Source organism: Coregonus lavaretus (assembly GCF_964263955.1).
Source record: "Coregonus lavaretus genome assembly, chromosome: 26".
NCBI classification, from domain to species: domain Eukaryota; kingdom Metazoa; phylum Chordata; class Actinopteri; order Salmoniformes; family Salmonidae; genus Coregonus; species Coregonus lavaretus.
Window position 1 is genome coordinate 21,907,016 of NC_140013.1, and position 71,662 is coordinate 21,978,677.

Sequence of the window (71,662 nt, forward strand, 5' to 3'; positions counted from 1 at the left end):
CTCCTACCTTTCCATGTCTCAAGTCCATCATTAACCTCTAGCCCTTACTTTGACCTTCCCTGGCTTCAAGTCCAGCATTAACCCCTAGCCCTTACTCCTACCTTCCCTGGCCTCAAGTCCAGCATTAACCTCTAGCCCTTACTTTACCTTTCCCTGCCTCAAGTCCAGCATTAACCTCTAGGCCTTACTTTCACCTTCCCTGGACTCAAGTCCAGCATTAACCTCTAGGCATTACTCCTACCTTCCCTGGTCTCAAGTCCAGCATGAACCTCTAGCCCTTACTCCTACCTTCCCTGGCCTCAAGTCCAGCATTAACCTCTAGCCCTTACTCCTACCTTCCCTGGCCTCAAGTCCAGCATTAATCTCTAGCCCTTACTCCTACCTTCCCTGATCTCAAGTCCATCATTAACCTCTAGCCCTTACTCCTACCTTCGCTGGCCTCAAATCCAGCATTAACCTCTAGCCCTTACTCCTACCTTCCCTGGCCTCAAATCCAGCATTAACCTCTAGCCCTTACTCCTACCTTCCCTGGCCTCAAGTCCAGCATTAACCTCTAGCCCTTAGTCCTACCTTCCCTGGCCTCAAGTCTAGCATTAACCTCTAGCCCTTACTCCTACCTTCCCTGACCTCAAGTCAAGCATTAACCCCTAGCCCTTGCTCCTACCTTCACTGGCTCAAATCCAGCATTAACCCCTAGCCCTTGCTCCTACCTTCCCTGGCCTCAAGTCCAGCATTAATCTCTAGCCCTTACTCCTACCTTTCCATGTCTCAAGTCCATCATTAACCTCTAGCCCTTACTCCTACCTTCCCTGGCCTCAAGTCCAGCATTAACCTCTAGCCCTTACTTTGACCTTCCCTGGCTTCAAGTCCAGCATTAACCTCTAGCCTTTACTCCTACCTTCCCTGACCTCAAGTCCAGCATTAACCTCTAGCCCTTACTTTGACCTTCCCTGGCTTCAAGTCCAGCATTAACCTCAAGCCTTTACTCCTACCTTCCCTGACCTCAAGTCCAGCATTAACCCCTAGCCCTTACTCCTAACTTCCCTGGTCCTCAATTTCAGCATTAACCCCTATCCCTTACTCTTACCTTCCCTGGCCTCAAGTCCAGCATTAATCTCTAGCCCTTACTCCTACCTTCCCTGATCTCAAGTCCATCATTAACCTCTAGCCCTTACTCCTACCTTCGCTGGCCTCAAATCCAGCATTAACCTCTAGCCCTTACTCCTACCTTCCCTGGCCTCAAATCCAGCATTAACCTCTAGCCCTTACTTTACCTTTCCCTGCCTCAAGTCCAGCATTAACCTCTAGGCCTTACTTTCACCTTCCCTGGACTCAAGTCCAGCATTAACCTCTAGGCATTACTCCTACCTTCCCTGGTCTCAAGTCCAGCATTAACCTCTAGCCCTTACTCCTACCTTCCCTGGCCTCAAGTCCAGCATTAACCTCTAGCCCTTACTCCTACCTTCCCTGGCCTCAAGTCCAGCATTAATCTCTAGCCCTTACTTCTACCTTCCCTGATCTCAAGTCCATCATTAACCTCTAGCCCTTACTCCTACCTTCGCTGGCCTCAAATCCAGCATTAACCTCTAGCCCTTACTCCTACCTTCCCTGGCCTCAAATCCAGCATTAACCTCTAGCCCTTACTCCTACCTTTCCATGTCTCAAGTCCATCATTAACCTCTAGCCCTTACTCCTACCTTCCCTGGCCTCAAGTCCAGCATTAACCTCTAGCCCTTACTTTGACCTTCCCTGGCTTCAAGTCCAGCATTAACCTCTAGCCTTTACTCCTACCTTCCCTGACCTCAAGTCCAGCATTAACCTCTAGCCATTACTTTGACCTTCCCTGGCTTCAAGTCCAGCATTAACCTCAAGCCTTTACTCCTACCTTCCCTGACCTCAAGTCCAGCATTAACCCCTAGCCCTTACTCCTAACTTCCCTGGTCCTCAATTTCAGCATTAACCCCTATCCCTTACTCTTACCTTCCCTGGCCACAAGTCCAGCATTAACCTCTAGCCCTTACTAATAGCTTCCCTGGCCTCAAGTCCAGCATTAACCTCTAGCCCTTACTTTTACCTTCCCTGGCCTCAAGTCCAGCATTAACCTCTAGCCCATACTTTCACCTTCCCTGGCCTCAAGTCTAGCATTAACGTCTAGCCCTTACTTTTACCTTCCCTGGCCTCAAGTCCAGCATTAACCTCTAGCCCATACTTTCACCTTCCCTGGCCTCAAGTCTAGCATTAACCTCTAGCCCTTACTTTTACCTTCCCTGGCCTCAAGTCCAGCATTAACCTCTAGCCCTTACTCCTAGCTTCCCTGGCCTCAAGTCCAGCATTAACATCTAGGCATTACTCCTAGCTTCCCTGGCCTCAAGTCCAGCATTAACATCTAGGCATTACTCCTACCTTCCCTGGCCTCAAGTCCAGCATTAACCTCTAGCCCTTACTCCTACCTTCCCTGGCCTCAAGTTCAGCATTAACCTCTAGCCCTTACTTTTACCTTTCCTGGCCTCAAGTCCAGCATTAACCTCTAGGCCTTACTTTCACCTTCCCTGGCCTCAAGTCCAGCATTAACCTCTAGGCATTACTCCTACCTTCCCTGGACTCAAGTCCAGCATTAACCTCTAGCCCTTACTCCTACCTTCCCTGGCCTCAAGTCCAGCATTAACCTCTAGCCCTTACTCCTACCTTCCCTGGCCTCAAGTCCAGCATTAACCTCTAGCCCTTACTCCTACCTTCCCTGGCCTCAAGTCCAGCATTAACCTCTAGCCCTTACTCCTACCTTCCCTGGCCTCAAGTCCAGCATTAACCTCTAGCCCTTACTCCTACCTTCCCTGGCCTCAAGTCCAGCATTAACCTCTAGCCCTTAGTCCTACCTTCCCTGGCCTCAAGTCTAGCATTAACCTCTAGCCCTTACTCCTACCTTCCCTGACCTCAAGTCCAGCATTAACCCCTAGCCCTTGCTCCTACCTTCCCTGGCTCAAATCCAGCATTAACCCCTAGCCCTTGCTCCTACCTTCCCTGGCCTCAAGTCCAGCATTAATCTCTAGCCCTTACTCATACCTTCCCTGGCCTCAAGTCCAGCATTAACCTCTAGCCCTTACTCATACCTTCCCTGATGTCAAGTCCAGCATTAACCTCTAGCCCTTACTCCTACCTTCCCTGGCCTCAAGTCCAGCATTAACCTCTAGCCCTTACTCCTACCTTCCCTGATCTCAAGTCCATTATTAACCTCTAGCCCTTACTCCTACCTTCCCTGGCCTCAAGTCCAGCATTAACGTCTAGCCCTTAGTCCTACCTTCCCTGGCCTCAAGTCCAGCATTAACCTCTAGCCCTTGCTCCTACCTTCCCTGACCTCAAGTTCAGCATTAACCCCTAGCCCTTACTTGTATCTTCCCTGGCCTCAAGGACAGCATTAAACTCTAGCCCTTACTCCTTCCTTTCCTTGGCATCAAATCTATTATTAACCTCTAGCCCTTACTCCTACCTTCCCTGGCCTCAAGTCCAGCATTAACCACTAGCCCTTACTCCTACCTTCCCTGCCTCAAATCCAGCATTAACCTCTAGTCCTTACTCCTACCTTTCCTTGGCTCAAGTCCAGCATTAACCCCTACCACTTGCTCCTACCTTCCCTGGTCTCAAGTCAAGCATTAACCCCTAACCCTTACTCCTACCTTCCCTGGCCTCTAGTCCAGCATTAACCTTTAGCCCTTACTCCTACCTTCCCTGGCCTCAAGTCCAGCATTAACCTCTAGCCCTTACTCCTACCTTCCCTGGCCTCAAGTCCAGCATTAACCTCTAGCCCTTACTCCTACCTTCCCTGGCCTCAAGTCCAGCATTAACCTCTAGCCCTTACTCCTACCTTCCCTGATCTCAAGTCCAGCATTAACCTCTAGCCCTTACTCCTACCTTCGCTGGCCTCAAATCCAGCATTAACCTCTAGCCCTTACTCCTACCTTCCCTGATCTCAAGTCCAGCATTAACCTCTAGCCCTTACTCCTACCTTCCCTGGCCTCAAGTCCAGCATTAACCTCTAGCCTTTAGTCCTACCTTCCCTGGCCTCAAGTCTAGCATTAACCTCTAGCCCTTACTCCTACTTTCCCTGACCTCAAGTCCAGCATTAACCCCTAGCCCTTGCTCCTACCTTCCCTGGCTCAAATCCAGCATTAACCCCTAGCCCTTGCTCCTACCTTCCCTGGCCTCAAGTCCAGCATTAATCTCTAGCCCTTACTCCTACCTTCCCTGGCCTCAAGTCCAGCATTAACCTCTAGCCCTTACTCCTACCTTCCCTGATGTCAAGTCCAGCATTAACCTCTAACCCTTACTCCTACCTTCCCTGATCTCAAGTCCATTATTAACCTCTAGCCCTTACTCCTACCTTCCCTGGCCTCAAGTCCAGCATTAACCTCTAGGTCTTACTCCTACCTTCCCTGTCCTCAAGTCCAGCATTAACCTCTAGCCCTTACCTCACTTTCCCTGTCCTCAAGTCCAGCATTAACCTCTAGGCATTACTCCAACCTTCCCTGGCCTCAAGTCCAGCATTTACCTCTAGCCCTTACTCCTACCTTCCCTGGCCTCAAGTCCAGCATTAACCTCTAGCCTTTACTCCTACCTTCCCTGGCCTCAACTCCATTATTAACCTCTAGCCCTTACTCCTACCTTCCCTGGCCTCAAGTCCAGCATTAACCTCTAGCCCTTACTTTGACCTTCCCTGGCTTCAAGTCCAGCATTAACCTCTAGCCTTTACTCCTACCTTCCCTGACCTCAAGTCCAGCATTAACCCCTAGCCCTTACTCCTACCTTCCCTGGTCCTCAATTTCAGCATTAACCCCTATCCCTTACTCTTACCTTCCCTGGCCACAAGTCCAGCATTAACCTCTAGCCCTTACTAATAGCTTCCCTGGCCTCAAGTCCAGCATTAACCTCTAGCCCTTACTTTTACCTTCCCTGGCCTCAAGTCCAGCATTAACCTTTAGCCCTTACTCCTACCTTCCCTGGCCTCAAGTCCAGCATTAACCTCTAGCCCTTACTCCTACCTTCCCTGGCCTCAAGTCCAGCATTAACCTCTAGCCCTTACTCCTACCTTCCCTGGCCTCAAGTCCAGCATTAACCTCTAGCCCTTACTCCTACCTTCCCTGATCTCAAGTCCAGCATTAACCTCTAGCCCTTACTCCTACCTTCGCTGGCCTCAAATCCAGCATTAACCTCTAGCCCTTACTCCTACCTTCCCTGATCTCAAGTCCAGCATTAACCTCTAGCCCTTACTCCTACCTTCCCTGGCCTCAAGTCCAGCATTAACCTCTAGCCTTTAGTCCTACCTTCCCTGGCCTCAAGTCTAGCATTAACCTCTAGCCCTTACTCCTACTTTCCCTGACCTCAAGTCCAGCATTAACCCCTAGCCCTTGCTCCTACCTTCCCTGGCTCAAATCCAGCATTAACCCCTAGCCCTTGCTCCTACCTTCCCTGGCCTCAAGTCCAGCATTAATCTCTAGCCCTTACTCCTACCTTCCCTGGCCTCAAGTCCAGCATTAACCTCTAGCCCTTACTCCTACCTTCCCTGATGTCAAGTCCAGCATTAACCTCTAGCCCTTACTCCTACCTTCCCTGGCCTCAAGTCCAGCATTAACCTCTAACCCTTACTCCTACCTTCCCTGATCTCAAGTCCATTATTAACCTCTAGCCCTTACTCCTACCTTCCCTGGCCTCAAGTCCAGCATTAACCTCTAGGTCTTACTCCTACCTTCCCTGTCCTCAAGTCCAGCATTAACCTCTAGCCCTTACCTCACCTTCCCTGTCCTCAAGTCCAGCATTAACCTCTAGGCATTACTCCAACCTTCCCTGGCCTCAAGTCCAGCATTTACCTCTAGCCCTTACTCCTACCTTCCCTGGCCTCAAGTCCAGCATTAACCTCTAGCCTTTACTCCTACCTTCCCTGGTCTCAACTCCATTATTAACCTCTAGCCCTTACTCCTACCTTCCCTGGCCTCAAGTCCAGCATTAACCTCTAGCCCTTACTTTGACCTTCCCTGGCTTCAAGTCCAGCATTAACCTCTAGCCTTTACTCCTACCTTCCCTGACCTCAAGTCCAGCATTAACCCCTAGCCCTTACTCCTACCTTCCCTGGTCCTCAATTTCAGCATTAACCCCTATCCCTTACTCTTACCTTCCCTGGCCACAAGTCCAGCATTAACCTCTAGCCCTTACTAATAGCTTCCCTGGCCTCAAGTCCAGCATTAACCTCTAGCCCTTACTTTTACCTTCCCTGGCCTCAAGTCCAGCATTAACCTCTAGCCCTTACTCCTACCTTCACTGGTCCTCAATTTCAGCATTAACCCCTAGCCCTTACTCCTACCTTCCCTGGCCTCAAGTCCAGCATTAACCTCTAGCCCTTACTAATAGCTTCCCTGGCCTCAAGTCCAGCATTAACCTCTAGCCCATACTTTCACCTTCCCTGGCCTCAAGTCTAGCATTAACCTCTAGCCCTTACTTTTACCTTCCCTGGCCTCAAGTCCAGCATTAATATCTAGGCATTACTCCTACCTTCCCTGACCTCAAGTCCATCATTAACCTCTAGCCCTTACTCCTAGCTTCCCTGGCCTCAAGTCCAGCATTAACCTCTAGCCCTTACTCCTACCTTCCCTGGCCTCAAGTCCAGCATTAACCCCTAGCCCTTACTCCTACCTTCCCTGGTCCTCAATTTCAGCATTAACCCCTATCCCTTACTCTTACCTTCCCTGGCCACAAGTCCAGCATTAACCTCTAGCCCTTACTTTTACCTTTCCTAGCCTCAAGTCCAGCATTAACCTCTAGGCCTTACTTTCACCTTCCCTGGCCTCAAGTCCAGCATTAACATCTAGGCATTACTCCTACCTTCCCTGGACTCAAGTCCAGCATTAACCGCTAGGCATTCCTCCTACCTTCCCTGGTCCTCAGTTTGAGCATTAACCCCTAGCCCTTACTCCTACCTTCCCTGGCCTCAAGTCCAGCATTAACCTCTAGCCCTTACTAATAGCTTCCCTGGCCTCAAGTCCAGCATTAAGATCTAGCCCTTACTCCTACCTTCCCTGGCCTCAAGTCCAGCATTAACCTCTAGGCATTACTCCTACCTTCCCTGGCCTCAAGTCCAGCATTAACCTCTAGTCCTTACTCCTAGCTTCCCTGGCCTCAAATCCAGCATCTAGCCCTTACTCCTACCTTTCCATGGCTCAAGTCCATCATTAACCTCTAGCCCTTACTCCTACCTTCCCTGGCCTCAAGTCCAGCATTAACCTCTAGCCCTTACTTTTACCTTCCCTGGCCTAAAGTCCAGCATTAACCCCTAGCCCTTGCTCCTACATTCCCTGGTCTCAAGTCCAGCATTTACCTCTAGCCAATACTCCTACCTTTCCTGGCCTCAATTCCAGCATTAACCTCTAGCCCTTACTCCTACCTTCCCTGGCCTCAATTCCAGCATTAACCTCTAGTCCTTACTCCCACCTTCCCTGGCCTCTAGTCCAGCATTAAGCTCTAGCCCTTACTCCTACCTTCCCTGGCCTCTAGTCCAGCATTAAGCTCTAGCCCTTACTCCTACCTTCCCTGGCCTCAAGTCCAGCATTAACCTCTAGCCCTTACTCCTACCATCCCTGGCCTCAAGTCCAGCATTAACCCCTAGCCCTTACTCCTACCTTCCCTGGTCCTCAATTTCAGCATTAACCCCTTTCCCTTACTCCTACCTTCCCTGGCCTCAAGTCCAGCATTAACCTCTAGCCCTTACAAATAGCTTCCCTGGCCTCAAGTCCAGCATTAACCTCTAGCCCTTACTCCTACCTTCCCTGGTCTCAAGTCCAGCATTAACCCCTACCACTTGCTCCTACCTTCCCTAGTCTCAAGTCCAGCATTAACCCCTAGCCCTTACTTGTATCTTCCCTGGCCTCAAGTCCAGCAATAAACTCTAGCCCTTACTCCTACCTTCCCTGGCCTCAACGACAGCATTAAACTCTATCCCTTACTCCTACCTTCCCTGGCCTCAAATCTATTATTAACATCATGCCCTTACTCCTACCTTCCCTGGCCTCAAGTCCAGCATTAACCACTAGCCCTTACTCCTACCTTCCCTGCCTCAAATCCAGCATTAACCTCTAGTCCTTACTCCTACCTTTCCTTGGCTCAAGTCCAGCATTAACCCCTACCACTTGCTCCTACCTTCCCTGGTCTCAAGTCAAGCATTAACCCATAACCCTTACTCCTACCTTCCCTGGCCTCTAGTCCAGCATTAACCTCTAGTCCTTACTCCTACCTTTCCTTGGCTCAAGTCCAGCATTAACCTCTAGCCCTTACTCCTAGCTTCCCTGGCCTCAAGTCCAGCATTAACCTCTAGCCCTTACTCCTACCTTCCCTGGCCTCAAGTCCAGCATTAACCTCTAGCCCTTACTCCTACCTTCCCTGATCTCAAGTCCAGCATTAACCTCTAGCCCTTACTCCTACCTTCGCTGGCCTCAAATCCAGCATTAACCTCTAGCCCTTAGTCCTACCTTTCCTGGCCTCAAGTCTAGCATTAACCTCTAGCCCTTACTTTTACCTTCCCTGACCTCAAGTCCAGCATTAACCCCTAGCCCTTGCTCCTACCTTCACTGGCTCAAATCCAGCATTAACCCCTAGCCCTTGCTCCTACCTTCCCTGGCCTCAAGTCCAGCATTAATCTCTAGCCCTTACTCCTACCTTCCCTGGCCTCAAGTCCAGCATTAACCTCTAGCCCTTACTCCTACCTTCCCTGATGTCAAGTCCAGCATTAACCTCTAGCCCTTACTCCTACCTTCCCTGGCCTCAAGTCCATTAATAACCTCTAGCCCTTACTTACACCTTCCCTGGCCTCAAGTCCAGCATTAACCTCTAGTCCTTACTCCTAGCTTTCCTGGCCTCAATTTCAGCATTAACCCCTATCCCTTACTCTTACCTTCCCTGGCCACAAGTCCAGCATTAACCTCAAGCCCATACTAATAGCTTCCCTGGCCTCAAGTCCAGCATTAACCTCTAGCCCTTACTTTTACCTTCCCTGGCCTCAAGTCCAGCATTAACCTCTAGCCCTTACTCCTACCTTCACTGGTCCTCAATTTCAGTATTAACCCATAGCCCTTACTCCTACCTTCCCTGGCCTCAAGTCCAGCATTAACCTCTAGCCCTTACTCCTACCTTCCCTGGCCTCAAGTCCAGCATTAACCTCTAGCCCATACCTTCACCTTCCCTGGCCTCAAATCTAGCATTAACCTCTAGCCCTTACTTTTACCTTCCCTGGCCTCAAGTCCAGCATTAACATCTAGGCATTGCTCCTACCTTCCCTGACCTCAAGTCCATCATTAACCTCTAGCCCTTACTCCTAGCTTCCCTGGCCTCAAGTCCAGCATTAACCTCTAGCCCTTACTCCTACCTTTCCATGTCTCAAGTCCATCATTAACCTCTAGCCCTTACTCCTATCTTCCCTGGCCTCAAGTCCAGCATTAACCTCTAGCCCTTACTCCTACCTTCCCTGGCCTCAAGTCCAGCATTAACCTCTAGCCCTTACTTTTACCTTCCCTGGCCTCAAGTCCAGCATTAACCTCTAGGCATTACTCCTACCTTCCCTGGACTCAAGTCCAGCATTAACCTCTATGCATTACTCCTACCTTCCCTGGCCTCAAGTCCAGCATTAACCTCTAGGCCTTACTTTCACCTTCCCTGGCCTCAAGTCCAGCATTAACCGCTAGGCATTCCTCCTACCTTCCCTGGCCTTAAGTCCAGCATTAACCTCTAGCCCTTACTCCTACCTTCCCTGGTCCTCAGTTTGAGCATTAACCCCTAGCCCTTACTCCTACCTTCCCTGGCCTCAAGTCCAGCATTAACCTCTAGCCCTTACTAATAGCTTCCCTGGCCTCAAGTCCAGCATTAACCTCTAGGCATTACTCCTACCTTCCCTGGCCTCAAGTCCAACATTAACCTCTAGCCCTTCCTTTACCTTCCCTGGCATCAAGTCCAGCAATAACCTCTAGCCCTTACTTTCACCTTCCCTGGCCTCAAGTCCAGCATTAACCTCTAGTCCTTACTCCTAGCTTCCCTGGTCTCAAGTCCAGCATTAACCCCTACCACTTGCTCCTACCTTCCCTAGTCTCAAGTGTACCATTAACCCCTAGCCCTTACTCCTACCTTCCCTGGCCTCAAGTCCAGCATTAACCTCTAGACCTTACTCCTACCTTTCCATGTCTCAAGTCCATCATTAACCTCTAGCCCTTACTCCTACCTTCCCTGGCCTCAAGTCCAGCATTAACCTCTAGCCCTTACTACTACCTTCCCTGGCCTCAAGTCCAGCATTAACCTCTAGCCCTTACTCCTACCTTCCCTGGTCTCAAGTCCAGCATTAACCCCTACCACTTGCTCCTACCTTCCCTAGTCTCAAGTGTACCATTAACCCCTAGCCCTTACTCCTACCTTCCTTGGCCTCAAGTCCAGCATTAACCTCTAGACCTTACTCCTACCTTTCCATGTCTCAAGTCCATCATTAACCTCTAGCCCTTACTCCTACCTTCCCTGGCCTCAAGTCCAGCATTAACCTCTAGCCCTTACTACTACCTTCCCTGGCCTCAAGTCCAGCATTAACCTCTAGCCCTTACTCCTACCTTCCCTGGCCTCAAGTCCAGCATTAACCTCTAGCCCATACTTTTACCTTCCCTGGCCTCAAGTCTAGCATTAACCTCTAGCCCTTACTTTTACTTTCCCAGGCCTCAAGTCCAGCATTAACATCTAGGCATTACTCCTACCTTCCCTGGCCTCAAGTCCATCATTAACCTCTAGCCCTTACTCCTACCTTCCCTGGCCTCAAGTCCAGCATTAACCCCTAGCCCTTACTAATAGCTTCCCTGGCCTCAAGTCCAGCATTAAGATCTAGCCCTTACTCCTACCTTCCCTGGCCTCAAGTCCAGCATTAACCTCTATGCATTACTCCTACCTTCCCTGGCCTCAAGTCCAACATTAAACTCTAGCCCTTACTTTTACCTTCCCTGGCCTCAAGTCCAGCAATAACCTCTAGCCCTTACTTTCACCTTCCCTGGCCTCAAGTCCATTATTAACCTCTAGTCCTTACTCCTAGCTTCTCTGGCCTCAAATCCAGCATCTAGCCCTTACTCCTACCTTCCCTGGCCTCAAGTCCATCATTAACCTCTAGCCCTTACTCCTACCTTCCCTGGCCTCAAGTCCAGCAATAACCTCTAGCCCTTACTTTTACCTTCCCTGGCCTAAAGTCCAGCATTAACCCCTAGCCCTTGCTCCTACATTCCCTGGTCTCAAGTCCAGCATTTACCTCTAGCCAATACTCCTGCCTTTCCTGGCCTCAATTCCAGCATTAACCTCTAGCCCTTACTCCTACCTTCCCTGGTCTCAAGTCAAGCATTAACCCCTACCACTTGCTCCTACCTTCCCTAGTCTCAAGTGTAGCATTAACCTCTAGCCCTTACTCCTACCTTCGCTGGCCTCAAATCCAGCATTAACCTCTAGCCCTTACTCCTACCTTCCCTGATCTCAAGTCCAGCATTAACCTCTAGCCCTTACTCCTACCTTCCCTGGCCTCAAGTCCAGCATTAACCTCTAGCCTTTAGTCCTACCTTCCCTGGCCTCAAGTCTAGCATTAACCTCTAGCCCTTACTCCTACTTTCCCTGACCTCAAGTCCAGCATTAACCCCTAGCCCTTGCTCCTACCTTCCCTGGCTCAAATCCAGCATTAACCCCTAGCCCTTGCTCCTACCTTCCCTGGCCTCAAGTCCAGCATTAATCTCTAGCCCTTACTCCTACCTTCCCTGGCCTCAAGTCCAGCATTAACCTCTAGCCCTTACTCCTACCTTCCCTGATGTCAAGTCCAGCATTAACCTCTAACCCTTACTCCTACCTTCCCTGATCTCAAGTCCATTATTAACCTCTAGCCCTTACTCCTACCTTCCCTGGCCTCAAGTCCAGCATTAACCTCTAGGTCTTACTCCTACCTTCCCTGTCCTCAAGTCCAGCATTAACCTCTAGCCCTTACCTCACCTTCCCTGTCCTCAAGTCCAGCATTAACCTCTAGGCATTACTCCAACCTTCCCTGGCCTCAAGTCCAGCATTTACCTCTAGCCCTTACTCCTACCTTCCCTGGCCTCAAGTCCAGCATTAACCTCTAGCCTTTACTCCTACCTTCCCTGGCCTCAACTCCATTATTAACCTCTAGCCCTTACTCCTACCTTCCCTGGCCTCAAGTCCAGCATTAACCTCTAGCCCTTACTTTGACCTTCCCTGGCTTCAAGTCCAGCATTAACCTCTAGCCTTTACTCCTACCTTCCCTGACCTCAAGTCCAGCATTAACCCCTAGCCCTTACTCCTACCTTCCCTGGTCCTCAATTTCAGCATTAACCCCTATCCCTTACTCTTACCTTCCCTGGCCACAAGTCCAGCATTAACCTCTAGCCCTTACTAATAGCTTCCCTGGCCTCAAGTCCAGCATTAACCTCTAGCCCTTACTTTTACCTTCCCTGGCCTCAAGTCCAGCATTAACCTTTAGCCCTTACTCCTACCTTCCCTGGCCTCAAGTCCAGCATTAACCTCTAGCCCTTACTCCTACCTTCCCTGGCCTCAAGTCCAGCATTAACCTCTAGCCCTTACTCCTACCTTCCCTGGCCTCAAGTCCAGCATTAACCTCTAGCCCTTACTCCTACCTTCCCTGATCTCAAGTCCAGCATTAACCTCTAGCCCTTACTCCTACCTTCGCTGGCCTCAAATCCAGCATTAACCTCTAGCCCTTACTCCTACCTTCCCTGATCTCAAGTCCAGCATTAACCTCTAGCCCTTACTCCTACCTTCCCTGGCCTCAAGTCCAGCATTAACCTCTAGCCTTTAGTCCTACCTTCCCTGGCCTCAAGTCTAGCATTAACCTCTAGCCCTTACTCCTACTTTCCCTGACCTCAAGTCCAGCATTAACCCCTAGCCCTTGCTCCTACCTTCCCTGGCTCAAATCCAGCATTAACCCCTAGCCCTTGCTCCTACCTTCCCTGGCCTCAAGTCCAGCATTAATCTCTAGCCCTTACTCCTACCTTCCCTGGCCTCAAGTCCAGCATTAACCTCTAGCCCTTACTCCTACCTTCCCTGATGTCAAGTCCAGCATTAACCTCTAGCCCTTACTCCTACCTTCCCTGGCCTCAAGTCCAGCATTAACCTCTAACCCTTACTCCTACCTTCCCTGATCTCAAGTCCATTATTAACCTCTAGCCCTTACTCCTACCTTCCCTGGCCTCAAGTCCAGCATTAACCTCTAGGTCTTACTCCTACCTTCCCTGTCCTCAAGTCCAGCATTAACCTCTAGCCCTTACCTCACCTTCCCTGTCCTCAAGTCCAGCATTAACCTCTAGGCATTACTCCAACCTTCCCTGGCCTCAAGTCCAGCATTTACCTCTAGCCCTTACTCCTACCTTCCCTGGCCTCAAGTCCAGCATTAACCTCTAGCCTTTACTCCTACCTTCCCTGGCCTCAACTCCATTATTAACCTCTAGCCCTTACTCCTACCTTCCCTGGCCTCAAGTCCAGCATTAACCTCTAGCCCTTACTTTGACCTTCCCTGGCTTCAAGTCCAGCATTAACCTCTAGCCTTTACTCCTACCTTCCCTGACCTCAAGTCCAGCATTAACCCCTAGCCCTTACTCCTACCTTCCCTGGTCCTCAATTTCAGCATTAACCCCTATCCCTTACTCTTACCTTCCCTGGCCACAAGTCCAGCATTAACCTCTAGCCCTTACTAATAGCTTCCCTGGCCTCAAGTCCAGCATTAACCTCTAGCCCTTACTTTTACCTTCCCTGGCCTCAAGTCCAGCATTAACCTCTAGCCCTTACTCCTACCTTCACTGGTCCTCAATTTCAGCATTAACCCCTAGCCCTTACTCCTACCTTCCCTGGCCTCAAGTCCAGCATTAACCTCTAGCCCTTACTAATAGCTTCCCTGGCCTCAAGTCCAGCATTAACCTCTAGCCCATACTTTCACCTTCCCTGGCCTCAAGTCTAGCATTAACCTCTAGCCCTTACTTTTACCTTCCCTGGCCTCAAGTCCAGCATTAATATCTAGGCATTACTCCTACCTTCCCTGACCTCAAGTCCATCATTAACCTCTAGCCCTTACTCCTAGCTTCCCTGGCCTCAAGTCCAGCATTAACCTCTAGCCCTTACTCCTACCTTCCCTGGCCTCAAGTCCAGCATTAACCCCTAGCCCTTACTCCTACCTTCCCTGGTCCTCAATTTCAGCATTAACCCCTATCCCTTACTCTTACCTTCCCTGGCCACAAGTCCAGCATTAACCTCTAGCCCTTACTTTTACCTTTCCTAGCCTCAAGTCCAGCATTAACCTCTAGGCCTTACTTTCACCTTCCCTGGCCTCAAGTCCAGCATTAACATCTAGGCATTACTCCTACCTTCCCTGGACTCAAGTCCAGCATTAACCGCTAGGCATTCCTCCTACCTTCCCTGGTCCTCAGTTTGAGCATTAACCCCTAGCCCTTACTCCTACCTTCCCTGGCCTCAAGTCCAGCATTAACCTCTAGCCCTTACTAATAGCTTCCCTGGCCTCAAGTCCAGCATTAAGATCTAGCCCTTACTCCTACCTTCCCTGGCCTCAAGTCCAGCATTAACCTCTAGGCATTACTCCTACCTTCCCTGGCCTCAAGTCCAGCATTAACCTCTAGTCCTTACTCCTAGCTTCCCTGGCCTCAAATCCAGCATCTAGCCCTTACTCCTACCTTTCCATGTCTCAAGTCCATCATTAACCTCTAGCCCTTACTCCTACCTTCCCTGGCCTCAAGTCCAGCATTAACCTCTAGCCCTTACTTTTACCTTCCCTGGCCTAAAGTCCAGCATTAACCCCTAGCCCTTGCTCCTACATTCCCTGGTCTCAAGTCCAGCATTTACCTCTAGCCAATACTCCTACCTTTCCTGGCCTCAATTCCAGCATTAACCTCTAGCCCTTACTCCTACCTTCCCTGGCCTCAATTCCAGCATTAACCTCTAGTCCTTACTCCCACCTTCCCTGGCCTCTAGTCCAGCATTAAGCTCTAGCCCTTACTCCTACCTTCCCTGGCCTCTAGTCCAGCATTAAGCTCTAGCCCTTACTCCTACCTTCCCTGGCCTCAAGTCCAGCATTAACCTCTAGCCCTTACTCCTACCATCCCTGGCCTCAAGTCCAGCATTAACCCCTAGCCCTTACTCCTACCTTCCCTGGTCCTCAATTTCAGCATTAACCCCTTTCCCTTACTCCTACCTTCCCTGGCCTCAAGTCCAGCATTAACCTCTAGCCCTTACAAATAGCTTCCCTGGCCTCAAGTCCAGCATTAACCTCTAGCCCTTACTCCTACCTTCCCTGGTCTCAAGTCCAGCATTAACCCCTACCACTTGCTCCTACCTTCCCTAGTCTCAAGTCCAGCATTAACCCCTAGCCCTTACTTGTATCTTCCCTGGCCTCAAGTCCAGCAATAAACTCTAGCCCTTACTCCTACCTTCCCTGGCCTCAACGACAGCATTAAACTCTATCCCTTACTCCTACCTTCCCTGGCCTCAAATCTATTATTAACATCATGCCCTTACTCCTACCTTCCCTGGCCTCAAGTCCAGCATTAACCACTAGCCCTTACTCCTACCTTCCCTGCCTCAAATCCAGCATTAACCTCTAGTCCTTACTCCTACCTTTCCTTGGCTCAAGTCCAGCATTAACCCCTACCACTTGCTCCTACCTTCCCTGGTCTCAAGTCAAGCATTAACCCATAACCCTTACTCCTACCTTCCCTGGCCTCTAGTCCAGCATTAACCTCTAGTCCTTACTCCTACCTTTCCTTGGCTCAAGTCCAGCATTAACCTCTAGCCCTTACTCCTAGCTTCCCTGGCCTCAAGTCCAGCATTAACCTCTAGCCCTTACTCCTACCTTCCCTGGCCTCAAGTCCAGCATTAACCTCTAGCCCTTACTCCTACCTTCCCTGATCTCAAGTCCAGCATTAACCTCTAGCCCTTACTCCTACCTTCGCTGGCCTCAAATCCAGCATTAACCTCTAGCCCTTAGTCCTACCTTTCCTGGCCTCAAGTCTAGCATTAACCTCTAGCCCTTACTTTTACCTTCCCTGACCTCAAGTCCAGCATTAACCCCTAGCCCTTGCTCCTACCTTCACTGGCTCAAATCCAGCATTAACCCCTAGCCCTTGCTCCTACCTTCCCTGGCCTCAAGTCCAGCATTAATCTCTAGCCCTTACTCCTACCTTCCCTGGCCTCAAGTCCAGCATTAACCTCTAGCCCTTACTCCTACCTTCCCTGATGTCAAGTCCAGCATTAACCTCTAGCCCTTACTCCTACCTTCCCTGGCCTCAAGTCCATTAATAACCTCTAGCCCTTACTTACACCTTCCCTGGCCTCAAGTCCAGCATTAACCTCTAGTCCTTACTCCTAGCTTTCCTGGCCTCAATTTCAGCATTAACCCCTATCCCTTACTCTTACCTTCCCTGGCCACAAGTCCAGCATTAACCTCAAGCCCATACTAATAGCTTCCCTGGCCTCAAGTCCAGCATTAACCTCTAGCCCTTACTTTTACCTTCCCTGGCCTCAAGTCCAGCATTAACCTCTAGCCCTTACTCCTACCTTCACTGGTCCTCAATTTCAGTATTAACCCATAGCCCTTACTCCTACCTTCCCTGGCCTCAAGTCCAGCATTAACCTCTAGCCCTTACTCCTACCTTCCCTGGCCTCAAGTCCAGCATTAACCTCTAGCCCATACCTTCACCTTCCCTGGCCTCAAATCTAGCATTAACCTCTAGCCCTTACTTTTACCTTCCCTGGCCTCAAGTCCAGCATTAACATCTAGGCATTGCTCCTACCTTCCCTGACCTCAAGTCCATCATTAACCTCTAGCCCTTACTCCTAGCTTCCCTGGCCTCAAGTCCAGCATTAACCTCTAGCCCTTACTCCTACCTTTCCATGTCTCAAGTCCATCATTAACCTCTAGCCCTTACTCCTATCTTCCCTGGCCTCAAGTCCAGCATTAACCTCTAGCCCTTACTCCTACCTTCCCTGGCCTCAAGTCCAGCATTAACCTCTAGCCCTTACTTTTACCTTCCCTGGCCTCAAGTCCAGCATTAACCTCTAGGCATTACTCCTACCTTCCCTGGACTCAAGTCCAGCATTAACCTCTATGCATTACTCCTACCTTCCCTGGCCTCAAGTCCAGCATTAACCTCTAGGCCTTACTTTCACCTTCCCTGGCCTCAAGTCCAGCATTAACCGCTAGGCATTCCTCCTACCTTCCCTGGCCTTAAGTCCAGCATTAACCTCTAGCCCTTACTCCTACCTTCCCTGGTCCTCAGTTTGAGCATTAACCCCTAGCCCTTACTCCTACCTTCCCTGGCCTCAAGTCCAGCATTAACCTCTAGCCCTTACTAATAGCTTCCCTGGCCTCAAGTCCAGCATTAACCTCTAGGCATTACTCCTACCTTCCCTGGCCTCAAGTCCAACATTAACCTCTAGCCCTTCCTTTACCTTCCCTGGCATCAAGTCCAGCAATAACCTCTAGCCCTTACTTTCACCTTCCCTGGCCTCAAGTCCAGCATTAACCTCTAGTCCTTACTCCTAGCTTCCCTGGTCTCAAGTCCAGCATTAACCCCTACCACTTGCTCCTACCTTCCCTAGTCTCAAGTGTACCATTAACCCCTAGCCCTTACTCCTACCTTCCCTGGCCTCAAGTCCAGCATTAACCTCTAGACCTTACTCCTACCTTTCCATGTCTCAAGTCCATCATTAACCTCTAGCCCTTACTCCTACCTTCCCTGGCCTCAAGTCCAGCATTAACCTCTAGCCCTTACTACTACCTTCCCTGGCCTCAAGTCCAGCATTAACCTCTAGCCCTTACTCCTACCTTCCCTGGTCTCAAGTCCAGCATTAACCCCTACCACTTGCTCCTACCTTCCCTAGTCTCAAGTGTACCATTAACCCCTAGCCCTTACTCCTACCTTCCTTGGCCTCAAGTCCAGCATTAACCTCTAGACCTTACTCCTACCTTTCCATGTCTCAAGTCCATCATTAACCTCTAGCCCTTACTCCTACCTTCCCTGGCCTCAAGTCCAGCATTAACCTCTAGCCCTTACTACTACCTTCCCTGGCCTCAAGTCCAGCATTAACCTCTAGCCCTTACTCCTACCTTCCCTGGCCTCAAGTCCAGCATTAACCTCTAGCCCATACTTTTACCTTCCCTGGCCTCAAGTCTAGCATTAACCTCTAGCCCTTACTTTTACTTTCCCAGGCCTCAAGTCCAGCATTAACATCTAGGCATTACTCCTACCTTCCCTGGCCTCAAGTCCATCATTAACCTCTAGCCCTTACTCCTACCTTCCCTGGCCTCAAGTCCAGCATTAACCCCTAGCCCTTACTAATAGCTTCCCTGGCCTCAAGTCCAGCATTAAGATCTAGCCCTTACTCCTACCTTCCCTGGCCTCAAGTCCAGCATTAACCTCTATGCATTACTCCTACCTTCCCTGGCCTCAAGTCCAACATTAAACTCTAGCCCTTACTTTTACCTTCCCTGGCCTCAAGTCCAGCAATAACCTCTAGCCCTTACTTTCACCTTCCCTGGCCTCAAGTCCATTATTAACCTCTAGTCCTTACTCCTAGCTTCTCTGGCCTCAAATCCAGCATCTAGCCCTTACTCCTACCTTCCCTGGCCTCAAGTCCATCATTAACCTCTAGCCCTTACTCCTACCTTCCCTGGCCTCAAGTCCAGCAATAACCTCTAGCCCTTACTTTTACCTTCCCTGGCCTAAAGTCCAGCATTAACCCCTAGCCCTTGCTCCTACATTCCCTGGTCTCAAGTCCAGCATTTACCTCTAGCCAATACTCCTGCCTTTCCTGGCCTCAATTCCAGCATTAACCTCTAGCCCTTACTCCTACCTTCCCTGGTCTCAAGTCAAGCATTAACCCCTACCACTTGCTCCTACCTTCCCTAGTCTCAAGTGTAGCATTAACCCCTAGCCCTTACTCCTACCTTCCCTGGCCTCAAGTCCAGCATTAACCTCTAGACCTTACTCCTACCTTTCCATGTCTCAAGTCCATCATTAACCTCTAGCCCTTACTCCTACCTTCCCTGGCCTCAAGTCCAGCATTAACCTCTAGACCTTACTACTACCTTCCCTGGCCTCAAGTCCATTATTAACCTCTAGCCCTTACTCCTAACTTCCCTGGCCTCAAGACCAGCATTAACCCCTAGCCCTTACTCCTACCTTCCCTGGTCCTCAATTTCATCATTAACCTCTTTCCCTTACTCCTACCTTCCCTGGCCTCAAGTCCAGCATTAACCTCTAGTCCTTACTAATAGCTTCCCTGGCCTCAAGTCCAGCATTAACCTCTAGCCCTTACTCCTACCTTCCCTGGCCTCAAGTCCAGCATTAACCTCTAGCCCTTACTTTTACCTTCCCTGGCCTCAATTCCAGCATTAACCTCTAGCCCTTACTCCTACCTTCCCTGGTCTCAAGTCCAGCATTAAACCCTACCACTTGCTCCTACCTTCCCTAGTCTCAAGTCCAGCATTAACCCCTAGCCCTTACTCGTATCTTCCCTGGCCTCAAGTCCATCATTAAACTCTAGCCCTTACTCCTACCTTCCCTGGCCTCAAGGACAGCATTAAACTCTAGCCCTTACTCCTACCTTCCCTGATGTCAAGTCCAGCATTAACCTCTAGCCCTTACTCCTACCTTCCCTGGCCTCAAGTCCAGCATTAACATCTAGCCCTTACTCCTAGCTTCCCTGGCCTCAATTCCAGCATTAACCTGTAGTCCTTACTCCTACCTTTCCTTGGCTCAAGTCCAGCATTAACCTCTAGCCCTTACTCCTAGCTTCCCTGGCCTCAAGTCCATCATTAACCTCTAGCCCTTACTCCTACCTTCCCTGGCCTCAAGTCCAGCATTAACCTCATGCCCTTACTCTACCTTCCCTGGCCTCAAGTCCAGCATTAACCTCTAGCCCTTACTCCTACCTTCCCTGGCCTCAAGTCCAGCATTAACCACTATCCCTTACTCCTACCTTCCCTGGTCTCAAATCCAGCATTAACCTCTAGGCCTTACTCCTACCTTCCCTGGCCTCAAGTCCAGCATTAACCTCTAGCCCTTACTCCTAGCTTCCCAGGCCTCAAGTCCAGCATTAACCTCTAGCCCTTACTCCTACCTTCCCTGGCCTCAAGTCCAGCATTAACCTCTAGGCCTTACTTTCACCTTCCCTGGCCTCAAGTCCAGCATTAACCTCTAGCCCTTAATCCTACCTTCCCTGGTCCTCAGTTTGAGCATTAACCCCTAGCCATTACTCATACCTTCCCTGGCCTCAATTCCAGCATTAACCTCTAGCCCTTACTCCTACCTTCCCTGGCCTCAAGTCCAGCATTAAACCCTACCACTTGCTCCTACCTTCCCTAGTCTCAAGTCCAGCATTAACCCCTAGCCCTTACTCGTATCTTCCCTGGCCTCAAGTCCATCATTAACCTCTTTCCCTTACTCCTACCTTCCCTGGCCTCAAGGACAGCATTAAACTCTAGCCCTTACTCCTACCTTCCCTGATGTCAAGTCCAGCATTAACCTCTAGCCCTTACTCCTACCTTCCCTGGCCTCAAGTCCAGCATTAACATCTAGCCCTTACTCCTACCTTCCCTGGCCTCAAGTCCAGCATTAACCTCTAGCCCTTACTCCTACCTTCCCTGGCCTCAAGTCCAGCATTAACCTCTAGCCCTTAGTCCTATCTTCCCTGGCCTCAAGTCCAGCATTAACCTCTAGCCCTTGCTCCTACCTTCCCTGACCTCAAGTCCAGCATTAACCCCTAGCCCTTACTCCTACCTTCCCTGGTCTCAAGTCCAGCATTAAACCCTACCACTTGCTCCTACCTTCCCTAGTCTCAAGTCCAGCATTAACCCCTAGCCCTTACTCGTATCTTCCCTGGCCTCAAGTCCATCATTAAACTCTAGCCCTTACTCCTACCTTCCCTGGCCTCAAGGACAGCATTAAACTCTAGCCCTTACTCCTACCTTCCCTGATGTCAAGTCCAGCATTAACCTCTAGCCCTTACTCCTACCTTCCCTGGCCTCAAGTCCAGCATTAACATCTAGCCCTTACTCCTAGCTTCCCTGGCCTCAATTCCAGCATTAACCTGTAGTCCTTACTCCTACCTTTCCTTGGCTCAAGTCCAGCATTAACCTCTAGCCCTTACTCCTAGCTTCCCTGGCCTCAAGTCCATCATTAACCTCTAGCCCTTACTCCTACCTTCCCTGGCCTCAAGTCCAGCATTAACCTCATGCCCTTACTCTACCTTCCCTGGCCTCAAGTCCAGCATTAACCTCTAGCCCTTACTCCTACCTTCCCTGGCCTCAAGTCCAGCATTAACCACTATCCCTTACTCCTACCTTCCCTGGTCTCAAATCCAGCATTAACCTCTAGGCCTTACTCCTACCTTCCCTGGCCTCAAGTCCAGCATTAACCTCTAGCCCTTACTCCTAGCTTCCCAGGCCTCAAGTCCAGCATTAACCTCTAGCCCTTACTCCTACCTTCCCTGGCCTCAAGTCCAGCATTAACCTCTAGGCCTTACTTTCACCTTCCCTGGCCTCAAGTCCAGCATTAACCTCTAGCCCTTAATCCTACCTTCCCTGGTCCTCAGTTTGAGCATTAACCCCTAGCCATTACTCATACCTTCCCTGGCCTCAATTCCAGCATTAACCTCTAGCCCTTACTCCTACCTTCCCTGGCCTCAAGTCCAGCATTAAACCCTACCACTTGCTCCTACCTTCCCTAGTCTCAAGTCCAGCATTAACCCCTAGCCCTTACTCGTATCTTCCCTGGCCTCAAGTCCATCATTAACCTCTTTCCCTTACTCCTACCTTCCCTGGCCTCAAGGACAGCATTAAACTCTAGCCCTTACTCCTACCTTCCCTGATGTCAAGTCCAGCATTAACCTCTAGCCCTTACTCCTACCTTCCCTGGCCTCAAGTCCAGCATTAACATCTAGCCCTTACTCCTACCTTCCCTGGCCTCAAGTCCAGCATTAACCTCTAGCCCTTACTCCTACCTTCCCTGGCCTCAAGTCCAGCATTAACCTCTAGCCCTTAGTCCTATCTTCCCTGGCCTCAAGTCCAGCATTAACCTCTAGCCCTTGCTCCTACCTTCCCTGACCTCAAGTCCAGCATTAACCCCTAGCCCTTACTCCTACCTTCCCTGGTCTCAAGTCCAGCATTAAACCCTACCACTTGCTCCTACCTTCCCTAGTCTCAAGTCCAGCATTAACCCCTAGCCCTTACTCGTATCTTCCCTGGCCTCAAGTCCATCATTAAACTCTAGCCCTTACTCCTACCTTCCCTGGCCTCAAGGACAGCATTAAACTCTAGCCCTTACTCCTACCTTCCCTGATGTCAAGTCCAGCATTAACCTCTAGCCCTTACTCCTACCTTCCCTGGCCTCAAGTCCAGCATTAACATCTAGCCCTTACTCCTAGCTTCCCTGGCCTCAATTCCAGCATTAACCTGTAGTCCTTACTCCTACCTTTCCTTGGCTCAAGTCCAGCATTAACCTCTAGCCCTTACTCCTAGCTTCCCTGGCCTCAAGTCCATCATTAACCTCTAGCCCTTACTCCTACCTTCCCTGGCCTCAAGTCCAGCATTAACCTCATGCCCTTACTCTACCTTCCCTGGCCTCAAGTCCAGCATTAACCTCTAGCCCTTACTCCTACCTTCCCTGGCCTCAAGTCCAGCATTAACCACTATCCCTTACTCCTACCTTCCCTGGTCTCAAATCCAGCATTAACCTCTAGGCCTTACTCCTACCTTCCCTGGCCTCAAGTCCAGCATTAACCTCTAGCCCTTACTCCTAGCTTCCCAGGCCTCAAGTCCAGCATTAACCTCTAGCCCTTACTCCTACCTTCCCTGGCCTCAAGTCCAGCATTAACCTCTAGGCCTTACTTTCACCTTCCCTGGCCTCAAGTCCAGCATTAACCTCTAGCCCTTAATCCTACCTTCCCTGGTCCTCAGTTTGAGCATTAACCCCTAGCCATTACTCATACCTTCCCTGGCCTCAATTCCAGCATTAACCTCTAGCCCTTACTCCTACCTTCCCTGGCCTCAAGTCCAGCATTAAACCCTACCACTTGCTCCTACCTTCCCTAGTCTCAAGTCCAGCATTAACCCCTAGCCCTTACTCGTATCTTCCCTGGCCTCAAGTCCATCATTAACCTCTTTCCCTTACTCCTACCTTCCCTGGCCTCAAGGACAGCATTAAACTCTAGCCCTTACTCCTACCTTCCCTGATGTCAAGTCCAGCATTAACCTCTAGCCCTTACTCCTACCTTCCCTGGCCTCAAGTCCAGCATTAACATCTAGCCCTTACTCCTACCTTCCCTGGCCTCAAGTCCAGCATTAACCTCTAGCCCTTACTCCTACCTTCCCTGGCCTCAAGTCCAGCATTAACCTCTAGCCCTTAGTCCTATCTTCCCTTGCCTCAAGTCCAGCATTAACCTCTAGCCCTTGCTCCTACCTTCCCTGACCTCAAGTCCAGCATTAACCCCTAGCCCTTGCTCCTATCTTCCCTGGCTCAAATCCAGCATTAATCTATAGCCCTTACTCCTAGCTTCCCTGGCCTCAATTCCAGCATTAACCTGTAGTCCTTACTCCTACCTTTCCTTGGCTCAAGTCCAGCATTAACCTCTAGCCCTTACTCCTAGCTTCCCTGGCCTCAAGTCCATCATTAACCTCTAGCCCTTACTCCTACCTTCCCTGGCCTCAAGACCAGCATTAACCCCTAGCCCTTACTCCTACCTTCCCTGGTCCTCAATTTCATCATTAACCTCTTTCCCTTACTCCTACCTTCCCTGGCCTCAAGTCCAGCATTAACCTCTAGTCCTTACTAATAGCTTCCCTGGCCTCAAGTCCAGCATTAACCTCTAGCCCTTACTATTACCTTCCCTGGCCTCAAGTCCAGCATGAACCTCTAGGCATTACTCCTACCTTCCCTGGCCTCAAGTCCAGCATTAACCTCTAGCCCTTACTCCTATCTTCCCTGGTCTCAAGTCCAGCATTAACCTCTAGCCCTTACTTTTACCTTCCCTGGCTTCAAGTCCAGCATTAACCCCTAGCCCTTACTCCTACCTTCCCTGGTCATCAATTCCAGCATTAACCTCTAGCCCTTACTCCTACCTTCCCTGGCCTCAAGTCCAGCATTAACCTCTAGTCCTTACTAATAGCTTCCCTGGCCTCAAGTCCAGCATTAACCTCTAGCCCTTACTTTCACCTTCCCTGGCCTCAAGTCCAGCATGAACCTCTAGGCATTACTCCTACCTTCCCTGGCCTCAAGTCCAGCATTAACCTCTAGCCCTTACTCCTACCTTCCCTGGCCTCAAGTCCAGCATTAACCTCTAGCCCTTACTTTTACCTTCCCTGGCCTCAATTCCAGCATTAACCTCTAGCCCTTACTCCTACCTTCCCTGGTCTCAAGTCCAGCATTAAACCCTACCACTTGCGCCTACCTTCCCTAGTCTCAAGTCCAGCATTAACCTCTAGGCCTTACTCCTACCTTCCCTGGCCTCAAGTCCAGCATTAACCTCTAGCCCTTACTCCTAGCTTCCCAGGCCTCAAGTCCAGCATTAACCTCTAGCCCTTACTCCTACCTTCCCTGGCCTCAAGTCCAGCATTAACCTCTAGGCCTTACTTTCACCTTCCCTGGCCTCAAGTCCAGCATTAACCTCTAGCCCTTAATCCTACCTTCCCTGGTCCTCAGTTTGAGCATTAACCCCTAGCCATTACTCATACCTTCCCTGGCCTCAATTCCAGCATTAACCTCTAGCCCTTACTCCTACCTTCCCTGGTCTCAAGTCCAGCATTAAACCCTACCACTTGCTCCTACCTTCCCTAGTCTCAAGTCCAGCATTAACCCCTAGCCCTTACTCGTATCTTCCCTGGCCTCAAGTCCATCATTAAACTCTAGCCCTTACTCCTACCTTCCCTGGCCTCAAGGACAGCATTAAACTCTAGCCCTTACTCCTACCTTCCCTGATGTCAAGTCCAGCATTAACCTCTAGCCCTTACTCCTACCTTCCCTGGCCTCAAGTCCAGCATTAACATCTAGCCCTTACTCCTACCTTCCCTGGCCTCAAGTCCAGCATTAACCTCTAGCCCTTACTCCTACCTTCCCTGGCCTCAAGTCCAGCATTAACCTCTAGCCCTTAGTCCTATCTTCCCTGGCCTCAAGTCCAGCATTAACCTCTAGCCCTTGCTCCTACCTTCCCTGACCTCAAGTCCAGCATTAACCCCTAGCCCTTGCTCCTATCTTCCTTGGCTCAAATCCAGCATTAATCTCTAGCCCTTACTCCTAGCTTCCCTGGCCTCAATTCCAGCATTAACCTGTAGTCCTTACTCCTACCTTTCCTTGGCTCAAGTCCAGCATTAACCTCTAGCCCTTACTAATAGCTTCCCTGGCCTCAAGTCCAGCATTAACCTCTAGCCCTTACTATTACCTTCCCTGGCCTCAAGACCAGCATTAACCCCTAGCCCTTACTCCTACCTTCCCTGGCCTCAAGTCCAGCATTAACCTCTAGCCCTTACTCCTATCTTCCCTGGTCTCAAGTCCAGCATTAACCTTTATCCCTTACTTTTACCTTCCCTGGCTTCAAGTCCAGCATTAACCCCTAGCCCTTACTCCTACCTTCCCTGGTCATCAATTCCAGCATTAACCTCTAGCCCTTACTCCTAGCTTCCCTGGCCTCAAGTCCAGCATTAACCACTAGCCCTTACTCCTACCTTCCCTGCCTCAAATCCAGCATTAACCTCTAGTCCTTACTCCTACCTTTCCTTGGCTCAAGTCCAGCATTAACCCCTACCACTTGCTCCTACCTTCCCTGGTCTCAAGTCAAGCATTAACCCCTACCACTTGCTCCTACCTTCCCTGGTCTCAAGTCAAGCATTAACCCCTAACCCTTACTCCTACCTTCCCTGGCCTCTAGTCCAGCATTAACCTTTAGCCCTTACTCCTACCTTCCCTGGCCTCAAGTCCAGCATTAACCTCTAGCCCTTACTCCTACCTTCCCTGGCCTCAAGTCCAGCATTAACCTCTAGCCCTTACTCCTACCTTCCCTGGCCTCAAGTCCAGCATTAACCTCTAGCCCTTACTCCTACCTTCCCTGATCTCAAGTCCAGCATTAACCTCTAGCCCTTACTCCTACCTTCGCTGGCCTCAAATCCAGCATTAACCTCTAGCCCTTACTCCTACCTTCCCTGATCTCAAGTCCAGCATTAACCTCTAGCCCTTACTCCTACCTTCCCTGGCCTCAAGTCCAGCATTAACCTCTAGCCCTTAGTCCTACCTTCCCTGGCCTCAAGTCTAGCATTAACCTCTAGCCCTTACTCCTACTTTCCCTGACCTCAAGTCCAGCATTAACCCCTAGCCCTTGCTCCTACCTTCCCTGGCTCAAATCCAGCATTAACCCCTAGCCCTTGCTCCTACCTTCCCTGGCCTCAAGTCCAGCATTAATCTCTAGCCCTTACTCCTACCTTCCCTGGCCTCAAGTCCAGCATTAACCTCTAGCCCTTACTCCTACCTTCCCTGATGTCAAGTCCAGCATTAACCTCTAGCCCTTACTCCTACCTTCCCTGGCCTCAAGTCCAGCATTAACCTCTAACCCTTACTCCTACCTTCCCTGATCTCAAGTCCATTATTAACCTCTAGCCCTTACTCCTACCTTCCCTGGCCTCAAGTCCAGCATTAACCTCTAGGTCTTACTCCTACCTTCCCTGTCCTCAAGTCCAGCATTAACCTCTAGCCCTTACCTCACCTTCCCTGTCTTCAAGTCCAGCATTAACCTCTAGGCATTACTCCAACCTTCCCTGGCCTCAAGTCCAGCATTTACCTCTAGCCCTTACTCCTACCTTCCCTGGCCTCAAGTCCAGCATTAACCTCTAGCCCTTACTCCTACCTTCCCTGGCCTCAAGTCCAGCATTAACCTCTAGCCCTTAATTTTACCTTCCCTGGCCTCAAGTCCAGCAATAACCTCTAGCCCTTACTACACCTTCCCTGGCCTCAAGTCCAGCATTAACCTCTAGTCCTTACTCCTAGCTTTCCTGGCCTCAAATCCAGCATCTAGCCCTTACTCCTACCTTTCCATGTCTCAAGTCCATCATTAACCTCTAGCCCTTACTCCTACCTTCCCTGGCCTCAAGTCCAGCATTAACCTCTAGCCCTTACTTTTACCTTCCCTGGCCTAAAGTCCAGCATTAACCCCTAGCCCTTACTTTTACCTTCCCTGGCCTCAAGTCCAGCATTAACCTCTAGCCCTTAGTCCTACCTTCCCTGGCCTCAAGTCCAGCATTAACCTCTAGCCCTTGCTCCTCCCTTCCCTGACCTCAAGTCCAGCATTAACCCCTAGCCCTTGCTCCTATCTTCCCTGGCTCAAATCCAGCATTCATCTCTAGCCCTTACTCCTACCTTCCCTGGCCTCAATTCCAGCATTAACCTCTAGTCCTTACTCCTACCTTTCCTTGGCTCAAGTCCAGGATTAACCTCTAGCCCTTATTCCTAGCTTCCCTGGCCTCAAGTCCATCATTAACCTCTAGCCCTTACTCCTACCTTCCCTGGCCTCAAGTCCAGCATTAACCTCATGCCCTTACTCTACCTTCCCTGGCCTCAAGTCCAGCATTAACCTCTAGCCAATACTAATAGCTACCCTGGCCTCAAGTCCAGCATTAACCTCTAGTTCTTACTCCTATCTTCCCTAGTCTCAAGTCCAGCATTAACCCCTAGCCCTTACTCCTACCTTCCCTGGCCTCAAGTCCAGCATTAACCTCTAGCCCTTAATCCTACCTTCCCTGGTCCTCAGTTTGAGCATTAACCCCTAGCCATTACTCATACCTTCCCTGGCCTCAATTCCAGCATTAACCTCTAGCCCTTACTCCTACCTTCCCTGGCCTCAAGTCCAGCATTAAACCCTACCACTTGCTCCTACCTTCCCTAGTCTCAAGTCCAGCATTAACCCCTAGCCCTTACTCGTATCTTCCCTGGCCTCAAGTCCATCATTAACCTCTTTCCCTTACTCCTACCTTCCCTGGCCTCAAGGACAGCATTAAACTCTAGCCCTTACTCCTACCTTCCCTGATGTCAAGTCCAGCATTAACCTCTAGCCCTTACTCCTACCTTCCCTGGCCTCAAGTCCAGCATTAACATCTAGCCCTTACTCCTACCTTCCCTGGCCTCAAGTCCAGCATTAACCTCTAGCCCTTACTCCTACCTTCCCTGGCCTCAAGTCCAGCATTAACCTCTAGCCCTTAGTCCTATCTTCCCTGGCCTCAAGTCCAGCATTAACCTCTAGCCCTTGCTCCTACCTTCCCTGACCTCAAGTCCAGCATTAACCCCTAGCCCTTGCTCCTATCTTCCCTGGCTCAAATCCAGCATTAATCTCTAGCCCTTACTCCTAGCTTCCCTGGCCTCAATTCCAGCATTAACCTGTAGTCCTTACTCCTACCTTTCCTTGGCTCAAGTCCAGCATTAACCTCTAGCCCTTACTCCTAGCTTCCCTGGCCTCAAGTCCATCATTAACCTCTAGCCCTTACTCCTACCTTCCCTGGCCTCAAGACCAGCATTAACCCCTAGCCCTTACTCCTACCTTCCCTGGTCCTCAATTTCATCATTAACCTCTTTCCCTTACTCCTACCTTCCCTGGCCTCAAGTCCAGCATTAACCTCTAGTCCTTACTAATAGCTTCCCTGGCCTCAAGTCCAGCATTAACCTCTAGCCCTTACTATTACCTTCCCTGGCCTCAAGTCCAGCATGAACCTCTAGGCATTACTCCTACCTTCCCTGGCCTCAAGTCCAGCATTAACCTCTAGCCCTTACTCCTATCTTCCCTGGTCTCAAGTCCAGCATTAACCTCTAGCCCTTACTTTTACCTTCCCTGGCTTCAAGTCCAGCATTAACCCCTAGCCCTTACTCCTACCTTCCCTGGTCATCAATTCCAGCATTAACCTCTAGCCCTTACTCCTACCTTCCCTGGCCTCAAGTCCAGCATTAACCTCTAGTCCTTACTAATAGCTTCCCTGGCCTCAAGTCCAGCATTAACCTCTAGCCCTTACTTTCACCTTCCCTGGCCTCAAGTCCAGCATGAACCTCTAGGCATTACTCCTACCTTCCCTGGCCTCAAGTCCAGCATTAACCTCTAGCCCTTACTCCTACCTTCCCTGGCCTCAAGTCCAGCATTAACCTCTAGCCCTTACTTTTACCTTCCCTGGCCTCAATTCCAGCATTAACCTCTAGCCCTTACTCCTACCTTCCCTGGTCTCAAGTCCAGCATTAAACCCTACCACTTGCGCCTACCTTCCCTAGTCTCAAGTCCAGCATTAACCTCTAGGCCTTACTCCTACCTTCCCTGGCCTCAAGTCCAGCATTAACCTCTAGCCCTTACTCCTAGCTTCCCAGGCCTCAAGTCCAGCATTAACCTCTAGCCCTTACTCCTACCTTCCCTGGCCTCAAGTCCAGCATTAACCTCTAGGCCTTACTTTCACCTTCCCTGGCCTCAAGTCCAGCATTAACCTCTAGCCCTTAATCCTACCTTCCCTGGTCCTCAGTTTGAGCATTAACCCCTAGCCATTACTCATACCTTCCCTGGCCTCAATTCCAGCATTAACCTCTAGCCCTTACTCCTACCTTCCCTGGTCTCAAGTCCAGCATTAAACCCTACCACTTGCTCCTACCTTCCCTAGTCTCAAGTCCAGCATTAACCCCTAGCCCTTACTCGTATCTTCCCTGGCCTCAAGTCCATCATTAAACTCTAGCCCTTACTCCTACCTTCCCTGGCCTCAAGGACAGCATTAAACTCTAGCCCTTACTCCTACCTTCCCTGATGTCAAGTCCAGCATTAACCTCTAGCCCTTACTCCTACCTTCCCTGGCCTCAAGTCCAGCATTAACATCTAGCCATTACTCCTACCTTCCCTGGCCTCAAGTCCAGCATTAACCTCTAGCCCTTACTCCTACCTTCCCTGGCCTCAAGTCCAGCATTAACCTCTAGCCCTTAGTCCTATCTTCCCTGGCCTCAAGTCCAGCATTAACCTCTAGCCCTTGCTCCTACCTTCCCTGACCTCAAGTCCAGCATTAACCCCTAGCCCTTGCTCCTATCTTCCTTGGCTCAAATCCAGCATTAATCTCTAGCCCTTACTCCTAGCTTCCCTGGCCTCAATTCCAGCATTAACCTGTAGTCCTTACTCCTACCTTTCCTTGGCTCAAGTCCAGCATTAACCTCTAGCCCTTACTAATAGCTTCCCTGGCCTCAAGTCCAGCATTAACCTCTAGCCCTTACTATTACCTTCCCTGGCCTCAAGACCAGCATTAACCCCTAGCCCTTACTCCTACCTTCCCTGGCCTCAAGTCCAGCATTAACCTCTAGCCCTTACTCCTATCTTCCCTGGTCTCAAGTCCAGCATTAACCTCTATCCCTTACTTTTACCTTCCCTGGCTTCAAGTCCAGCATTAACCCCTAGCCCTTACTCCTACCTTCCCTGGTCATCAATTCCAGCATTAACCTCTAGCCCTTACTCCTAGCTTCCCTGGCCTCAAGTCCAGCATTAACCACTAGCCCTTACTCCTACCTTCCCTGCCTCAAATCCAGCATTAACCTCTAGTCCTTACTCCTACCTTTCCTTGGCTCAAGTCCAGCATTAACCCCTACCACTTGCTCCTACCTTCCCTGGTCTCAAGTCAAGCATTAACCCCTACCACTTGCTCCTACCTTCCCTGGTCTCAAGTCAAGCATTAACCCCTAACCCTTACTCCTACCTTCCCTGGCCTCTAGTCCAGCATTAACCTTTAGCCCTTACTCCTACCTTCCCTGGCCTCAAGTCCAGCATTAACCTCTAGCCCTTACTCCTACCTTCCCTGGCCTCAAGTCCAGCATTAACCTCTAGCCCTTACTCCTACCTTCCCTGGCCTCAAGTCCAGCATTAACCTCTAGCCCTTACTCCTACCTTCCCTGATCTCAAGTCCAGCATTAACCTCTAGCCCTTACTCCTACCTTCGCTGGCCTCAAATCCAGCATTAACCTCTAGCCCTTACTCCTACCTTCCCTGATCTCAAGTCCAGCATTAACCTCTAGCCCTTACTCCTACCTTCCCTGGCCTCAAGTCCAGCATTAACCTCTAGCCCTTAGTCCTACCTTCCCTGGCCTCAAGTCTAGCATTAACCTCTAGCCCTTACTCCTACTTTCCCTGACCTCAAGTCCAGCATTAACCCCTAGCCCTTGCTCCTACCTTCCCTGGCTCAAATCCAGCATTAACCCCTAGCCCTTGCTCCTACCTTCCCTGGCCTCAAGTCCAGCATTAATCTCTAGCCCTTACTCCTACCTTCCCTGGCCTCAAGTCCAGCATTAACCTCTAGCCCTTACTCCTACCTTCCCTGATGTCAAGTCCAGCATTAACCTCTAGCCCTTACTCCTACCTTCCCTGGCCTCAAGTCCAGCATTAACCTCTAGTCCTTACTAATAGCTTCCCTGGCCTCAAGTCCAGCATTAACCTCTAGCCCTTACTATTACCTTCCCTGGCCTCAAGTCCAGCATGAACCTCTAGGCATTACTCCTACCTTCCCTGGCCTCAAGTCCAGCATTAACCTCTAGCCCTTACTCCTATCTTCCCTGGTCTCAAGTCCAGCATTAACCTCTAGCCCTTACTTTTACCTTCCCTGGCTTCAAGTCCAGCATTAACCCCTAGCCCTTACTCCTACCTTCCCTGGTCATCAATTCCAGCATTAACCTCTAGCCCTTACTCCTACCTTCCCTGGCCTCAAGTCCAGCATTAACCTCTAGTCCTTACTAATAGCTTCCCTGGCCTCAAGTCCAGCATTAACCTCTAGCCCTTACTTTCACCTTCCCTGGCCTCAAGTCCAGCATGAACCTCTAGGCATTACTCCTACCTTCCCTGGCCTCAAGTCCAGCATTAACCTCTAGCCCTTACTCCTACCTTCCCTGGCCTCAAGTCCAGCATTAACCTCTAGCCCTTACTTTTACCTTCCCTGGCCTCAATTCCAGCATTAACCTCTAGCCCTTACTCCTACCTTCCCTGGTCTCAAGTCCAGCATTAAACCCTACCACTTGCGCCTACCTTCCCTAGTCTCAAGTCCAGCATTAACCTCTAGGCCTTACTCCTACCTTCCCTGGCCTCAAGTCCAGCATTAACCTCTAGCCCTTACTCCTAGCTTCCCAGGCCTCAAGTCCAGCATTAACCTCTAGCCCTTACTCCTACCTTCCCTGGCCTCAAGTCCAGCATTAACCTCTAGGCCTTACTTTCACCTTCCCTGGCCTCAAGTCCAGCATTAACCTCTAGCCCTTAATCCTACCTTCCCTGGTCCTCAGTTTGAGCATTAACCCCTAGCCATTACTCATACCTTCCCTGGCCTCAATTCCAGCATTAACCTCTAGCCCTTACTCCTACCTTCCCTGGTCTCAAGTCCAGCATTAAACCCTACCACTTGCTCCTACCTTCCCTAGTCTCAAGTCCAGCATTAACCCCTAGCCCTTACTCGTATCTTCCCTGGCCTCAAGTCCATCATTAAACTCTAGCCCTTACTCCTACCTTCCCTGGCCTCAAGGACAGCATTAAACTCTAGCCCTTACTCCTACCTTCCCTGATGTCAAGTCCAGCATTAACCTCTAGCCCTTACTCCTACCTTCCCTGGCCTCAAGTCCAGCATTAACATCTAGCCATTACTCCTACCTTCCCTGGCCTCAAGTCCAGCATTAACCTCTAGCCCTTACTCCTACCTTCCCTGGCCTCAAGTCCAGCATTAACCTCTAGCCCTTAGTCCTATCTTCCCTGGCCTCAAGTCCAGCATTAACCTCTAGCCCTTGCTCCTACCTTCCCTGACCTCAAGTCCAGCATTAACCCCTAGCCCTTGCTCCTATCTTCCTTGGCTCAAATCCAGCATTAATCTCTAGCCCTTACTCCTAGCTTCCCTGGCCTCAATTCCAGCATTAACCTGTAGTCCTTACTCCTACCTTTCCTTGGCTCAAGTCCAGCATTAACCTCTAGCCCTTACTAATAGCTTCCCTGGCCTCAAGTCCAGCATTAACCTCTAGCCCTTACTATTACCTTCCCTGGCCTCAAGACCAGCATTAACCCCTAGCCCTTACTCCTACCTTCCCTGGCCTCAAGTCCAGCATTAACCTCTAGCCCTTACTCCTATCTTCCCTGGTCTCAAGTCCAGCATTAACCTCTATCCCTTACTTTTACCTTCCCTGGCTTCAAGTCCAGCATTAACCCCTAGCCCTTACTCCTACCTTCCCTGGTCATCAATTCCAGCATTAACCTCTAGCCCTTACTCCTAGCTTCCCTGGCCTCAAGTCCAGCATTAACCACTAGCCCTTACTCCTACCTTCCCTGCCTCAAATCCAGCATTAACCTCTAGTCCTTACTCCTACCTTTCCTTGGCTCAAGTCCAGCATTAACCCCTACCACTTGCTCCTACCTTCCCTGGTCTCAAGTCAAGCATTAACCCCTACCACTTGCTCCTACCTTCCCTGGTCTCAAGTCAAGCATTAACCCCTAACCCTTACTCCTACCTTCCCTGGCCTCTAGTCCAGCATTAACCTTTAGCCCTTACTCCTACCTTCCCTGGCCTCAAGTCCAGCATTAACCTCTAGCCCTTACTCCTACCTTCCCTGGCCTCAAGTCCAGCATTAACCTCTAGCCCTTACTCCTACCTTCCCTGGCCTCAAGTCCAGCATTAACCTCTAGCCCTTACTCCTACCTTCCCTGATCTCAAGTCCAGCATTAACCTCTAGCCCTTACTCCTACCTTCGCTGGCCTCAAATCCAGCATTAACCTCTAGCCCTTACTCCTACCTTCCCTGATCTCAAGTCCAGCATTAACCTCTAGCCCTTACTCCTACCTTCCCTGGCCTCAAGTCCAGCATTAACCTCTAGCCCTTAGTCCTACCTTCCCTGGCCTCAAGTCTAGCATTAACCTCTAGCCCTTACTCCTACTTTCCCTGACCTCAAGTCCAGCATTAACCCCTAGCCCTTGCTCCTACCTTCCCTGGCTCAAATCCAGCATTAACCCCTAGCCCTTGCTCCTACCTTCCCTGGCCTCAAGTCCAGCATTAATCTCTAGCCCTTACTCCTACCTTCCCTGGCCTCAAGTCCAGCATTAACCTCTAGCCCTTACTCCTACCTTCCCTGATGTCAAGTCCAGCATTAACCTCTAGCCCTTACTCCTACCTTCCCTGGCCTCAAGTCCAGCATTAACCTCTAACCCTTACTCCTACCTTCCCTGATCTCAAGTCCATTATTAACCTCTAGCCCTTACTCCTACCTTCCCTGGCCTCAAGTCCAGCATTAACCTCTAGGTCTTACTCCTACCTTCCCTGTCCTCAAGTCCAGCATTAACCTCTAGCCCTTACCTCACCTTCCCTGTCTTCAAGTCCAGCATTAACCTCTAGGCATTACTCCAACCTTCCCTGGCCTCAAGTCCAGCATTTACCTCTAGCCCTTACTCCTACCTTCCCTGGCCTCAAGTCCAGCATTAACCTCTAGCCCTTACTCCTACCTTCCCTGGCCTCAAGTCCAGCATTAACCTCTAGCCCTTAATTTTACCTTCCCTGGCCTCAAGTCCAGCAATAACCTCTAGCCCTTACTACACCTTCCCTGGCCTCAAGTCCAGCATTAACCTCTAGTCCTTACTCCTAGCTTTCCTGGCCTCAAATCCAGCATCTAGCCCTTACTCCTACCTTTCCATGTCTCAAGTCCATCATTAACCTCTAGCCCTTACTCCTACCTTCCCTGGCCTCAAGTCCAGCATTAACCTCTAGCCCTTACTTTTACCTTCCCTGGCCTAAAGTCCAGCATTAACCCCTAGCCCTTACTTTTACCTTCCCTGGCCTCAAGTCCAGCATTAACCTCTAGCCCTTAGTCCTACCTTCCCTGGCCTCAAGTCCAGCATTAACCTCTAGCCCTTGCTCCTCCCTTCCCTGACCTCAAGTCCAGCATTAACCCCTAGCCCTTGCTCCTATCTTCCCTGGCTCAAATCCAGCATTCATCTCTAGCCCTTACTCCTACCTTCCCTGGCCTCAATTCCAGCATTAACCTCTAGTCCTTACTCCTACCTTTCCTTGGCTCAAGTCCAGGATTAACCTCTAGCCCTTATTCCTAGCTTCCCTGGCCTCAAGTCCATCATTAACCTCTAGCCCTTACTCCTACCTTCCCTGGCCTCAAGTCCAGCATTAACCTCATGCCCTTACTCTACCTTCCCTGGCCTCAAGTCCAGCATTAACCTCTAGCCAATACTAATAGCTACCCTGGCCTCAAGTCCAGCATTAACCTCTAGTTCTTACTCCTATCTTCCCTAGTCTCAAGTCCAGCATTAACCCCTAGCCCTTACTCCTACCTTCCCTGGCCTCAAGTCCAGCATTAACCTCTAGCCCTTACTCCTACCTTCCCTGGCCTCAAGTCCAGCATTTACCTCTAGCCCTTACTCCTAGCTTCCCTGGCCTCAAGTCCAGCATTAACCTCTAGCCCTTACTCCTATCTTTCCATGTCTCAAGTCCATCATTAACCTCTAGCCCTTACTCCTACCTTCCCTGGCCTCAAGTCCAGCATTAACCTCTAGCCCTTACTCCTACCTTCCCTGGCCTCATGTCCAGCATTAACCTCTAGCCCTTACTCCTACCTTCCCTGGCCTCAAGTCCAGCATTTACCTCTAGCCCTTACTCCTAGCTTCCCTGGCCTCAAGTCCAGCATTAACCTCTAGCCCTTACTCCTATCTTTCCATGTCTCAAGTCCAGGATTAACCTCTAGCCCTTATTCCTAGCTTCCCTGGCCTCAAGTCCATCATTAACCTCTAGCCCTTACTCCTACCTTCCCTGGCCTCAAGTCCAGCATTAACCTCATGCCCTTACTCTACCTTCCCTGGCCTCAAGTCCAGCATTAACCTCTAGCCAATACTAATAGCTACCCTGGCCTCAAGTCCAGCATTAACCTCTAGTTCTTACTCCTACCTTCCCTGGCCTCAAGTCCAGCATTAATCTCTAGCCCTTACTCCTACCTTCCCTGGCCTCAAGTCCAGCATTAACCTCTAGCCCTTACTCCTACCTTCCCTGGCCTCAAGTCCAGCATTTACCTCTAGCCCTTACTCCTAGCTTCCCTGGCCTCAAGTCCAGCATTAACCTCTAGCCCTTACTCCTATCTTTCCATGTCTCAAGTCCATCATTAACCTCTAGCCCTTACTCCTACCTTCCCTGGCCTCAAGTCCAGCATTAACCTCTAGCCCTTACTCCTACCTTCCCTGGCCTCATGTCCAGCATTAACCTCTAGCCCTTACTTTGACCTTCCCTGGCTTCAAGTCCAGCATTAACCTCTAGCCTTTACTCCTACCTTCCCTGACCTCATGTCCAGCATTAACCTCTAGCCCTTACTCCTAGCTTCCCTGGCCTCAAGTCCAGCATTAACCTCTAGCCCTTACTCCTACCTTTCCATGTCTCAAGTCCATCATTAACCTCTAGCCCTTACTCCTATCTTCCCTGGCCTCAAGTCCAGCATTAACCTCTAGCCCTTACTCCTACCTTCCCTGGCCTCAAGTCCAGCATTAACCTCTAGCCCTTACTTTTACCTTTCCTGGCCTCAAGTCCAGCATTAACCTCTAGGCCTTACTTTCACCTTCCCTGGCCTCAAGTCCAGCATTAACCGCTAGGCATTCCTCCTACCTTCCCTGGCCTTAAGTCCAGCATTAACCTCTAGCCCTTACTCCTACCTTCCCTGGTCCTCAGTTTGAGCATTAACCCCTAGCCCTTACTCCTACCTTCCCTGGCCTCAAGTCCAGCATTAACATCTAGCCCTTACTAATAGCTTCCCTGGCCTCAAGTCCAGCATTAAGATCTAGCCCTTACTCCTACCTTCCCTGGCCTCAAGGCCAGCATTAACCTCTAGGCATTACTCCTACCTTCCCTGGCCTCAAGTCCAACATTAACCTCTAGCCCTTACTTTTACCTTCCCTGGCATCAAGTCCAGCAATAACCTCTAGCCCTTACTTTCACCTTCCCTGGCCTCAAGTCCAGCATTAACCTCTAGCCTTTACTCCTACCTTCCCTGACCTCAAGTCCAGCATTAACCTCTAGCCCTTACTCCTAGCTTCCCTGGCCTCAAGTCCAGCATTAACCTCTAGCCCTTACTCCTACCTTTCCATGTCTCAAGTCCATCATTAACCTCTAGCCCTTACTCCTATCTTCCCTGGCCTCAAGTCCAGCATTAACCTCTAGCCCTTACTCCTACCTTCCCTGGCCTCAAGTCCAGCATTAACCTCTAGCCCTTACTTTTACCTTTCCTGGCCTCAAGTCCAGCATTAACCTCTAGGCCTTACTTTCACCTTCCCTGGCCTCAAGTCCAGCATTAACCTCTAGGCATTACTCCTACCTTCCCTGGACTCAAGTCCAGCATTAACCTCTAGCCCTTACTCCTACCTTCCCTGGCCTCAAGTCCAGCATTAACCTCTAGGCCTTACTTTCACCTTCCCTGGCCTCAAGTCCAGCATTAACCGCTAGGCATTCCTCCTACCTTCCCTGGCCTTAAGTCCAGCATTAACCTCTAGCCCTTACTCCTACCTTCCCTGGTCCTCAGTTTGAGCATTAACCCCTAGCCCTTACTCCTACCTTCCCTGGCCTCAAGTCCAGCATTAACATCTAGCCCTTACTAATAGCTTCCCTGGCCTCAAGTCCAGCATTAAGATCTAGCCCTTACTCCTACCTTCCCTGGCCTCAAGTCCAACATTAACCTCTAGCCCTTACTTTTACCTTCCCTGGCATCAAGTCCAGCAATAACCTCTAGCCCTTACTTTCACCTTCCCTGGCCTCAAGTCCAGCATTAACCTCTAGTCCTTACTCCTAGCTTCCCTGGTCTCAAGTCCAGCATTAACCCCTACCACTTGCTCCTACCTTCCCTAGTCTCAAGTGTACCATTAAACCCTAGCCCTTACTCCTACCTTCCCTGGCCTCAAGTCCAGCATTAACCTCTAGACCTTACTCCTACCTTTTCATGTCTCAAGTCCATCATTAACCTCTAGCCCTTACTCCTACCTTCCCTGGCCTCAAGTCCAGCATTAACCTCTAGCCCTTACTACTACCTTCCCTGGCCTCAAGTCCAGCATTAACCTCTAGCCCTTACTCCTACCTTCCCTGGTCTCAAGTCCAGCATTAACCCCTACCACTTGCTCCTACCTTCCCTAGTCTCAAGTGTACCATTAACCCCTAGCCCTTACTCCTACCTTCCCTGGCCTCAAGTCCAGCATTAACCTCTAGACCTTACTCCTACCTTTCCATGTCTCAAGTCCATCATTAACCTCTAGCCCTTACTCCTACCTTCCCTGGCCTCAAGTCCAGCATTAACCTCTAGCCCTTACTACTACCTTCCCTGGCCTCAAGTCCAGCATTAACCTCTAGCCCTTACTCCTACCTTCCCTGGCCTCAAGTCCAGCATTAACCTCTAGCCCATACTTTTACCTTCCCTGGCCTCAAGTCTAGCATTAACCTCTAGCCCTTACTTTTACTTTCCCTGGCCTCAAGTCCAGCATTAACATCTAGGCATTACTCCTACCTTCCCTGACCTCAAGTCCATCATTAACCTCTAGCCCTTACTCCTACCTTCCCTGGCCTCAAGTCCAGCATTAACCTCTAGCCCTTACTAATAGCTTCCCTGGCCTCAAGTCCAGCATTAAGATCTAGCCCTTACTCCTACCTTCCCTGGCCTCAAGTCCAGCATTAACCTCTATGCATTACTCCTACCTTCCCTGGCCTCAAGTCCAACATTAACCTCTAGCCCTTACTTTTACCTTCCCTGGCCTCAAGTCCAGCAATAACCTCTAGCCCTTACTTTCACCTTCCCTGGCCTCAAGTCTAGCATTAACCTCTAGTCCTTACTCCTAGCTTCCCTGGCCTCAAATCCAGCATCTAGCCCTTACTCCTACCTTCCCTGGCCTCAAGTCCAGCATTAACCTCTAGCCCTTACTTTTACCTTCCCTGGCCTAAAGTCCAGCATTAACCCCTAGCCCTTGCTCCTACATTCCCTGGTCTCAAGTCCAGCATTTACCTCTAGCCAATACTCCTACCTTTCCTGGCCTCAATTCCAGCATTAACCTCTAGCCCTTACTCCTACCTTCCCTGGTCTCAAGTGTAGCATTAACCCCTAGCCCTTACTCCTACCTTCCCTGGCCTCAAGTCCAGCATTAACCTTTAGCCCTTACTTCTACCTTCCCTGTCCTCAATTTCATCATTAACCTCTTTCCCTTACTCCTACCTTCCCTGGCCTCAAGTCCAGCATCAACCTCTAGTCCTTACTAATAGCTTCCCTGGCCTCAAGTCCAGCATTAACCTCTAGCCCTTACTTTCACCTTCCCTGGCCTCAAGTCCAGCATGAACCTCTAGGCATTACTCCTACCTTCCCTGGCCTCAAGTCCAGCATTAACCTCTAGCCCTTACTCCTACCTTCCCTGGCCTCAAGTCCAGCATTAACCTCTAGCCCTTACTTTTACCTTCCCTGGCCTCAATTCCAGCATTAACCTCTAGCCCTTACTCCTACCTTCCCTGGTCTCAAGTCCAGCATTAAACCCTACCACTTGCTCCTACCTTCCCTAGTCTCAAGTCCAGCATTAACCCCTAGCCCTTACTCGTATCTTCCCTGGCCTCAAGTCCATCATTAAACTCTAGCCCTTACTCCTACCTTCCCTGGCCTCAAGGACAGCATTAAACTCTAGCCCTTACTCCTACCTTCCCTGATGTCAAGTCCAGCATTAACCTCTAGCCCTTACTCCTACCTTCCCTGGCCTCAAGTCCGGCATTAACCTCTAGTCCTTACTAATAGCTTCCCTGGCCTCAAGTCCAGCATTAACCTCTAGCCCTTACTTTCACCTTCCCTGGCCTCAAGTCCAGCATGAACCTCTAGGCATTACTCCTACCTTCCCTGGCCTCAAGTCCAGCATTAACCTCTAGCCCTTACTCCTATCTTCCCTGGTCTCAAGTCCAGCATTAACCTCTAGCCCTTACTTTTACCTTCCCTGGCTTCAAGTCCAGCATTAACCCCTAGCCCTTACTCCTACCTTTCCTGGTCATCAATTCCAGCATTAACCTCTAGCCCTTACTCCTAGCTTCCTTTGCCTCAATTCCAACATTAAACTCTAGCCCTTACTCCTACCTTCCCTGGCATCAAGTCCAGCATTAACCCCTAGCCCTTACTCCTACCTTCCCTGGTCTCAATTCCAGCATTAACCTCTAGCCCTTACTCCCACCTTCTCTGGCCTCAAGTCCAGCATTAACCTTTAGCCCTTACTTCTACCTTCCCTGTCCTCAAGTCCAGCATTAACCCCCTAGCCCTTGCTCCTACATTCCCTGGTCTCAAATCCAGCATTAACCTCTAGCCATTACTCCTACCTTCCCTGGCCTCAATTCCAGCATTAACCTCTAGCCCTTACTCCTACCTTCCCTGGTCTCAAGTCCAGCATTAAACCCTACCGCTTGCTCCTACCTTCCCTAGTCTCAAGTCCAGCCTTAACCCCTAGCCCTTACTCGTATCTTCCCTGGCCTCAAGTCCATCATTAAACTCTAGCCCTTACTCCTACCTTCCCTGGCCTCAAGGACAGCATTAAACTCTAGCCCTTACTCCTACCTTCCCTGATGTCAAGTCCAGCATTAACCTCTAGCCCTTACTCCTACCTTCCCTGGCCTCAAGTCCAGTATTAACATCTAGCCCTTACTCCTACCTTCCCTGGCCTCAAGTCCAGCATTAACCTCTAGCCCTTACTCCTACCTTCCCTGGCCTCAAGTCCAGCATTAACCTCTAGCCCTTAGTCCTATCTTCCCTGGCCTCAAGTCCAGCATTAACCTCTAGCCCTTGCTCCTACCTTCCCTGACCTCAAGTCCAGCATTAACCCCTAGCCCTTGCTCCTATCTTCCCTGGCTCAAATCCAGCATTAATCTCTAGCCCTTACTCCTAGCTTCCCTGGCCTCAATTCCAGCATTAACCTGTAGTCCTTACTCCTACCTTCCCTGGCCTCAAGTCCAGCATTAACCTCTAGCCCTTACTTTTACCTTTCCTGGCCTCAAGTCCAGCATTAACCTCTAGGCCTTACTTTCACCTTCCCTGGCCTCAAGTCCAGCATTAACCGCTAGGCATTCCTCCTACCTTCCCTGGCCTTAAGTCCAGCATTAACCTCTAGCCCTTACTCCTACCTTCCCTGGTCCTCAGTTTGAGCATTAACCCCTAGCCCTTACTCCTACCTTCCCTGGCCTCAAGTCCAGCATTAACATCTAGCCCTTACTAATAGCTTCCCTGGCCTCAAGTCCAGCATTAAGATCTAGCCCTTACTCCTACCTTCCCTGGCCTCAAGGCCAGCATTAACCTCTAGGCATTACTCCTACCTTCCCTGGCCTCAAGTCCAACATTAACCTCTAGCCCTTACTTTTACCTTCCCTGGCATCAAGTCCAGCAATAACCTCTAGCCCTTACTTTCACCTTCCCTGGCCTCAAGTCCAGCATTAACCTCTAGCCTTTACTCCTACCTTCCCTGACCTCAAGTCCAGCATTAACCTCTAGCCCTTACTCCTAGCTTCCCTGGCCTCAAGTCCAGCATTAACCTCTAGCCCTTACTCCTACCTTTCCATGTCTCAAGTCCATCATTAACCTCTAGCCCTTACTCCTATCTTCCCTGGCCTCAAGTCCAGCATTAACCTCTAGCCCTTACTCCTACCTTCCCTGGCCTCAAGTCCAGCATTAACCTCTAGCCCTTACTTTTACCTTTCCTGGCCTCAAGTCCAGCATTAACCTCTAGGCCTTACTTTCACCTTCCCTGGCCTCAAGTCCAGCATTAACCTCTAGGCATTACTCCTACCTTCCCTGGACTCAAGTCCAGCATTAACCTCTAGCCCTTACTCCTACCTTCCCTGGCCTCAAGTCCAGCATTAACCTCTAGGCCTTACTTTCACCTTCCCTGGCCTCAAGTCCAGCATTAACCGCTAGGCATTCCTCCTACCTTCCCTGGCCTTAAGTCCAGCATTAACCTCTAGCCCTTACTCCTACCTTCCCTGGTCCTCAGTTTGAGCATTAACCCCTAGCCCTTACTCCTACCTTCCCTGGCCTCAAGTCCAGCATTAACATCTAGCCCTTACTAATAGCTTCCCTGGCCTCAAGTCCAGCATTAAGATCTAGCCCTTACTCCTACCTTCCCTGGCCTCAAGTCCAACATTAACCTCTAGCCCTTACTTTTACCTTCCCTGGCATCAAGTCCAGCAATAACCTCTAGCCCTTACTTTCACCTTCCCTGGCCTCAAGTCCAGCATTAACCTCTAGTCCTTACTCCTAGCTTCCCTGGTCTCAAGTCCAGCATTAACCCCTACCACTTGCTCCTACCTTCCCTAGTCTCAAGTGTACCATTAAACCCTAGCCCTTACTCCTACCTTCCCTGGCCTCAAGTCCAGCATTAACCTCTAGACCTTACTCCTACCTTTTCATGTCTCAAGTCCATCATTAACCTCTAGCCCTTACTCCTACCTTCCCTGGCCTCAAGTCCAGCATTAACCTCTAGCCCTTACTACTACCTTCCCTGGCCTCAAGTCCAGCATTAACCTCTAGCCCTTACTCCTACCTTCCCTGGTCTCAAGTCCAGCATTAACCCCTACCACTTGCTCCTACCTTCCCTAGTCTCAAGTGTACCATTAACCCCTAGCCCTTACTCCTACCTTCCCTGGCCTCAAGTCCAGCATTAACCTCTAGACCTTACTCCTACCTTTCCATGTCTCAAGTCCATCATTAACCTCTAGCCCTTACTCCTACCTTCCCTGGCCTCAAGTCCAGCATTAACCTCTAGCCCTTACTACTACCTTCCCTGGCCTCAAGTCCAGCATTAACCTCTAGCCCTTACTCCTACCTTCCCTGGCCTCAAGTCCAGCATTAACCTCTAGCCCATACTTTTACCTTCCCTGGCCTCAAGTCTAGCATTAACCTCTAGCCCTTACTTTTACTTTCCCTGGCCTCAAGTCCAGCATTAACATCTAGGCATTACTCCTACCTTCCCTGACCTCAAGTCCATCATTAACCTCTAGCCCTTACTAATAGCTTCCCTGGCCTCAAGTCCAGCATTAAGATCTAGCCCTTACTCCTACCTTCCCTGGCCTCAAGTCCAGCATTAACCTCTATGCATTACTCCTACCTTCCCTGGCCTCAAGTCCAACATTAACCTCTAGCCCTTACTTTTACCTTCCCTGGCCTCAAGTCCAGCAATAACCTCTAGCCCTTACTTTCACCTTCCCTGGCCTCAAGTCTAGCATTAACCTCTAGTCCTTACTCCTAGCTTCCCTGGCCTCAAATCCAGCATCTAGCCCTTACTCCTACCTTCCCTGGCCTCAAGTCCAGCATTAACCTCTAGCCCTTACTTTTACCTTCCCTGGCCTAAAGTCCAGCATTAACCCCTAGCCCTTGCTCCTACATTCCCTGGTCTCAAGTCCAGCATTTACCTCTAGCCAATACTCCTACCTTTCCTGGCCTCAATTCCAGCATTAACCTCTAGCCCTTACTCCTACCTTCCCTGGTCTCAAGTGTAGCATTAACCCCTAGCCCTTACTCCTACCTTCCCTGGCCTCAAGTCCAGCATTAACCTTTAGCCCTTACTTCTACCTTCCCTGTCCTCAATTTCATCATTAACCTCTTTCCCTTACTCCTACCTTCCCTGGCCTCAAGTCCAGCATCAACCTCTAGTCCTTACTAATAGCTTCCCTGGCCTCAAGTCCAGCATTAACCTCTAGCCCTTACTTTCACCTTCCCTGGCCTCAAGTCCAGCATGAACCTCTAGGCATTACTCCTACCTTCCCTGGCCTCAAGTCCAGCATTAACCTCTAGCCCTTACTCCTACCTTCCCTGGCCTCAAGTCCAGCATTAACCTCTAGCCCTTACTTTTACCTTCCCTGGCCTCAATTCCAGCATTAACCTCTAGCCCTTACTCCTACCTTCCCTGGTCTCAAGTCCAGCATTAAACCCTACCACTTGCTCCTACCTTCCCTAGTCTCAAGTCCAGCATTAACCCCTAGCCCTTACTCGTATCTTCCCTGGCCTCAAGTCCATCATTAAACTCTAGCCCTTACTCCTACCTTCCCTGGCCTCAAGGACAGCATTAAACTCTAGCCCTTACTCCTACCTTCCCTGATGTCAAGTCCAGCATTAACCTCTAGCCCTTACTCCTACCTTCCCTGGCCTCAAGTCCGGCATTAACCTCTAGTCCTTACTAATAGCTTCCCTGGCCTCAAGTCCAGCATTAACCTCTAGCCCTTACTTTCACCTTCCCTGGCCTCAAGTCCAGCATGAACCTCTAGGCATTACTCCTACCTTCCCTGGCCTCAAGTCCAGCATTAACCTCTAGCCCTTACTCCTATCTTCCCTGGTCTCAAGTCCAGCATTAACCTCTAGCCCTTACTTTTACCTTCCCTGGCTTCAAGTCCAGCATTAACCCCTAGCCCTTACTCCTACCTTTCCTGGTCATCAATTCCAGCATTAACCTCTAGCCCTTACTCCTAGCTTCCTTTGCCTCAATTCCAACATTAAACTCTAGCCCTTACTCCTACCTTCCCTGGCATCAAGTCCAGCATTAACCCCTAGCCCTTACTCCTACCTTCCCTGGTCTCAATTCCAGCATTAACCTCTAGCCCTTACTCCCACCTTCTCTGGCCTCAAGTCCAGCATTAACCTTTAGCCCTTACTTCTACCTTCCCTGTCCTCAAGTCCAGCATTAACCCCCTAGCCCTTGCTCCTACATTCCCTGGTCTCAAATCCAGCATTAACCTCTAGCCATTACTCCTACCTTCCCTGGCCTCAATTCCAGCATTAACCTCTAGCCCTTACTCCTACCTTCCCTGGTCTCAAGTCCAGCATTAAACCCTACCGCTTGCTCCTACCTTCCCTAGTCTCAAGTCCAGCCTTAACCCCTAGCCCTTACTCGTATCTTCCCTGGCCTCAAGTCCATCATTAAACTCTAGCCCTTACTCCTACCTTCCCTGGCCTCAAGGACAGCATTAAACTCTAGCCCTTACTCCTACCTTCCCTGATGTCAAGTCCAGCATTAACCTCTAGCCCTTACTCCTACCTTCCCTGGCCTCAAGTCCAGTATTAACATCTAGCCCTTACTCCTACCTTCCCTGGCCTCAAGTCCAGCATTAACCTCTAGCCCTTACTCCTACCTTCCCTGGCCTCAAGTCCAGCATTAACCTCTAGCCCTTAGTCCTATCTTCCCTGGCCTCAAGTCCAGCATTAACCTCTAGCCCTTGCTCCTACCTTCCCTGACCTCAAGTCCAGCATTAACCCCTAGCCCTTGCTCATATCTTCCCTGGCTCAAATCCAGCATTAATCTCTAGCCCTTACTCCTAGCTTCCCTGGCCTCAATTCCAGCATTAACCTGTAGTCCTTACTCCTACCTTTCCTTGGCTCAAGTCCAGCATTAACCTCTAGCCCTTACTCCTAGCTTCCCTGGCCTCAAGTCCATCATTAACCTCTAGCCCTTACTCCTACCTTCCCTGGCCTCAAGTCCAGCATTAACCTCATGCCCTTACTCTACCTTCCCTGGCCTCAAGTCCAGCATTAACCTCTAGCCCTTACTCCTACCTTCCCTGGCCTCAAGTCCAGCATTAACCACTATCCCTTACTCCTACCTTCCCTGGTCTCAAGTCCAGCATTAACCTCTAGGCCTTACTCCTACCTTCCCTGGCCTCAAGTCCAGCATTAACCTCTAGGCCTTACTTTCACCTTCCCTGGCCTCAAGTCCAGCATTAATCTCTAGCCCTTACTCCTACCTTCCCTGGTCCTCAGTTTGAGCATTAACCCCTAGCCCTTACTCCTACCTTCCCTGGCCTCATGTCCAGCATTAACTTCTAGCCCTTACTAATAGCTTCCCTGGCCTCAAGTCCAGCATTAAGATCTAGCCCTTACTCCTACCTTCCCTGGCATCAAGTCCAGCATTAACCCCTAGCCCTTACTCCTACCTTCCCTGGTCTCAATTCCAGCATTAACCTCTAGCCCTTACTCCCACCTTCTCTGGCCTCAAGTCCAGCATTAACCTTTAGCCCTTACTTCTACCTTCCCTGTCCTCAAGTCCAGCATTAACCCCCTAGCCCTTGCTCCTACATTCCCTGGTCTCAAGTCCAGCATTAACCTCTATCCATTACTCCTACCTTCCCTGGCCTCAATTCCAGCATTAACCTCTAGCCCTTACTCCTACCTTCCCTGGTCTCAAGTCCAGCATTAAACCCTACCACTTGCTCCTACCTTCCCTAGTCTCAAGTCCAGCATTAACCCCTAGCCCTTACTCATATCTTCCCTGGCCTCAAGTCCATCATTAAACTCTAGCCCTTACTCCTACCTTCCCTGGCCTCAAGGACAGCATTAAACTCTAGCCCTTACTCTACCTTCCCTGATGTCAAGTCCAGCATTAACCTCTAGCCCTTACTCCTACCTTCCCTGGCCTCAAGTCCAGCATTAACATCTAGCCCTTACTCCTACCTTCCCTGGCCTCAAGTCCAGCATTAACCTCTAGCCCTTACTCCTACCTTCCCTGGCCTCAAGTCCAGCATTAACCTCTAGCCCTTAGTCCTATCTTCCCTGGCCTCAAGTCCAGCATTAACCTCTAGCCCTTGCTCCTACCTTCCCTGACCTCAAGTCCAGCATTAACCCCTAGCCCTTGCTCCTAACTTCCCTGGCTCAAATCCAGCATTAATCTCTAGCCCTTACTCCTAGCTTCCCTGGCCTCAATTCCAGCATTAACCTGTAGTCCTTACTCCTACCTTTCCTTGGCTCAAGTCCAGCATTAACCTCTATCCCTTACTCCTAGCTTCCCTGGCCTCAAGTCCATCATTAACCTCTAGCCCTTACTCCTACCTTCCCTGGCCTCAAGTCCAGCATTAACCTCATGCCCTTACTCTACCTTCCCTGGCCTCAAGTCCAGCATTAACCTCTAGCCCTTACTCCTACCTTCCCTGGCCTCAAGTCCAGCATTAACCACTATCCCTTACTCCTACCTTCCCTGGTCTCAAGTCCAGCATTAACCTCTAGGCCTTACTCCTACCTTCCCTGGCCTCAAGTCCAGCATTAACCTCTAGGCCTTACTTTCACCTTCCCTGGCCTCAAGTCCAGCATTAACCTCTAGCCCTTACTCCTACCTTCCCTGGTCCTCAGTTTGAGCATTAACCCCTAGCCCTTACTCCTACCTTCCCTGGCCTCAAGTCCAGCATTAACTTCTAGCCCTTACTAATAGCTTCCCTGGCCTTAAGTCCAGCATTAACCTCTAGGCATTACTCCTACCTTCCCTGGCCTCAAGTCCAACATTAACCTCTAGCCCTTACTTTTACCTTCCCTGGCCTCAAATCCAGCAATAACCTCTAGCCCTTACTTTCACCTTCCCTGGCCTCAAGTCCAGCATTAACCTCTAGTCCTTACTCCTACCTTCCCTGGCTTCAAGTCCAGCATTAACCTCTAGCCCTTACTCCTACCTTCCCTGGCCTCAAGTCCAGCATTAACCTCTAGACCTTACTCCTACCTTTCCATGTCTCAAGTCCATCATTAACCTCTAGCCCTTACTCCTACCTTCCATGGCCTCAAGTCCAGCATTAACCTCTAGCCCTTACTACTACCTTCCCTGGCCTCAAGTCCAGCATTAACCTCTAGCCCTTACTCCTAACTTTCCTGGCCTCAAGACCAGCATTAACCCCTAGCCCTTACTCCTACCTTCCCTGGTCTTCAATTTCATCATTAACCTCTTTCCCTTACTCCTACCTTCCCTTGTCTCAAGTCCAGCATTAACCCCTACCACTTGCTCCTACCTTCCCTAGTCTCAAGTGTAGCATTAACCCCTAGCCCTTACTCCTACCTTCCCTGGTCTTCAATTTCATCATTAACCTCTAGCCCTTACTTTCACCTTCCCTGGCCTCAAGTCCAGCATTAACTTCTAGTCCTTACTCCTAGCTTCCCTGGCCTCAAATCCAGCATCTAGCCCTTACTCCTACCTTTCCATGTCTCAAGTCCATCATTAACCTCTAGCCCTTACTCCTACCTTCCCTGGCCTCAAGTCCAGCATTAACCTCTAGCCCTTACTTTGACCTTCCCTGGCCTAAAGTCCAGCATTAACCCATAGCCCTTGCTCCTACATTCCCTGGTCTCAAGTCCAGCATTTAGCTCTAGCCAATACTCCTACCTTTCCTGGCCTCAATTCCAGCATTAACCTCTAGCCCTTACTCCTACCTTCCCTGGTCTCAAGTCCAGCATTAACCCCTACCACTTGCTCCTACCTTCCCTAGTCTCAAGTGTAGCATTAACCCCTAGCCCTTACTCCTACCTTCCCTGGTCCTCAATTTCATCATTAACCTCTTTCCCTTACTCCTACCTTCCCTGGCCTCAAGTCCAGCATTAACCTCTAGTCCTTACTAATAGCTTCCCTGGCCTCAAGTCCAGCATTAACCTCTAGCCCTTACTTTTACCTTCCCTGGTCATCAATTCCAGCATTAACCTCTAGCCCTTACTCCTAGCTTCCTTTGCCTCAAGCCAACATTAAACTCTAGCCCTTACTCCTACCTTCCCTGGCCTCAAGTCCAGCATTAACCTCTAGCCCTTACTCCTACCTTCCCTGATGTCAAGTCCAGCATTAACCTCTAGCCCTTACTCCTACCTTCCCTGATGTCAAGTCCAGCATTAACCCCTAGCCCTTACTCCTACCTTCCCTGGCCTCAAGTCCAGCATTAACTTCTAGCCCTTACTAATAGCTTCCCTGGCCTCAAGTCCAGCATTAAGATCTAGCCCTTACTCCTACCTTCCCTGGCATCAAGTCCAGCATTAACCCCTAGCCCTTACTCCTACCTTCCCTGGTCTCAATTCCAGCATTAACCTCTAGCCCTTACTCCCACCTTCTCTGGCCTCAAGTCCAGCATTAACCTTTAGCCCTTACTTCTACCTTCCCTGTCCTCAAGTCCAGCATTAACCCCCTAGCCCTTGCTCCTACATTCCCTGGTCTCAAGTCCAGCATTAACCTCTAGCCATTACTCCTACCTTCCCTGGCCTCAATTCCAGCATTAACCTCTAGCCCTTACTCCTACCTTCCCTGGTCTCAAGTCCAGCATTAAACCCTACCACTTGCTCCTACCTTCCCTAGTCTCAAGTCCAGCATTAACCCCTAGCCCTTACTCGTATCTTCCCTGGCCTCAAGTCCATCATTAAACTCTAGCCCTTACTCCTACCTTCCCTGGCCTCAAGGACAGCATTAAACTCTAGCCCTTACTCCTACCTTCCCTGATGTCAAGTCCAGCATTAACCTCTAGCCCTAACTCCTACCTTCCCTGGCCTCAAGTCCAGCATTAACATCTAGCCCTTACTCCTACCTTCCCTGGCCTCAAGTCCAGCATTAACCTCTAGCCCTTACTCCTACCTTCCCTGGCCTCAAGTCCAGCATTAACCTCTAGCCCTTAGTCCTATATTCCCTGGCCTCAAGTCCAGCATTAACCTCTAGCCCTTGCTCCTACCTTCCCTGGCCTCAAGTCCAGCATTAACCACTATCCCTTACTCCTACCTTCCCTGGTCTCAAGTCCAGCATTAACCTCTAGGCCTTACTCCTACCTTCCCTGGCCTCAAGTCCAGCATTAACCTCTAGGCCTTACTTTCACCTTCCCTGGCCTCAAGTCCAGCATTAACCTCTAGCCCTTACTCCTACCTTCCCTGGTCCTCAGTTTGAGCATTAACCCCTAGCCCTTACTCCTACATTCCCTGGCCTCAAGTCCAGCATTAACTTCTAGCCCTTACTAATAGCTTCCCTGGCCTCAAGTCCAGCATTAACCTCTAGGCATTACTCCTACCTTCCCTGGCCTCAAGTCCAACATTAACCTCTAGCCCTTACTTTTACCTTCCCTGGCCTCAAATCCAGCAATAACCTCTAGCCCTTACTTTCACCTTCCCTGGCCTCAAGTCCAGCATTAACCTCTAGTCCTTACTCCTACCTTCCCTGGCTTCAAGTCCAGCATTAACCTCTAGCCCTTACTCCTACCTTCCCTGGCCTCAAGTCCAGCATTAACCTCTAGACCTTACTCCTACCTTTCCATGTCTCAAGTCCATCATTAACCTCTAGCCCTTACTCCTACCTTCCATGGCCTCAAGTCCAGCATTAACCTCTAGCCCTTACTACTACCTTCCCTGGCCTCAAGTCCAGCATTAACCTCTAGCCCTTACTCCTAACTTCCCTGGCCTCAAGACCAGCATTAACCCCTAGCCCTTACTCCTACCTTCCCTGGTCTTCAATTTCATCATTAACCTCTTTCCCTTACTCCTACCTTCCCTGGTCTCAAGTCCAGCATTAACCCCTACCACTTGCTCCTACCTTCCCTAGTCTCAAGTGTAGCATTAACCCCTAGCCCTTACTCCTACCTTCCCTGGTCTTCAATTTCATCATTAACCTCTAGCCCTTACTTTCACCTTCCCTGGCCTCAATTCCAGCATTAACCTCTAGCCCTTACTCCCACCTTCTCTGGCCTCAAGTCCAGCATTAACCTTTAGCCCTTACTTCTACCTTCCCTGTCCTCAAGTCCAGCATTAACCCCCTAGCCCTTGCTCCTACATTCCCTGGTCTCAAGTCCAGCATTAACCTCTAGCCATTACTCCTACCTTCCCTGGCCTCAATTCCAGCATTAACCTCTAGCCCTTACTCCTACCTTCCCTGGTCTCAAGTCCAGCATTAAACCCTACCACTTGCTCCTACCTTCCCTAGTCTCAAGTCCAGCATTAACCCCTAGCCCTTACTCGTATCTTCCCTGGCCTCAAGTCCATCATTAAACTCTAGCCCTTACTCCTACCTTCCCTGGCCTCAAGGACAGCATTAAACTCTAGCCCTTACTCCTACCTTCCCTGATGTCAAGTCCAGCATTAACCTCTAGCCCTTACTCCTACCTTCCCTGGCCTCAAGTCCAGCATTAACATCTAGCCCTTACTCCTACCTTCCCTGGCCTCAAGTCCAGCATTAACCTCTAGCCCTTACTCCTACCTTCCCTGGCCTCAAGTCCAGCATTAACCTCTAGCCCTTAGTCCTATATTCCCTGGCCTCAAGTCCAGCATTAACCTCTAGCCCTTGCTCCTACCTTCCCTGGCCTCAAGTCCAGCATTAACCACTATCCCTTACTCCTACCTTCCCTGGTCTCAAGTCCAGCATTAACCTCTAGGCCTTACTTTCACCTTCCCTGGCCTCAAGTCCAGCATTAACCTCTAGCCCTTACTCCTACCTTCCCTGGTCCTCAGTTTGAGCATTAACCCCTAGCCCTTACTCCTACATTCCCTGGCCTCAAGTCCAGCATTAACTTCTAGCCCTTACTAATAGCTTCCCTGGCCTCAAGTCCAGCATTAACCTCTAGGCATTACTCCTACCTTCCCTGGCCTCAAGTCCAACATTAACCTCTAGCCCTTACTTTTACCTTCCCTGGCCTCAAATCCAGCAATAACCTCTAGCCCTTACTTTCACCTTCCCTGGCCTCAAGTCCAGCATTAACCTCTAGTCCTTACTCCTACCTTCCCTGGCTTCAAGTCCAGCATTAACCTCTAGCCCTTACTCCTACCTTCCCTGGCCTCAAGTCCAGCATTAACCTCTAGACCTTACTCCTACCTTTCCATGTCTCAAGTCCATCATTAACCTCTAGCCCTTACTCCTACCTTCCATGGCCTCAAGTCCAGCATTAACCTCTAGCCCTTACTACTACCTTCCCTGGCCTCAAGTCCAGCATTAACCTCTAGCCCTTACTCCTAACTTCCCTGGCCTCAAGACCAGCATTAACCCCTAGCCCTTACTCCTACCTTCCCTGGTCTTCAATTTCATCATTAACCTCTTTCCCTTACTCCTACCTTCCCTGGTCTCAAGTCCAGCATTAACCCCTACCACTTGCTCCTACCTTCCCTAGTCTCAAGTGTAGCATTAACCCCTAGCCCTTACTCCTACCTTCCCTGGTCTTCAATTTCATCATTAACCTCTAGCCCTTACTTTCACCTTCCCTGGCCTCAATTCCAGCATTAACCTCTAGCCCTTACTCCCACCTTCTCTGGCCTCAAGTCCAGCATTAACCTTTAGCCCTTACTTCTACCTTCCCTGTCCTCAAGTCCAGCATTAACCCCCTAGCCCTTGCTCCTACATTCCCTGGTCTCAAGTCCAGCATTAACCTCTAGCCATTACTCCTACCTTCCCTGGCCTCAATTCCAGCATTAACCTCTAGCCCTTACTCCTACCTTCCCTGGTCTCAAGTCCAGCATTAAACCCTACCACTTGCTCCTACCTTCCCTAGTCTCAAGTCCAGCATTAACCCCTAGCCCTTACTCGTATCTTCCCTGGCCTCAAGTCCATCATTAAACTCTAGCCCTTACTCCTACCTTCCCTGGCCTCAAGGACAGCATTAAACTCTAGCCCTTACTCCTACCTTCCCTGATGTCAAGTCCAGCATTAACCTCTAGCCCTTACTCCTACCTTCCCTGGCCTCAAGTCCAGCATTAACATCTAGCCCTTACTCCTACCTTCCCTGGCCTCAAGTCCAGCATTAACCTCTAGCCCTTACTCCTACCTTCCCTGGCCTCAAGTCCAGCATTAACCTCTAGCCCTTAGTCCTATATTCCCTGGCCTCAAGTCCAGCATTAACCTCTAGCCCTTGCTCCTACCTTCCCTGGCCTCAAGTCCAGCATTAACCACTATCCCTTACTCCTACCTTCCCTGGTCTCAAGTCCAGCATTAACCTCTAGGCCTTACTCCTACCTTCCCTGGCCTCAAGTCCAGCATTAACCTCTAGGCCTTACTTTCACCTTCCCTGGCCTCAAGTCCAGCATTAACCTCTAGCCCTTACTCCTACCTTCCCTGGTCCTCAGTTTGAGCATTAACCCCTAGCCCTTACTCCTACATTCCCTGGCCTCAAGTCCAGCATTAACTTCTAGCCCTTACTAATAGCTTCCCTGGCCTCAAGTCCAGCATTAACCTCTAGGCATTACTCCTACCTTCCCTGGCCTCAAGTCCAACATTAACCTCTAGCCCTTACTTTTACCTTCCCTGGCCTCAAATCCAGCAATAACCTCTAGCCCTTACTTTCACCTTCCCTGGCCTCAAGTCCAGCATTAACCTCTAGTCCTTACTCCTACCTTCCCTGGCTTCAAGTCCAGCATTAACCTCTAGCCCTTACTCCTACCTTCCCTGGCCTCAAGTCCAGCATTAACCTCTAGACCTTACTCCTACCTTTCCATGTCTCAAGTCCATCATTAACCTCTAGCCCTTACTCCTACCTTCCATGGCCTCAAGTCCAGCATTAACCTCTAGCCCTTACTACTACCTTCCCTGGCCTCAAGTCCAGCATTAACCTCTAGCCCTTACTCCTAACTTCCCTGGCCTCAAGACCAGCATTAACCCCTAGCCCTTACTCCTACCTTCCCTGGTCTTCAATTTCATCATTAACCTCTTTCCCTTACTCCTACCTTCCCTGGTCTCAAGTCCAGCATTAACCCCTACCACTTGCTCCTACCTTCCCTAGTCTCAAGTGTAGCATTAACCCCTAGCCCTTACTCCTACCTTCCCTGGTCTTCAATTTCATCATTAACCTCTAGCCCTTACTTTCACCTTCCCTGGCCTCAAGTCCAGCATTAACCTCTAGTCCTTACTCCTAGCTTCCCTGGCCTCAAATCCAGCATCTAGCCCTTACTCCTACCTTTCCATGTCTCAAGTCCATCATTAACCTCTAGCCCTTACTCCTACCTTCCCTGGCCTCAAGTCCAGCATTAACCTCTAGCCCTTACTTTGACCTTCCCTGGCCTAAAGTCCAGCATTAACCCATAGCCCTTGCTCCTACATTCCCTGGTCTCAAGTCCAGCATTTACCTCTAGCCAATACTCCTACCTTTCCTGGCCTCAATTCCAGCATTAACCTCTAGCCCTTACTCCTACCTTCCCTGGTCTCAAGTCCAGCATTAACCCCTACCACTTGCTCCTACCTTCCCTAGTCTCAAGTGTAGAATTAACCCCTAGCCCTTACTCCTACCTTCCCTGGCCTCAAGTCCAGCATTAACCTCTAGCCCTTACTCCTACCTTCCCTGGCCTCAAGTCCAGCATTAACCTCTAGCCCTTACTACTACCTTCCCTGGCCTCAAGTCCAGCATTAACCTCTAGCCCTTACTCCTAACTTCCCTGGCCTCAAGACCAGCATTAACCCCTAGCCCTTACTCCTACCTTCCCTGGTCCTCAATTTCATCATTAACCTCTTTCCCTTACTCCTACCTTCCCTGGCCTCAAGTCCAGCATTAACCTCTAGTCCTTACTAATAGCTTCCCTGGCCTCAAGTCCAGCATTAACCTCTAGCCCTTACTTTTACCTTCCCTGGTCATCAATTCCAGCATTAACCTCTAGCCCTTACTCCTAGCTTCCTTTGCCTCAAGCCAACATTAAACTCTATCCCTTACTCCTACCTTCCCTGGCCTCAAGTCCAGCATTAACCTCTAGCCCTTAGTCCTACCTTCCCTGATGTCAAGTCCAGCATTAACCTCTAGCCCTTACTCCTACCTTCCCTGATGTCAAGTCCAGCATTAACCCCTAGCCCTTACTCCTACCTTCCCTGGCCTCAAGTCCAGCATTAACTTCTAGCCCTTACTAATAGCTTCCCTGGCCTCAAGTCCAGCATTAAGATCTAGCCCTTACTCCTACCTTCCCTGGCATCAAGTCCAGCATTAACCCCTAGCCCTTACTCCTACCTTCACTTGTCTCAATTCCAGCATTAACCTCTAGCCCTTACTCCCACCTTCTCTGGCCTCAAGTCCAGCATTAACCTTTAGCCCTTACTTCTACCTTCCCTGTCCTCAAGTCCAGCATTAACCCCCTAGCCCTTGCTCCTACATTCCCTGGTCTCAAGTCCAGCATTAACCTCTAGCCATTACTCCTACCTTCCCTGGCCTCAATTCCAGCATTAACCTCTAGCCCTTACTCCTACCTTCCCTGGTCTCAAGTCCAGCATTAAACCCTACCACTTGCTCCTACCTTCCCTAGTCTCAAGTCCAGCATTAACCCCTAGCCCTTACTCGTATCTTCCCTGGCCTCAAGTCCATCATTAAACTCTAGCCCTTACTCCTACCTTCCCTGGCCTCAAGGACAGCATTAAACTCTAGCCCTTACTCCTACCTTCCCTGATGTCAAGTCCAGCATTAACCTCTAGCCCTTACTCCTACCTTCCCTGGCCTCAAGTCCAGCATTAACATCTAGCCCTTACTCCTACCTTCCCTGGCCTCAAGTCCAGCATTAACCTCTAGCCCTTACTCCTACCTTCCCTGGCCTCAAGTCCAGCATTAACCTCTAGCCCTTAGTCCTATCTTCCCTGGCCTCAAGTCCAGCATTAACCTCTATCCCTTACTCCTAGCTTCCCTGGCCTCAAGTCCATCATTAACCTCTAGCCCTTACTCCTACCTTCCCTGGCCTCAAGTCCAGCATTAACCTCATGCCCTTACTCTACCTTCCCTGGCCTCAAGTCCAGCATTAACCTCTAGCCCTTACTCCTACCTTCCCTGGCCTCAAGTCCAGCATTAACCACTATCCCTTACTCCTACCTTCCCTGGTCTCTAGTCCAGCATTAACCTCTAGGCCTTACTCCTACCTTCCCTGGCCTCAAGTCCAGCATTAACCTCTAGGCCTTACTTTCACCTTCCCTGGCCTCAAGTCCAGCATTAACCTCTAGCCCTTACTCCTACCTTCCCTGGTCCTCAGTTTGAGCATTAACCCCTAGCCCTTACTCCTACCTTCCCTGGCCTCAAGTCCAGCATTAACTTCTAGCCCTTACTAATAGCTTCCCTGGCCTCAAGTCCAGCATTAACCTCTAGGCATTACTCCTACCTTCCCTGGCCTCAAGTCCAACATTAACCTCTAGCCCTTACTTTTACCTTCCCTGGCCTCAAATCCAGCAATAACCTCTAGCCCTTACTTTCACCTTCCCTGGCCTCAAGTCCAGCATTAACCTCTAGTCCTTACTCCTACCTTCCCTGGCTTCAAGTCCAGCATTAACCTCTAGCCCTTACTCCTACCTTCCCTGGCCTCAAGTCCAGCATTAACCTCTAGCCCTTACTACTACCTTCCCTGGCCTCAAGTCCAGCATTAACCTCTAGCCCTTACTCCTAACTTCCCTGGCCTCAAGACCAGCATTAACCCCTAGCCCTTACTCCTACCTTCCCTGGTCTTCAATTTCATCATTAACCTCTTTCCCTTACTGCTACCTTCCCTGGTCTCAAGTCCAGCATTAACCCCTACCACTTGCTCCTACCTTCCCTAGTCTCAAGTGTAGCATTAACCCCTAGCCCTTACTCCTACCTTCCCTGGTCTTCAATTTCATCATTAACCTCTAGCCCTTACTTTCACCTTCCCTGGCCTCAAGTCCAGCATTAACCTCTAGTCCTTACTCCTAGCTTCCCTGGCCTCAAATCCAGCATCTAGCCCTTACTCCTACCTTTCCATGTCTCAAGTCCATCATTAACCTCTAGCCCTTACTCCTACCTTCCCTGGCCTCAAGTCCAGCATTAACCTCTAGCCCTTACTTTGACCTTCCCTGGCCTAAAATCCAGCATTAACCCATAGCCCTTGCTCCTACATTCCCTGGTCTCAAGTCCAGCATTTACCTCTAGCCAATACTCCTACCTTTCCTGGCCTCAATTCCAGCATTAACCTCTAGCCCTTACTCCTACCTTCCCTGGTCTCAAGTCCAGCATTAACCCCTACCACTTGCTCCTACCTTCCCTAGTCTCAAGTGTAGCACTAACCCCTAGCCCTTACTCCTACCTTCCCTGGCCTCAAGTCCAGCATTAACCTCTAGCCCTTACTCCTACCTTCCCTGGCCTCAAGTCCAGCATTAACCTCTAGCCCTTACTACTACCTTCCCTGGCCTCAAGTCCAGCATTAACCTCTAGCCCTTAATCCTAACGTCCCTGGCCTCAAGACCAGCATTAACCCCTAGCCCTTACTCCTACCTTCACTGGTCCTCAATTTCATCATTAACCTCTTTCCCTTACTCCTACCTTCCCTGGCCTCAAGTCCAGCATTAACCTCTAGTCCTTACTAATAGCTTCCCTGGCCTCAAGTCCAGCATTAACCTCTAGCCCTTACTTTTACCTTCCCTGGTCATCAATTCCAGCATTAACCTCTAGCCCTTACTCCTAGCTTCCTTTGCCTCAAGCCAACATTAAACTCTAGCCCTTACTCCTACCTTCCCTGGCCTCAAGTCCAGCATTAACCTCTAGCCCTTACTCCTACCTTCCCTGATGTCAAGTCCAGCATTAACCTCTAGCCCTTACTCCTACCTTCCCTGATGTCAAGTCCAGCATTAACATCTAGCCCTTACTTCTACCTTCCCTGATCTCAAGTCCATTATTAACCTCTAGCCCTTACTCCTACCTTCCCTGGCCTCAAGTCCAGCATTAACCTCTAGCCCTTACTCCTACCTTCCCTGGCCTCAAGTCCAGCATTAACCTTTAGCCCTTACTCCTACCTTCCCTGGTCTCAAGTCCAGCATTAAACCCTACCACTTGCTCCTACCTTCCCTAGTCTCAAGTCCTGCATTAACCCCTAGCCCTTACTCGTATCTTCCCTGGCCTCAAGTCCATCATTAAACTCTAGCCCTTACTCCTACCTTCCCTGCCCTCAAGGACAGCATTAAACTCTAGCCCTTACTCCTACTTCCCTGGCCTCAAATCTATTATTAACCTCATGCCCTTACTCCTACCTTCCCTGGCCTCAAGTCCAGCATTAACCTCTAGCCCTTACTCCTACCTTCCCTGGACTCAAGTCCAGCATTAACCACTAGCCCTTACTCCTACCTTCCCTGGTTCAAATCCAGCATTAACCTCTAGTCCTTCCTCCTACCTTTCCTTGATTCAAGTCAAGCATTAAACCCTGACCCTTACTCCTACCTTCTCTGGCCTCAAGTCCAGCATTAACCTCTAGCCCTTACTCCTACCTTCCCTGATGTCAAGTCCAGCATTAACCTCTAGCCCTTACTCCTACCTTCCCTGGCCTCAAGTCCAGCATTAACATCTAGCCCTTACTCCTACCTTCCCTGATCTCAAGTCCATTATTAACCTCTAGCCCTTACTCCTACCTTCCCTGGCCTCAAGTCCAGCATTAACCTCTAGCCCTTACTCCTACCTTCCCTGGCCTCAAGTCCAGCATTAACCTCTAGCCCTTACTCCTACCTTCCCTGGCCTCAAGTCCAGCATTAACCTCTAGCCCTTGCTCCTACCTTCCCTGACCTCAAGTACAGCATTAACCCCTAGCCCTTGCTCCTATCTTCCCTGGCTCAAATCCAGCATTAATCTCTAGCCCTTACTCCTACCTTCCCTGGCCTCAATTCCAGCATTAAACTCTAGTCCTTACTCCTACCTTATCTTGGCTCAAGTCCAGCATTAACCTCTAGCCCTTACTCCTACCTTCTCTGGCCTCATGTCCAGCATTAACCTCTAGCCCTTACTCCTACCTTCCCTGGTCTCAAATCCAGCATTAACCTCTAGCCCTTACTCCTACCTTCCCTGATCTCAAGTCCAGCATTCATCTCTAGCCCTTACTCTACCTTCCCTGGTCTCAATTCCAGCATTAACCTCTAGTCCTTACTCCTACCTTCTCTGGCCTCATGTCCAACATTAACCTTTAGCCCTTACTCCTACCTTCCCTGGTCTCAAGTCCAGCATTAAACCCTACCACTTGCTCCTACCTTCCCTAGTCTCAAGTCCAGCATTAACCCCTAGCCCTTACTCGTATCTTCCCTGGCCTCAAGTCCATCATTAAACTCTAGCCCTTACTCCTACCTTCCCTGCCCTCAAGGACAGCATTAAACTCTAGCCCTTACTCCTACCTTCTCTGGCCTCAAATCTATTATTAACCTCATGCCCTTACTCCTACCTTCCCTGGCCTCAAGTCCAGCATTAACCTCTAGCCCTTACTCCTACCTTCCCTGGACTCAAGTCCAGCATTAACCACTAGCCCTTACTCCTACCTTCCCTGGCTCAAATCCAGCATTAACCTCTAGTCCTTCCTCCTACCTTTCCTTGGCTCAAGTCAAGCATTAAACCCTGACCCTTACTCCTACCTTCCCTGGCCTCAAGTCCAGCATTAACCTCTAGCCCTTACTCCTACCTTCCCTGATGTCAAGTCCAGCATTAACCTCTAGCCCTTACTCCTACCTTCCCTGGCCTCAACTCCAGCATTAACATCTAGCCCTTGCTCCTACCTTCCCTGATCTCAAGTCCATTATTAACCTCTAGCCCTTACTCCTACCTTCCCTGGCCTCAAGTCCAGCATTAACATCTAGCCCTTACTCCTACCTTCCCTGATCTCAAGTCCATTATTAACCTCTAGCCCTTACTCCTACCTTCCCTGGCCTCAAGTCCAGCATTAACCTCTAGCCCTTACTCCTACCTTCCCTGGCCTCAAGTCCAGCATTAACCTCTAGCCCTTAGTCCTACCTTCCCTGGCCTCAAGTCCAGCATTAACCTCTAGCCCTTGCTCCTACCTTCCCTGACCTCAAGTCCAGCATTAACCCCTAGCCCTTGCTCCTATCTTCCCTGGCTCAAATCCAGCATTAATCTCTAGCCCTTACTCCTACCTTCCCTGGCCTCAATTCCAGCATTAAACTCTAGTCCTTACTCCTACTTATCTTGGCTCAAGTCCAGCATTAACCTCTAGCCCTTACTCCTACCTTCCCTGGCCTCAAGTCCATCATTAACCTCTAGCCCTTACTCCTACCTTCCCTGGCCTCAAGTCCAGCTATAACCTCATGCCCTTACTCTACCTTCCCTGGCCTCAAGTCCAGCATTAACCTCTAGGCCTTACTCCTACCTTCCCTGGCCTCAAGTCCAGCATTAACCTTTAGCCCTTACTCCCACCTTCCCTGGCCTCAAGTCCAGCATTAAGCTCTAGCCCTTACTCCTACCTTCCCTGGCCTCAAGTCCAGCATTAACCTCTAGCCCTTACTCCTACCTTCCCTGGCCTCAAGTCCAGCATTAACCTCTAGCCCTTACTCCTACCTTCCCTGGCCTCAAGTCCAGCATTAACCTCTAGCCCTTACTAATAGCTTCCCTGGCCTCAAGTCCAGCATTAACCCCTAGCCCTTACTCCTACCTTTCCTGGTCCTCAATTTCAGCATTAACCCCTTTCCCTTACTCCTACCTTCCCTGGACTCAAGTCCAGCATTAACCTCTAGCCCTTACAAATAGCTTCCCTGTTCTCAAGTCCAGCATTAACCTCTAGCCCTTACTCCTACCTTCCCTTGTCTCAAGTCCAGCATTAACCCCTACCACTTGCTCCTACCTTCCCTTGTCTCAAGTCCAGCATTAACCCCTAGCCCTTACTTGTATCTTCCCTGGCCTCAAGTCCAGCATTAAACTATATCCCTTACTCCTACCTTCCCTGGCCTCAAGGACAGCATTAAACTCTAGCCCTTACTCCTACCTTCCCTGGCCTCACATCTATTATTAACCTCATGCCCTTACTCCTACCTTCCTTGGCCTCTAGTTCAGCATTAACCTTTAGCCCTTACTCCTACCTTCCCTGGCCTCAAGTCCAGCATTAACCTCTAGCCCTTACTCCTACCTTCCCTGGCCTCAAGTCCAGCATTAACCTCTAGCCCTTACTCCTACCTTCCCTGGCCTCAAGTCCAGCATTAACCTCTAGCCCTTAGTCCTACCTTCCCTGATCTCAAGTCCAGCATTAACCTCTAGCCCTTATTCCTACCTTCACTGGCCTCAAATCCAGCATTAACCTCTAGCCCTTACTCCTACCTTCACTGGCCTCAAATCCAGCATTAACCTCTAGCCCTTACTCCTACCTTCCCTGATCTCAAGTCCAGCATTAACCTCTAGCCCTTACTCCTACCTTCCCTGGCCTCAAGTTCAGCATTAACCTCTAGCCCTTAGTCCTACCTTCCCTGGCCTCAAGTCTAGCATTAACCTCTAGCCCTTACTCCTACCTTCCCTGACCTCAAGTCCAGTATTAACCCCTAGCCCTTGCTCCTACCTTCCCTGGCTCAAATCCAGCATTAACCCCTAGCCCTTGCTCCTACCTTCCCTGGCCTCAAGTCCAGCATTAATCTCTAGCCCTTACTCCTACCTTCCCTGATCTCAAGTCCATTATTAACCTCTAGCCCTTACTCCTACCTTCCCTGGCCTAAGTCCAGCATTAACCTCTAGCCCTTACTTCTACCTTCCCTGGCCTCAATTCCAGCATTAACCTCTAGTCCTTACTCTACCTTCCCTGGTCTCAATTCCAGCATTAACCTCTAGTCCTTACTCCTACCTTTACTTGGCTCAAGTCCAGCATTAACCTCTAGCCCTTACTCCTAGCTTCCCTGGCCTCAAGTCCATCATTAACCTCTAGCCCTTACTCCTACCTTCCCTGGCCTCAAGTCCAGCATTAACCTCATGCCCTTACTCTACCTTCCCTGGCCTCAAGTCCAGCATTAACCTCTAGCCCATACTAATAGCTACCCTGGCCTCAAGTCCAGCATTAACCTCTAGGTCTTACTCCTACCTTCCCTGGCCTCAAGTCCAGCATTAACCTCTAGCCCTTACTTCACCTTCCCTGTCCTCAAGTCCAGCATTAAACTCTAGGCATTACTCCTACCTTCCCTGGCCTCAAGTCCAGCATTTACCTCTAGCCCTTACTCCTAGCTTCCCTGGCCTCAAGTCCAGCATTAACCTCTAGTCCTTACTCCTACCTTTCCATGTCTCAAGTCCATCATTAACCTCTAGCCCTTACTCCTACCTTCCCTGGCCTCAAGTCCAGCATTAACCTCTAGCCCTTACTCCTACCTTCCCTGGCCTCAAGTCCAGCATTAACCTCTAGCCCTTACTTTGACCTTCCCTGGCTTCAAGTCCAGCATTAACCTCTAGCCTTTACTCCTACCTTCCCTGACCTCAAGTCCAGCATTAACCCCTAGCCCGTACTCCTACCTTCCCTGGTCCTCAATTTCAGCATTAACCCCTATCCCTTACTCTTACCTTCCCTGGCCACAAGTCCAGCATTTACCTCTAGCCCTTACTAATAGCTTCCCTGGCCTCAAGTCCAGCATTAACCTCTAGCCCTTACTTTTACCTTCCCTGGCCTCAATTCCAGCATTAACCTCTAGCCCTTACTCCTACTTTCCCTGGTCCTCAATTTCAGCATTAACCACTAGCCCTTACTCCTACCTTCCCTGGCCTCAAGTCCAGCATTAACCTCTAGCCCTTACTAATAGCTTCCCTGTTCTCAAGTCCAGCATTAACCTCTAGCCCTTACTCCTACCTTCCCTGGCCTCAAGTCCAGCATTAACCTCTAGCCCATACTTTCACCTTCCCTGGCCTCAAGTCTAGCATTAACCTCTAGCCCTTACTTTTACCTTCCCTGGCCTCAAGTCCAGCATTAACATCTAGGCATTACTCCTACATTCCCTGACCTCAAGTCCATCATTAACCTCTAGCCCTTACTCCTAGCTTCCCTGGCCTCAAGTCCAGCATTAACCTCTAGCCCTTACTCCTACCTTTCCATGTCTCAAGTCCATCATTAACCTCTAGCCCTTACTCCTACCTTCCCTGGCCTCAAGTCCAGCATTAACCTCTAGCCCTTACTCCTACCTTCCCTGGCCACAAGTCCAGCATTAACCTCTAGCCCTTACTTTTACCTTTCCTGGCCTCAAGTCCAGCATTAACATCTAGGCCTTACATTCACCTTCCCTGGCCTCAAGTCCAGCATTAACCTCTAGGCATTACTCCTACCTTCCCTGGACTCAAGTCCAGCATTAACCTCTAGCCCTTACTCCTACCTTCCCTGGCCTCAAGTCCAGCATTAACCTCTAGGCCTTACTTTCACCTTCCCTGGCCTCAAGTCCAGCATTAACCGCTAGGCATTCCTCCTACCTTCCCTGGCCTTAATTCCAGCATTAACCTCTAGCCCTTACTCCTACCTTCCCTGGTCCTCAGTTTGAGCATTAACCCCTAGCCCTTACTCCTACCTTCCCTGGCCTCAAGTCCAGCATTAACCTCTAGCCCTTACTAATAGCTTCCCTGGCCTCAAGTCCAGCATTAAGATCTAGCCCTTACTCCTACCTTCCCTGGCCTCAAGTCCAGCATTAACCTCTAGGCATTACTCCTACCTTCCCTGGCCTCAAGTCCAACATTAACCTCTAGCCCTTAATTTTACCTTCCCTGGCCTCAAGTCCAGCAATAACCTCTAGCCCTTACTTTCACCTTCCCTGGCCTCAAGTCCAGCATTATCCTCTAGTCCTTACTCCTAGCTTCCCTGGCCTCAAATCCAGCATCTAGCCCTTACTCCTACCTTTCCATGTCTCAAGTCCATCATTAACCTCTAGCCCTTACTCCTACCTTCCCTGGCCTTAAGTCCAGCATTAACCTCTAGCCCTTACTTTTACCTTCCCTGGCCTAAAGTCCAGCATTAACCCCTAGCCCTTGCTCCTACATTCCCTGGTCTCAAGTCCAGCATTTACCTCTAGCCAATACTCCTACCTTTCCTGGCATCAATTCCAGCATTAACCTCTAGCCCTTACTCCTACCTTCCCTGGTCTCAAGTCCAGCATTAACCCCTACCACTTGCTCCTACCTTCCCTAGTCTCAAGTGTAGCATTAACCCCTAGCCATTACTCCTACCTTCCCTGGCCTCAAGTCCAGCATTAACCTCTAGCCCTTACTCCTATCTTCCCTGGCCTCAAGTCCAGCATTAACCTCTAGACCTTACTCCTACCTTTCCATGTCTCAAGTCCATCATTAACCTCTAGCCCTTACTCCTACCTTCCCTGGCCTCAAGTCCAGCATTAACCTCTAGCCCTTACTACTACCTTCCCTGGCCTCAAGTCCAGCATTAACCTCTAGCCCTTACTCCTAACTTCCCTGGCCTCAAGACCAGCATTAACCCCTAGCCCTTACTTCTACCTTCCCTGGTCCTCAATTTCATCATTAACCTCTTTCCCTTACTCCTACCTTCCCTGGCCTCAATTCCAGCATTAACCTCTAGTCCTTACTAATATCTTCCCTGGCCTCAAGTCCAGCATTAACCTCTAGCCCTTGCTTTAACCTTCCCTGGCCTCAAGTCCATTATTAACCTCTAGCCCTTGCTTTAACCTTTCCTGGCATCAAGTCCAGCATGAACCTCTAGCCCTTACTCCTAGCTTCCTTTGCCTCAAGTCCAACATTAAACTCTAGCCCTTACTCCTACCTTCCCTGGCATCAAGTCCAGCATTAACCTCTAGCCCTTACTCCTACCTTCCCTGGTCTCAAGTCCAGCATTAACCTCTAGCCCTTACTCCTACCTTCTCTGGCCTCAAGTCCAGCATTAACCTTTAGCCCTTACTCCTACCTTCCCTGTCCTCAAGTCCAGCATTAACCCCTAGCCCTTGCTACTACATTCCCTGGTCTCAAGTCCAGCATTAACCTCTAGCCATTACTCCTACCTTCCCTAGCCTCAATTCCAGCATTAACCTCTAGCCCTTACTCCTACCTTCCCTGGTCTCAAGTCCAGCATTAAACCCTACCACTTGCTCCTACCTTCCCTAGTCTCAAGTCCAGCATTAACCCCTAGCCCTTACTCATATCTTCCCTGGCCTCAAGTCCATCATTAAACTCTAGCCCTTACTCCTACCTTCCCTGGCCTCAAGGACAGCATTAAACTCTAGCCCTTACTCCTACCTTCCCTGGCCTCAAATATATTATTAACCTCATGCCCTTACTCCTACCTTCCCTGGCCTCAAGTCCAGCATTAACCTCTAGCTCTTACTCCTACCTTCCCTGGACTCAAGTCCAGCATTAACCACTAGCCCTTACTCCTACCTTCCCTGGACTCAAGTCCAGCATTAACCTCTAGTCCTTACTCCTACCTTTCCTTGGCTCAAGTCAAGCATTAACCCCTGACCCTTACTCCTACCTTCCCTGGCCTCAAGTCCAGCATTAACCTCTAGCCCTTACTCCTACCTTCCCTGGCCTCAAGTCCAGCATTAACCTCTAGCCCTTACTCCTACCTTCCCTGATCTCAAGTCCATTATTAACCTCTAGCCCTTACTCCTACCTTCCCTGGCCTCAAGTCCAGCATTAACCTCTAGCCCTTACTACTACCTTCACTGGCCTCAAATCCAGCATTAACCTCTAGCCCTTACTCCTACCTTCCCTGATCTCAAGTCCAGCATTAACCTCTAGCCCTTACTCCTACCTTCCCTGACCTCAAGTCCAGCATTAACCTCTTGCCCTTGCTCCTACCTTCCCTGGCTCAAATCCAGCATTAATCTCTAGCCCTTACTCCTACCTTCCCTGGCCTCAATTCCAGCATTAACCTCTAGTCCTTACTCCTACCTTCCCTGGCCTCAAGTCCAGCATTAACCTCATGCCCTTACTCCTACCTTTCCTGGGCTCAAGTCCAGCATTAACCTCTAGCCCTTACTCCTACCTTCCCTGGCCTCAAGTCCAGCATTAACCTCTAGGCCTTACTCCTACCTTCCCTGGCCTCAAGTCCAGCATTAACCTCTAGGCATTACTCCTACCTTCCCTGGCCTCAAGTCCAACATTAACCTCTAGCCCTTAATTTTACCTTCCCTGGCCTCAAGTCCAGCAATAACCTCTAGCCCTTACTTTCACCTTCCCTGGCCTCAAGTCCAGCATTATCCTCTAGTCCTTACTCCTAGCTTCCCTGGCCTCAAATCCAGCATCTAGCCCTTACTCCTACCTTTCCATGTCTCAAGTCCATCATTAACCTCTAGCCCTTACTCCTACCTTCCCTGGCCTTAAGTCCAGCATTAACCTCTAGCCCTTACTTTTACCTTCCCTGGCCTAAAGTCCAGCATTAACCCCTAGCCCTTGCTCCTACATTCCCTGGTCTCAAGTCCAGCATTTACCTCTAGCCAATACTCCTACCTTTCCTGGCCTCAATTCCAGCATTAACCTCTAGCCCTTACTCCTACCTTCCCTGGTCTCAAGTCCAGCATTAACCCCTACCACTTGCTCCTACCTTCCCTAGTCTCAAGTGTAGCATTAACCCCTAGCCATTACTCCTACCTTCCCTGGCCTCAAGTCCAGCATTAACCTCTAGCCCTTACTCCTATCTTCCCTGGCCTCAAGTCCAGCATTAACCTCTAGACCTTACTCCTACCTTTCCATGTCTCAAGTCCATCATTAACCTCTAGCCCTTACTCCTACCTTCCCTGGCCTCAAGTCCAGCATTAACCTCTAGCCCTTACTACTACCTTCCCTGGCCTCAAGTCCAGCATTAACCTCTAGCCCTTACTCCTAACTTCCCTGGCCTCAAGACCAGCATTAACCCCTAGCCCTTACTCCTACCTTCCCTGGTCCTCAATTTCATCATTAACCTCTTTCCCTTACTCCTACCTTCCCTGGCCTCAAGTCCAGCATTAACCTCTAGTCCTTACTAATATCTTCCCTGGCCTCAAGTCCAGCATTAACCTCTAGCCCTTGCTTTAACCTTCCCTGGCCTCAAGTCCATTATTAACCTCTAGCCCTTGCTTTAACCTTTCCTGGCATCAAGTCCAGCATGAACCTCTAGCCCTTACTCCTACCTTCCCTGGCCTCAAGTCCAGCATTAACCCCTAGCCCTTACTGCTACCTTCCCTGGTCATCAATTCCAGCATTAACCTCTAGCCCTTACTCCTAGCTTCCTTTGCCTCAAGTCCAACATTAAACTCTAGCCCTTACTCCTACCTTCCCTGGCATCAAGTCCAGCATTAACCTCTAGCCCTTACTCCTACCTTCCCTGGTCTCAAGTCCAGCATTAACCTCTAGCCCTTACTCCTACCTTCTCTGGCCTCAAGTCCAGCATTAACCTTTAGCCCTTACTCCTACCTTCCCTGTCCTCAAGTCCAGCATTAACCCCTAGCCCTTGCTACTACATTCCCTGGTCTCAAGTCCAGCATTAACCTCTAGCCATTACTCCTACCTTCCCTAGCCTCAATTCCAGCATTAACCTCTAGCCCTTACTCCTACCTTCCCTGGTCTCAAGTCCAGCATTAAACCCTACCACTTGCTCCTACCTTCCCTAGTCTCAAGTCCAGCATTAACCCCTAGCCCTTACTCGTATCTTCCCTGGCCTCAAGTCCATCATTAAACTCTAGCCCTTACTCCTACCTTCCCTGGCCTCAAGGACAGCATTAAACTCTAGCCCTTACTCCTACCTTCCCTGGCCTCAAATATATTATTAACCTCATGCCCTTACTCCTACCTTCCCTGGCCTCAAGTCCAGCATTAACCTCTAGCTCTTACTCCTACCTTCCCTGGACTCAAGTCCAGCATTAACCACTAGCCCTTACTCCTACCTTCCCTGGACTCAAGTCCAGCATTAACCTCTAGTCCTTACTCCTACCTTTCCTTGGCTCAAGTCAAGCATTAACCCCTGACCCTTACTCCTACCTTCCCTGGCCTCAAGTCCAGCATTAACCTCTAGCCCTTACTCCTACCTTCCCTGGCCTCAAGTCCAGCATTAACCTCTAGCCCTTACTCCTACCTTCCCTGATCTCAAGTCCATTATTAACCTCTAGCCCTTACTCCTACCTTCCCTGGCCTCAAGTCCAGCATTAACCTCTAGCCCTTACTACTACCTTCACTGGCCTCAAATCCAGCATTAACCTCTAGCCCTTACTCCTACCTTCCCTGATCTCAAGTCCAGCATTAACCTCTAGCCCTTACTCCTACCTTCCCTGACCTCAAGTCCAGCATTAACCTCTTGCCCTTGCTCCTACCTTCCCTGGCTCAAATCCAGCATTAATCTCTAGCCCTTACTCCTACCTTCCCTGGCCTCAATTCCAGCATTAACCTCTAGTCCTTACTCCTACCTTCCCTGGCCTCAAGTCCAGCATTAACCTCATGCCCTTACTCCTACCTTTCCTGGGCTCAAGTCCAGCATTAACCTCTAGCCCTTACTCCTACCTTCCCTGGCCTCAAGTCCATCATTAACCTCTAGCCCTTACTCCTACCTTCCCTGGCCTCAAGTCCAGCATTAATCCCTAGCCCTTTCTCCTACCTTCCCTGGCCTCAAGTCCATCATTAACCTCTAGCCCTTACTCCTACCTTCCCTGGCCTCAAGTCCAGCATTAACCTCTAGCCCTTACTCCTACCTTCCCTGGTCTCAAGTCCAGCATTAACCTCTAGCCCTGACTCCTACCTTTCCATGTCTCAAGTCTGTAGTTAAGGCCAGTGCATGCATTCGCAATCAGGCCTGCCTGCTCCTCTTGTGTTCTGCATTGGTCCTTCCTAGCCTCAATCCACTGAAGTGCACTACTCCACGAGTACCCCAGTACACCAGTACCACACCTCTTAGGTGAGATTACTGCATATCCAAATGTTATTCGAGAGTAAAAAATAAAAAATTGTACACAATGTTTTTTTGGGTTGTTTGTTTCTGATGTATTGTTCATTGTTGATTTTTTTTATTCCACTATCTTGTGTTGTTTTCTTCATGTTACTGGAATGACTGTCATATCGGGTACATAACAGCGGGTATGTTTGTATTTCATTGCAATACATTTGTATATGACCTGAGAATGACCTGTCCTTTCTCCCTTTTACCAGGAAACATCCACAGGTATAGGAAGGACATATTCCGTGTGTTGGCAGGCAGAGCATTGTCAGCACAGCCTCTAAACCCACATTTTATATTCATCTCCATCTTTTTATAGGCTCCAGAATTGGAATCTGACATTTTAACGCTCTTGTAAGCCCTCAGGGGATTGGCTGTAAAGGGGTTTATAGTTTGTGTTTATAGGTCAGTGAAGTAGGTGGGAGGGAGTGTAACTGTGGATGGAGTGACTCCCGAGTGGCGCAGTGGTCTAAGACACTGCTAGCTGTGCCACTAGAGATCCTGGTTTGAGTCCAGGCTCTGTCGTGACCGGGAGACCCATGGGCGGCGCACAATTGGTCCAGCGTTGTCCAAGGTAGGGGAGGGGTTTGGCCGGCAGGGATGTGGGTTCGTTTCCCATGGGGGGCCAGTATGAAACAAATAAAAATAAACATGTATGCATTCACTAACTTTAAGTCGCTCTGGATAAGAGTGTCTGCTAAATGACTAAAATGTCAAATGAGTGAGTGTGTTGGTATAGGGGTCAGGCAACAATAGGAAATGACAGAATGCTAAATCTTTGGCAGACTGTGGTTGCGTTTTGAACTCGGATTTGACTGCCTTTTCAACTCGTTCCGCAGCCTATAGGTATGTCTCCAGATCCCAGGTGATAGATGTTTGAGTGATCATCTACCTACAGGAGGAATTATGGAACGTAGTCATGCTTCACCTCAGTTCCTTCAGTGTTTCTCAGAGGTTTAGAGGGTTGCTGACTTCACTCAGACTGACAAGAGACAGACATGTCATACGGAGTGACAGAAAAGCGATCAATCCCTCCTCTCACTCTGGGCATGCCGTGAACAATGATAATCTGCTCTCACTCTTTATTCACAGATCTTTTTCACACACCCCTCTCTCTACAATACCACACCCACCATACCTTTCCTGAGGCTAGTTCTCCTGTATTGTGTGTAGCAAGACAAATGATAGGTGCAGGTTAGCCAGGCCTCTAGGGAGAGAGGAAGTGTTGCTTATAGAGAGAGTGTAGGTTAGAGGCTAAACTGTAATGGCTTCGGCCTCAGGGGAACAGATGCTTACATGTTAGGGATGGCTGAGTGCCTTCAGTCTGCAGGTCCCTGTGGCATTACATGCTGGTCCAACAGAGCCGGTCAAAACAGGGCTTCGGTCTGCAGGGGAGAAGGTCCCCAGACTCGCCAGCTGTAATTTCAAATGTTCACAGTCTGATTTGAGATTCAACGATTCGGGTTGCTGAAATTGCAGTCAATTAAATTTAGCATGTAAACTTCTGATTCAAATCAAAGTTTATTGGTCGCGTACACAGTTTAGCAGATGTTATAGTGGGTGCAGTGAAATGCTTATGTTACTAGCTCCTAACTTCAGTAAAAGTACACAAATAATCAAAACTAAAATCAAGAAATGTCAGAACAGATTCTTCTGTAGGGAATGGGAATGGGACAGATTGAATACACATTACCACAAAGTAATCTGGTTCTATCAATCCATACTGTACTTAACTCAGTGAGTCACATGGAACACTAGTCCAGGCGTGTGTGTGTTTCTGCATGCTTGTGCTTGTGTGCACCCGGGTGCATGCATGTGTAATGGGTACTGTAGTAATATGCTCCTGAGTGATGGAATCTGTCAGCTGTGTGTATTTACAGTGTATGTGCTGGTGGAGGTGTTAGCCCCCTCAGGCCCCCCGGATAAATTAAACCATTAGAGTGGATGTGTTACTGTAAGCCTTACAGGTGCACCGGCCACTGTGTGTCCATTATATTAGTCCTCCTCAAGGAAGAGTGATACTACTGCTACTGTTAACCAATGCCCTGAAGTGGAGCGGAGAAAAATAATTTCTCTAAAGAGAAGGTGTGTGTGTGTGTGTGTGTGTGTGTGTGTGTGTGTGTCTTAGAGGAGGCGTGAGCCGTGGAGTAGAGAGATGTGGAGGCTTTGTCTTAGACACAATGTCCTCCACAGGATAGAAACATCCTTTTTAATTGTTCACCGTTTATCAGCCAGACAAAACTGTTCTGAATCCAGCCATTACTAATTACTGTAGGCTTTTGAGCAACCACCCACAAACAGTGGCGTACTGCAGTTAAGTTGAAAATATCTAAGAAATTGTGTATTAAGACAGGTGATTTCTTTGATTGTTTTGTGTGTGCACATGCATGTGAGCATGTTTGTTAGTCTGTGTATGTGTGTGTGTGTGTGTGTGTGTGTGTGCATGTTGGTTAGCGTGTGCCTGGGTGTGCGTATTTTCGCGAGATGGAGAGGGTGGGCTAGGGTTGATGGTCACTTCTATTCAGATTACCAGAGGCGTGCATCAACCCAGGTGAGATTGGAATGGTGTTGTGGTTGGTTCACTTCATTTCTCTAAGTGATGTATGTGATGTGTCATCCTGATCTCACTTTAGCAACGCATTGCTATTTAGCGTATGGAACAATTTGTTGAAACTAAGAATAATAATAATAATCATAATAAGAAACATAATAATTATTGTTATTATTATTATGTACTACCACTATCATGGTTTATGAAGAAATCCTAAATGTGTTGATATCTGTTTGTATATTTTATTTGGTAAAGATTACTCAGGCCTTTAACAACAGATAACATTGTGTTTGTGTGCGGCGTGTGTATGTGTTCATTCATTTAAGTTGTCTCCATAGTAATGTGGAGCCTATAGCCAGCTTCCTCACCATCCTTAAATCTTAAGAAGCAATTTGTAGATTCCATCTAAAGTTAGCCCCTAGAGTTCAAGGAGAGGGTATGACTAGAGAGAGACCAGAATCCTCAGTTAGTTAATGTTTGTGTGAGTTATGGTATACACACACACATTAATCATGTTTTTATCTCTGACTAAAATGCAGTCCCACTCTCCTCTGAGTTGTGTAGTTTGTTTACCATACATTTTAAAGACAGATTTAGCTTTAAACTGGCACCATCTCACACACTGCCTTTAGAAAACCTGCTGTGCCACGGTTTATATTTCATTTAGTCAACAACAACAGTGTGATTTGGAAACCCACCCAACTTTGAGAAAACATATGGTCCACTCTAGGCA